The sequence below is a fragment of the Oncorhynchus keta genome, unplaced genomic scaffold (assembly GCF_023373465.1).
Source record: "Oncorhynchus keta strain PuntledgeMale-10-30-2019 unplaced genomic scaffold, Oket_V2 Un_contig_10690_pilon_pilon, whole genome shotgun sequence".
In the NCBI taxonomy this organism is placed as follows: Eukaryota; Metazoa; Chordata; class Actinopteri; order Salmoniformes; family Salmonidae; genus Oncorhynchus; species Oncorhynchus keta.
In genome coordinates this window covers 24,254-96,342 of record NW_026277175.1, presented here as the reverse complement: position 1 = coordinate 96,342, position 72,089 = coordinate 24,254, and the positions used below count along the sequence as shown (strand labels likewise).

Sequence of the window (72,089 nt, the reverse complement as noted above, 5' to 3'; positions counted from 1 at the left end):
CTCCATGGAGAAACCTCCCTGGAGAAACCTCCCTGGAGAAACCTCCCTGGAGAAATCTCCCTGGAGAAACCTCCCTGGAGAAACCTCCCTGGAGAAACCTCCATGGAGAAACCTCCCTGGAGAAACCTCCCTGGAGAAACCTCCCTGGAGAAACCTCCCTGGAGAAACCTCCCTGGAGAAATCTCCCTGGAGAAACCTCCCTGGAGAAACCTCCATGGAGAAACCTCCCTGGAGAAACCTCCATGGAGAAATCTCCCTGGAGAAACCTCCCTGGAGAAACCTCCCCTGGAGAAAAAAAACCTCCCTGGAGAAACCTCCTCCATGGAGAAACCTCCCCTGGAGAAACCTCCCTGGAGAAACCTCCTGGAGAAACCTCCTGGAGAAACCTCCCTGGAGAAAACCTCCTGGAGAAACCTCCCCTGGAGAAATCTCCTGGAGAAACCTCCCTGGAGAAACCTCCTGGAGAAATCTCCCTGGAGAAACCTCCCCTGGAGAAACCTCCCTGGAGAAACCTCCTGGAGAAACCTCCATGGAGAAACCTCCCTGGAGAAACCTCCTGGAGAAACCTCCTGGAGAAACCTCCTGGAGAAACCTCCCTGGAGAAACCTCCCTGGAGAAACCTCCCTGGAGAAACCTCCCTGGAGAAACCTCCCTGGAGAAACCTCCATGGAGAAACCTCCTGGAGAAACCTCCCTGGAGAAACCTCCCCTGGAGAAACCTCCATGGAGAAACCTCCCTGGAGAAACCTCCATGGAGAAACCTCCCTGGAGAAACCTCCCTGGAGAAACTTCCATGGAGAAACCTCCTGGAGAAACCTCCCTGGAGAAACCTCCATGGAGAAACCTCCTGGAGAAACCTCTATGGAGAAACCTCCTGGAGAAACCTCCCTGGAGAAACCTCCATGGAGAAACCTCCAATGAAAGTGTTTTAGAAAACCTCCAGGCCTTGGTTTACATAATATGGAAAACCGTCCCTAAAGACACACATACATTGAATTGTCACTCTGGGAATTTGAATCGGCACATTGAATTGGCACATTGAATTGGCACATTGAATCGGCAGAAACCTTGAATCGGCACATTGAATTGGCACAAGCAGAGACAATAAGAAGCATTAAATGAAGGTGACTTACGTTAGTCTGTATGTTGTATATCGTTTCTATATCTTTTGTTTCGCTCCACCAGAGGCATCATAGCTAGATGTTCCTCTCTGGTTAACTCCTCCATCTTGAAATGAATCAAGTTAACATTCAGTGTTATAGTCACAGCTGAAACCTATAATCAGCTTGGAAATTTGAAATGGACAGATACTGACATTGAATTATCAAGAATCAGATGCATTGCACCATCATACAATAACTTCTCAAATATCTTTTCACCAGAACAGCAAACAAACATTGTCTCAAGGTTGAATTAGAAAATGAAGATATAAACAGGTAACTGCCAAAACGAATGGAAACCCTGAGTAAATGAGGGACACGGAGTATATTAAAAGCAGGTGCTTCCACACAGGTGTGGTTCCTGCATTAATTAAGCAATTCATATCCCATCATGCTTTGGGTCATGTACAGTATGAAAATGATTTTGGCTACCATGGCTACTTCCCCATGGCTCGGGCTCCCGAGTGGTGCAGCGGTCTAAGGGGGATCACTACAGACCCGGGTTCGATCCCAGGCTGTATCATAACCGGCCGTGATTATCGTCTCAGTCCCATTGGCCCAGCGTTGTCTGGGTTCAGGGGGCAACCAGCGGGGCTTTCACAGGGCCGTCATTGTAAATAAAATGTGTTCTTAACTGACTTGCCTAGTTAAATAAAAGTAAAAAGGTTCAATAAAGGTTAAAAATGGTTCAATAAAGGTTAAAAAAGGTTAAAAAAATATTAAATAAAGGTTAAAAAAGGTTAAATAAAGGTTAAAAATAATAAAAAAGGATCATATGCTGCCATCCAAAGGGTATGAGTGCTCACTGAATGGTTTGATGAGCATGAAAACGATCGATGTAAAACCATATGCCATTGCTGTCTCAGTCACCAGATCTCAACCCAATTGAAAACTTATGTGAGATTCAGAAGCAGCTCCTGAGACAGCGTTTTCCATCAACAAAACACCAAATGATGGAATTTATTGTGAAAGAATGGTCTCGCATCACTCCAATAGACTTCTAGACACTTGTAGAATCTATGACAAGGTGCATTAAAGCTGTTCTGGCTCGTGGTGCCCCAACACCCTATTAAACCACTTTATGTTGGTGTTTTCCATTATTTTGGCAGTTACCTGTGTGTATATATATATATATATATATATAGACTACTGTACCTCGTGTTTGGAATGATATGCTTTCACGCACTCCACAAACAGGTATAGGCTGGCCAGTGACATACCTACAGAAAACTACACACACATATTGGATGTTGTCAAGCAAAATCAATACTAAAGGTTCATTCAAACCTTATCCCGCTTTAAGGGAAACATGTCATGGGGAAAGTGTTGACTGGTTCCAGTTGAGTTGTATGGCATGCCATTACCTATCAGAAAGGAACAGTTTGCAGCAGTGAAGTCAAGTCGGTAGCCAGATCCCAGATCTGTTTGTGCTTTCTAACCAACTCCTATGATAATTATCCAAGACAAACCAACAGATCTGGGATCAGGCTAACACTTTGAGACAGGTCTCGGCAGGCTTACCAGAACCACAACCCATTTCTTCTCCTTCCGAGCGCCATAGACCCCAAATATTGACAGGACCAGGGTTGCTGCTTCTAGGACATACAGAACTACTATCCCAGGCAGAATCTCCTCTATCTGTGCATAGGAAGACAAGCCAGACTAATGATATGGCAACTGTGGGTTTATAATCATAATATTACAATGATACTGCTGGATTCTAGCCTGGTCTCAGATCTGTTTATGCTGTATAGCCAACTCCTATGGTTGTTGTCATGCTAAACACTGTAGGAGTTGGAAAGACAGCACAAACAGATCTGGGACCAGGCTAGATGGACACAGCATTATTATAATAATGAAAAAGGTCAATATGATATAATTAGTAAATGTAATAGGAGCTATAAAAAACAATGTACATATTATAGTTCTTCTGATTGGTGGAAGTACCCATGTCCAAATAAGGGTATTATACTGAGAATTCCTGATAATGCACAGTAAAGGTTGTAGTGATGGCCAGTAAAGGTTGATACAATCATTACAATGTACAGGGTATTATACTGAGAATTCTACTGATAATGCACAGTAAATTGATACAATCATTACAATGTACAGAGAATACTACTGATAATGCACAGTAAAGGTTGATACAATCATTACAATGTACAGGGTATTATACTGAGAATTCTACTGATAATGCACAGTAAAGGTTGATACAATCATTACAATGTACAGGGTATTATACTGAGAATTCTACTGATAATGCACAGTAAAGGTTGATACAATCATTACAATGTACAGGGTATTATACTGAGAATTCTACTGATAATGCACAGTAATGCACAGTAAAGGTTTGATACAATCATTACAATGTACAGGAGTATTATACTGAAAATTCTACTGATAATGCAAAAGGTTGATACAATCATTACAATGTACAGGGTATTATACTGAGAATTCTACTGCATAATGCACAGTAAAGGTTGATACAATCATTACAATGTACAGGGTATTATACTGAGAATTCTACTGATAATGCACAGTAAAGGTTGATACAATCATTACAATGTACAGGGTATTATACTGAGAATTCTACTGATAATGCACAGTAAAGGTTGATACAATCATTACAATGTACAGGGTATTATACTGAGAATTCTACTGATAATGCACAGTAAAATGGTTGATACAATCATTACAATGTATATTATACTGTTCTACTGATAATGCACAGTAAAGGTTGATACAGTCATTACAATGTACAGATTATACTGAGAATTCTACTGATAATGCACAGTAAGAGTTGATACAATAAAGGTTGATACTGATAATGCAATTGATACAGGTCATTACAATGTAATGATAATGCACAGTAAAGGTTGATACAATCATTACAATGTACAGGGTATTATACTGAGAATTCTACTGATAATGCACAGTAAAGGTTGATACAATCATTACAATGTACAGGGTTTATACTGAGAATTCTACTGATAATGCACAGTCATGATAATGCAGGGTAAAAGGTTGATACAATCATTACAATGTACAGATTATACTGAGAATTCTACTGATAATGCACAGTAAAGGTTGATACAATCATTACAATGTACAGGGTATTATACTGAGAATTCTACAGATAATGCACAGTAAAGGTTGATACAATCATTACAATGTACAGGGTATTATTCTGAGAATTCTACTGATAATGCACAGTAAAGGTTGATACAATCATTTGTTTCAGAGGAGTTGAGGGATCCATTTCTTCATAACTTCAATAAATGCATTTGACCAACGCCATCTACAAATGGTTTGTAAGCAGACAGTAAATTGTATTTACATATATTATACATCATTTATAAATAGACTAAGAAATTATACATGATTAAGAAATGAATAGCTGAAATATGTACTTAGACGGCTGGTTATAAAAATCGAATATCAGTTATTGACTATCCTAATATTCTGACAAATACGTGATAACTAAGGTCAGTAGGTCTATTTGAAGATGAGAATAAACATAACTAAAAAATGATATTTAGCAGATAATAAACAAATAGGGGCCAAATTAAAAGGCTGAAAAATAAATAAGTAAGCTGAACACACCCACAAACCAAAGCTAAAAACGTGTTCCAGTGAAAGATTAAAGCCCAGCAGCCCAACTGCAACATTAAATACAACATTTTTATTTAATTTTAGCGCTTGTCTTGATACTGCACTATAAAACAATCGGCGCATTATTGTTGATGAAAGCGTCCCGTGTAAACTGCAACTCTCACTGCGGTGAAGTTACAAAAATAACCAGCAATAATGTAAACAAATAATGTCGTATTAAAAAACGTGTATCGACAGCCATAATTGGCAACATGGTCCTATAAAAACGGGTTTATCTACTCGAATACGATCACTTACACAGATCAAGACACAGACGAAAATGAACGTCCGTTTTTACGCAGATAAGTATTCTTCCCATTTCTATATTTGGTTATAATAAAAACAACAGTTTGGATAAGCAGTTCACTTCAGAGTTGGTCTTGCTGAAGCCCAAGATCTTTAAGTCCAGAAAATAGATTGTCTGATTCCTTTAACGGTTTCTTCTTCTTCTCAACATGAGAGTGTGTTGACATGCTGCTGAATGGTGTTTTGTGTTATGGGAGGACTAGCCTGCATGAACTTAACGCCCCATGAACTTGACTTATCTTTTCTTTAAATGGGCTCATCCAGAAGTTAGAGAGAGATGTGCAACCACAGCAGTAAGATTTGTGGCCAGTTGCCCTGAGAAAACGGTAACAAGTGGAGTACAAACAACATTGTAAATATTGATCTGTTTATTGTCTGCCCTCCTATCGGTTGTCTTGGCAGAACAAAGCATCTCCTGTGTGAATCCAGAGGTCCAGTCCAGAGCAAGGAGGCCTGAGTGAACATGAAATCACATAATCAGCCATTTCTGGACAACTATGGAATCACCACTTGCGTCCAAAATGGCACCCTATTCCCTAGTGCTCTATAGGCCCTGGTCAAAAAGTAGTGCACTATATAGGGAATAGAGTGCTATTTGAGAAGCAACCCCATTGGGTCTCTAGGAATCCAGAGAAGGGCCAGGTGTTACGCAATGTCAATGTCAATGCAACCCCACAAAACATCTGGAGCACATTTTGTACAGAGGAAGATAGTAATGGAACAGACTCAAGCATATGATAGTAATGGAACAGACTCAAGCATATGATAGTAATGGAACAGACTCAAGCATATGATAGTAATGGAACAGACTCAAGCATATGATAGTAATGGAACAGACTCAAGCATATGATAGCAATGGAACAGACTCAAGCATATGATAGCAATGGAACAGACTCAAGCATATGATAGTAACAGAACAGACTCAAGCATATATATGACAGTAATGGAACAGACTCAAGCATATGATAGTAACAGAACAGACTCAAGCATATGACAGTAATGGAACAGACTCAAGCATATGACAGTAATGGAACAGACTCAAGCATATGATAGTAACAGAACAGACTCAAGCATATGATAGTAATGGAACAGACTCAAGCATATGATAGCAATGGAACAGACTCAAGCATATGATAGCAATGGAACAGACTCAAGCATATGATAGTAATGGAACAGACTCAAGCATATGATAGTAATGGAACAGACTCAAGCATATGATAGTAATGGAACAGACTCAAGCATATGACAGTAATGGAACAGACTCAAGCATATGATAGTAATGGAACCGACTCAAGAATATTCCCCATTCACAGGAAAAGGATGTACAAATGAAGGATTTAATTTTTTATTTATTTTATTTCACTTTTATTTAACCAGGTAGGTTAGTTGAGAACAAGTTCTCATTTGCAACTGCGACCTGGCCAAGATAAAGAATAGAAATTCGACACATACAACAACACAGAGTTACACATGGAATAAACAAAACATAGTCAATAATACAGTAGAACAAAAGAAAACAAAATGTCTATATACACTGAGTGCAAATGAGGTGAGGTAAGATAAGGGAGTTAAGGCAATAAATAGACCATGGTGGCAAAATAATTACAATAGAGCAATTAAACACTGGACTGGTAGATGTGCAGAGGATGAATGTGCAAGTAGAGATACTGGGGTGCAAAGGAGCAAGATAAATAAATAAATACAGTATGGGGATGAGGTAGGTAGATAGATGGGCTGTTTACAGCTGGGCTATGTACAGGTGCAGTGATCTGTAAGCTGCTCTGACAGCTGGTGCTTAAAGCAGGTGAGGGAGATATGAGTCTCCAGCTTCAGTGATTTTTGCAGTTCGTTCCAGTCATTGGCAGCAGAGAACTGGAAGGAAAGATGACCAAAGGAAGAATTGGCTTTGGGGGTGACCAGTGAGACATACCTGCTAGAGCACGTGCTACGAGTCGGTGCTGCTATGGTGACTAGTGAGCTGGGATAAGGCGTGGCTTTACCTAACAGTGACTTGTAGATAACCTGTAGCCAGTGGGTTTGGCGACGAGTATGAAGTGAGGGCCAACCAACGAGGACAGTTGGGGATACTTATTTTACAGTAGGTTTGAAATGCTGGAGAGTAACTGTTCCTTTCTAGGTAACAGATTAGTTCAACAACTACATAACTGAGCACATACAGTATGTCCAGTTGTTTCCTGTGAGGTCTTGATTGTCAACATGACACTCAAACACTGAAGAGGGTCTTGTTTTGAAAACATCCTTCCTAATTCCCTTTAGTAATCACTGAAATAACACATCAAAGGTAAATTGTCTGAAGCTATCACCACTCCACTTATGATATCACTAGTTACTCGAAGCCAATGAATGGAGGATGGAAGGAAGCGTGGATTGTGTTATAGTTGGAAATGTCCCAAGTGTTTACCCGTGAAAGGCCCCGTAGTACGAACTGTCACCACTGGAGGGGTGTATAGACGGTGACGGCTGTGTTCGTGCTGTGTTTACATCTGCGTGCTGTTGACGTGGAAGAGACACAGAAGAAAGATGGCGGCGCCCTCTGCAGAGCAGCAAAACGGCCAAAGTGATGAATCTGATCTACAAAGCCCTATATCGACAAATGATGAAGACTCCGAAACAGGATTGGGTGAGGGAGATCTCCCCGACTACCTTGTCGACTTGATAGAGAAAGAAATCGGAGTGGATCTGAAGTCGCTGAAGAAAGCGCTCCTGGATAAACTGACCGTGGGAAAAATAGTTGCTGGAAGAGCAGGTAGTTAAGTACCAAGCTAGCTAGTTAACTTTGCACACTCAAATAATATAAGCTTTAAGTGCTGTATCAGTTATTGAATTAAAATAATATAATAGTTAATTATGAGAATATTATTCTGCCCTTGACAGCATATAATTTAATGTAAGTAATTAAAAAATGATCCATCCAGCTAGTTAACCTTTGCTAGTTTAAGGGCGTGCATTTCCTTTTCTAACAGGTCTCCCAGGTAGCATGGTGGATCTGGGCAGATTCCTGCTGAGCGTTACACTCGGCCGACGTTATGTGGTCCGAGTCTGGGCCGCCTTAGGCAGTATAACTTATGTCTAGGATGCGGGGATTGAACTCGGGCCGATTCCGATGAGAGTTATCTGTCCCAAATGTACTACTTGGGTCTCGTGTCGATTGGGGCTACTCTGGCAGATGATTACACGGCTGCTTTATATAATTAGCATTTCATTATTTATTTATTTTTCCATATTTTTAATTCTTTATGTGAGCAAAAATACAATTAACATTTAAATAAAACATTTAAAGTCCTGCTTAAGTAGTATTTTGATACTTTGTGCAAGGCAATTGACAAGCATTAAAAAGTTGCTGGATGGGTCCTCCCGAGTGACTCAGTGGTCTAAGACACTGCATCGATGTGCAAACTGCGTTGCTACAGATGCTAGTTCGATAACCGTACCGGCCGCGACCGGGAGACCCGCACATTTGGCCCAGCGTCGTCCGAGTTAAGGGAGGGTTTGGCCGGACGCGATGTCCTTGTCCCGTCCCCATGTAGCGACTCCTGTGGTGGGCCAGGCGCATGCACGCTGACACGGTCATCAGGTGTACAGTGTTTTCTCCTACATCATTTTTTTGGGGGTGGATGGGTATAATTTGTATGCATAAAATGTAAAATAGTAATGTTTAAAATGACTAAATTCGGTAATTTTGTATACATTTATTTAAATTAGCATCAGGCTCCTTCTGGGGGATTCTGGTAAGATGCCGCAAAAAGTCGACTGAACTCACGTAGATGGAAACGGGACGATTCTGGGCAGTCATTCATTTTGATTCCAGGCCGAGTCCGACATCCGATTCGGGTCGATTCTATCAGTTCCGGCCCCGGAAGAGGGCCGTTTCTGGGCTGATTCCTCATTGCTAGCAACGGCTTTTATGTTGTTGAGAAAGATGAACTCTTTTAATGTCAGCAAGACCGTGATGACACTGTTTAGGTTGGACAGTGTGGTTAAGGTGGCCAGCCAGGTCATCAGGGTTCAACAGGCACAGCTCTCAGTGACATCCAGAAAGCATGTGGTGAGGAGAGCTAACAGTATCCTAGACTGTCCTCTGATCACCCCTCCTTGACAATTTTGCACTTCTCCCCTTAGGTCATCGTTTTAGACTTCCCAAACTCAATAGCAGCAGATACAATAACTATTTTATCCCACAGCCCATGAACTTTCTGAATCTGCACATTAAATTAAATGTTGATTTATTGCTGCACTTCTGCTCAATGATTGCTCCTTTTTATCAATGTCATTGTTTCATGTTGTGTGTATTGGTTGTATGGTTGTCACTGTTTTTAATGTTGCCGTTTTGTATTGTTGAACCCTGACTGCACAACATATCTCCCAATGGGGACAATAAAGATAAGTTGAACTTGAGGGTTTAAGAAAGGATTTTTAACAGTGTGTGGTCTCAATAATGACTGTCAACATGAAAACATCCTTCAAATCAAATTGTATTTGTCACATGCTTCATCAACAACAGGTATGGACTGTTAGTGAAATGCTTACTTACGAGCCCTTCCCACAATGCAGAGAGAAAGAAAAATAGAGAAATAATAGACAAGTCAAACACGTAGTAATGGATACACAATGAGGTATAGAGGTCCTGGATGGCAGGGAGCTCTGCCCCAGTGATGTACTGGGCCGTATGCACTACGGTCAACGTGGGGATGTGTTGTTGCCTACCTTCAGCACCTGGGGACGTCCCGTTGGGAAGACCAAGATCCAGTTGCAGAGGGAGATGTTCACCAGGATCCAGTTGCAGAGGGAGTGTTTTCAGTCCCTGGATCCTTAGCTTAGTGATGAGCTTGGAGGGCACTATGGTGTTGAACGCTGAACTGTAGTCAATGAACAGCATTCTCACGTAGGTGTTCCTTTTGTCCAAGTGGGAAAGGGCAGTATGGAGTGCAATAGAGATTATGTCATCTGTGGATCTATTGGGGTGGTATGCAAATTGGAGTGGGTCCAGGGTGTCTGGGATGATGGTGTTGATGTGATTCATGATAAGCCTTTCAAAGCTTTTCATGGCTACAGATGTGACTGTTATGGGGCGATCGTCATTTAGGCAGGTTACCTTGGCGTCCTTGGGCACAGGGACTATGGTGGTCTGCTTGTAACATGTAGGTATTACAGACTGGGTAAGAGATTAAACATGTAAATGAAGACACTTGCCAACTGGTCAGTGCATGCTCCGAGTATGCATCCTGGTCCTGGGGCCTTGTTGATGTTAACCTGTTTAAAGGTCTTACCCACATCGGCTACGGAGAGCGTGATCACGCAGACGCCCTGAACAGCTGGTACTCTCACTTATGGTTCAGGGTTGCTTGCTCATTCCATTTTATTAATCACTGAAATAACACATCTGCTGTAAATCTTATGATATCAGTGGTTACTCCAAGCCAAGTTACGGAGGAGGGAAGGAAGCATGGATTGTGTAATATTTGGAAATACCATATGGTACCATATTTATTTATTATGCGTTATCATAGTAAAATGGCAGTATAATGCATTAAATAAATAAACCCCCCCAAGGCCAAAAGAGTTTGGTTGGCGTTATATTGATGAATTTATATACCAGTATGGAAACGTTCTGATAAAGTCAGAGGCAGGCTACTTGTTGGTCTTAGTTTTCTGTCAAGAAAAAGGGAAAGAGGTGCTGTGAAAAAGGGGTAATACTTTCTGTTTTAATAGTACCGTTTTTAGCTCATGTTTGGGTTCCTTGTGTTGCCAACCTGAAATGTGGGAGATAGTGAGGTATATGGTAGCCATATTTTAGGCATTTTGCAACCATTTACACTATTTATAGTCAATGGATGTTCCGCTTGTTTCGGCACACTGAGGAAGCCGCTTGCTCTAGTAGCGGTTGCTTCATGCAGTCTCTCTACAGTGGCTCTCGCGCTAGCTGCCTAGTCAGTGAGTAATTTGAATGAGTGAGACAACTGAAAACTGAAGAGAGAAGTAAATATTTTAAACATAATCACAGTGAGCGAATTATAAAGCATAGGATATGAAACACCAAGTTAAGCGGAATGTAATGATATAATTGTGTTTTTTTTTACAAGGTTTTGATAGTTTAATTGATTTATAAAAGTCTGTTAGCATAGAGCTAACGTCGGCTAAAGTTAGCTCCAGTCAAGCTAGCCTGTCGTAGTCATGGAGACAGGACCAACGAACATTCACACAGAGTGGAAACATTCTAACTGGCTGTATTTAGAGATATTTTGAGAATGACATTTTAATAATGTATCTATGAGATAAAATGGTAATTTATACCTTTTTACAAATAGTGTTTTAGCACGTTGGATATTTGGAATTGTATAAGACTAGCCAAGACAGTTGAATGAGAGAGAGCCAACTGAAAACTGTATTGAAGAGAGAAGCACCCAATAAACTATTTTAAATCTTCAAGGTTTCAGACTCCCGTCATTCTTCCGGGAGGTAATTCTGACCTCTCGAAAGAACTGTTACGTTTATCTAAGCGCCAGACGAGAACGCATCTACATATAGTCACTCTTAGTGATTATGTGCGTCAATGCATTATTCCACGGGGACTCAGGTGGCAAAAATAACCATCTCGCTTACAGATGACTTCTGTGAGCGCTGGTGTGCCATCCTGAACAAATGCTCTATTGGTTTAATGACGTTAATTGTTGACCAGTTGAAGAATGATTTATTTATTGTAATGGATAACACGATTAAAGACAAACGCACAGCTTTAAAAATAGCTGTTAATGATGATGGCATATATCAAATGAACGGATGAAAACTAACCAAGCGCTCCAGGACAAGTTGTCTTAAGAAATAAAGGAACTTAAAATCAAGAAATTCAACCAAGACAAAAAAGACAAGGCCGAGAATAAAGTCTACTTCTGGAGAAACCCTGACGAGGTCCTGCTCCTCCTCTCCATGGCAGAGGCAGGAGGGATGCCGCTTACTTCTATCCACCCCGTCTGATCAACGCTCTACAACCAGCGCTTCCCGTGGTAGTTTTTTATTCAACGAGAGACTGGACGGACGGAAGGGCGGAGGAGGCCGCAGGCACGCGCATCGACGAGATGCCGCACTCGACAGGGTAAGAAGAAACGACTATCAGAGGCAGAGGAGACCGTTCACACGGTCCCAGAACCCACGGGACTGAGTGTCTTTAATTTATCAAGCAAGATATTGAGCCCTGCCCACGTCTCTTTGCTTAATAAAGGGTTATATTTTGTGCCTTACAACCCAGTGCAACGATGTTGATGTTAAAACCTGTTGCGACTCTAGGGGCAGTATTTTCATTTTTGAAAAAAAAAACGTTCCCTTTTTAAACGGGATATTTTGTCAGGACAAGATGCTAGAATATGCATATAATTGACAGCTTTGGATAGAAAACACTAACGTTTTCAAAACTGTAAAGATATTGTCTGTGAGTACTGAGAACTGATGTTGCAGGCGAAAGCCTGAGAAAAATCCAATCCGGAAGTGCCCCATATTTTGAAAGCGCTGTGTTCCAATGAGTCCCTATTGAGCTGTGAATGTGCTATCAACCAGCTTACGCTTTCTACGTATTCCCCAAGGTGTCTACAGCATTGTGACGTAGTTTTACGCATTTATGTTGAAGAATAGCCGTAGGCGGCTACATTGCGTAAGTGGTCACCTGATGGCTCCCAGGGTGACTCTCGTGTAAAATACAGAGGTAGCCATTACTGCAATCGGTCCTACTTAAAAACTAATTGTCCTGACAGATATATTATCGAATAGATATTTGAAAAACACCTTGAGGATCGATTATAAACAACGTTTGCCATGTTTCTGTTGATATTATGGAGCTAATTTGGAATATTTTTGCAGTTTTCATGACTGCAATTTCCGTGCGATTTCTCAGCCAAACGTGAAGAACAAACGGAGCTATTTCTCCTACAAAAAAAAATGAAATAATCTTTGGGGGAAAAAATGAAATTTGGCTATCTACCTGGGAGTCTCGTGAGTGAAAACATCCGAAGTTCATCAAAGGTAAACGATTTAATTTGATTGCTTTTCTGATTTTCGTGACAAGGTTGCCTGCTGCACTTCTAGCAAGGCACAATGCTATGCTAGTCTATCGATAAACTTACACAAATGCTTGTCTAGCTTTGGCTGTAAAGCATATTTTGAAAATCTGAGATGACAGGGTGATTAACAAAAGGCTAAGCTGTGTTCCAATATATTTCACTTGTGATTTTCATGAATCGGAAGATTTTCTAGGAAGATTTATGTCCGTTGCGTTGCATTATGCTAATTAGTGTCAGTCGATGATTACGCTCCCGGACCCGGGATGGGGAGTCACAAGAAGATTAATAAAGGTAGACATGTTTAAGTTTTTTAGAAACATCCGTTTATGGGAATACTTTAGCTCCCCTAATTCTGACACTTCTATTGAACCAGTAGATTGCTCTCCTGTACATACTTTGACTCCTTTTAGAAGCAAGAGTTATTTTATACCTCCAGCCAATCGCAATCACTCTGAGACATATTGCAGACTTATGGAAAAAGATGTTGGACAGCTACTTAAGAATAAACAGGGGTGCAAATCTTTCCCATAATTTACCTAAGGATGAAAAACAAGCTTTGCCAATCCGATTTAGTCCTTATTCGTAAGATAAGGGTGGGTCGGTTGTACTCATGGATAGGACAGTCCTTATTCGTCCTGCTGATAAGGGTGGGTCGGTTGTACTCATGGATAGGACAGTCCTTATTCGTCCTGCTGATAAGGGTGGGTCGGTTGTACTCATGGATAGGACAGTCCTTATTCGTCCTGCTGATAAGGGTGGGTCGGTTGTACTCATGGATAGGACAGTCCTTATTCGTCCTGCTGATAAGGGTGGGTCGTTGTTCATGGATAGGACAGTCCTTATTCGTCCTGTTGATAAGGGTGGGTCGGTTGTACTCATGGATAGGACAGTCCTTATTCGTCCTGTTGATAAGGGTCGGTTGTACTCATGGATAGGACAGTCCTTATTCGTCCTGCTGATAAGGGTCGGTTGTACTCATGGATAGGACAGTCCTTATTCGTCCTGCTGATAAGGGTCGGTTGTACTCATGGATAGGACAGTCCTTATTCGTCCTGCTGATAAGGGTGGGTCGGTTGTACTCATGGATAGGACAGTCCTTATTCGTCCTGCCTCATGGATAGGACAGTCCTTATTCGTCCTGCTGATAAGGGTGGGTCGGTTGTACTCATGTATAGGACAGTTTATGTAAATGAGTGTCATAGACAGCTGCTTGATAACACCTTTTCAAGAAACTCAGAAATGACAACTCCCAATTTCAGATAAGATCTTTACTGTCCTAGATGGGTATTTAAGTTCTGATAAGATAACCAAAAAAGAACATAACTTTTTGGCTATTCAACACCCTAAAATTGCCACTTTCTACACTTTTCTGAAATTACACAAGAATGTTACAAAACCTCCAGGGCGCCCTATTGTAGCGGGCATTGATGTACAGTAACAGCCCCTCTATCTACTTTTGTTGACTTTTTTATTAGACCACTCCTGCAGAACAGCTCCCCTCCTTTGTAAAGGACACCAGCAGTATGATCGCTATCATTGAATCTCTTGATCCTCTCCCTGAGAATACCTTGTGTTACTTTTGATGTTGAGTCGTTATACACAATATGAGGGCGGTATTGAATCTATGGAACATTTTCTTCTGCAACGTGATCCTAATGAACTACATTCCAGTGACTGCATTATAACATTGTCTGAAATAGTACTCACACATAACTATTTCATGTTTCTAAATGATTTCTTTATTCAGACGAAGGGTACTGCTATGGGATCCCCCATGGCTCCTAACTATGCTAATTTGTATGTGGGTTACATGGAGAAACAGTCTATTTTCAATCCCCTCAACAAAAAAAATCTTGCCTAACATCATTTGGAAACGGTATATTGATGATATTTTTGTTCTGTGGAGGGGTGATGCAAAACAGCTCCAGGCGTTCCATGCTTTTCTTAACTCCTGTTCTGATCATTTGAGATTTACTATGCAATCTGATACACTTCAAATCAGTTTTCTTGATCTTCTGATCTTGTGTGAAGATAATGTTCCACATCAACAACAAACTAGAACGGTCCAAACACACCAAGACAGTTGTGAAGAGGACACGACAAAGCCTATTCCCCCTCAGGAAACTAAAAAGATTTGTCAGGGGTCCTGAGATCCTCAAAAGGTTCTACAGCTGCAACATCGAGAGCATTCTGACTGGTTGCATCACTGCCTGGTATGGCAATTGCTCGGCCTCTGACCGCAAGGCACTACAGAGGGTAGTGCGTATGGCCCAGTACATCACTGGGGCTAAGATGTCTGCCATCCAGGACCTCTACACCAGGCGGTGTCAGAGGAAGGCCCTACAAATTGTCAAAGACCCTAGCCACCCCAGTCATATACTGTTATCTCTACTACCGCATGGCAAGCGGTACCGGAGTGCCAAGTCTAGGACAAAAAGGCTTCTCAACAGTTTTTACCCCCAAGCCATAAGACTCTGAACAGGTAATCAAATGGCTACCCAGACTATTGTGTATAGCCTGTCTTTTTACTGTTGTTTTTTTCTTTACTTACCTATTACGTTCCTTTTTTTGCACTATTGGTTAGAGCCGGTAAGTAAGCATTTCACTGTAAGGCATTTCACCTGTTGTGAAACGTTGATTTGATTTGATCCTTGACAAGTCTCGGATGGTTGATTCCTGCGCTACCGAAATTAAGCCTTGGCCTCGAACGCTTGCAGTGAACATTTTGCAGAAACTGAACGTTTCTTCATGGAAAATAACGATATAGTTTATAGCACTTGTAATTTGTATTTGCTAATATATATTTCGTTTTTATAATATTGACACCATATTCCATTGGTTAACTGACCACAAACCATTGAATCAATATGAAGAAGTGTTGATTATTTGACGTCAGGAGAGTACAGCACATGAAAGAAAGCGGTGAGATATGCAGCACAGCGTTATGTTTCTGCAATGTTCACTGCTGTCGTGTGAGGCCAAGAGTGCGGGGCGCTTCATTTCTGTCGCGCTGGGATCAAAACGTTAACAGTTCTGCGCTGCTCCGCAAAGCGTAAGAAGTAGAGGCCCTATCACCATAAATGCTGCAAGGCCAACGCAGACAGCAGATTGACCATGTAGTTCCTTTTAGCCTGCCTGATCTCTAGCCATCGTGCACTGGCCAACATAACATGGGAGGTTGCGTTCATGTGGGCTAGTCCCCCATGTAACCAAACACCATTCAGCAGTATGTCAACAAAGACCTTTGCTCTGTCAAAACGATACGCCACGCCCATGGACCTTAGTTTATTCTCCAAAGTATGTAGCTAACATAGAGCAGCGGAATAATTCAGTTTGAGTCGTTAGACAAGAAAAACCGGTTAAAGAAATCGAGCGATCCATTTTCTGCATTTAAGTTAGCCCCTCTCTGAAGTGAACAATTTATCTAAGCTGTTGTTTGTATCATAACCAAATATTAAAATGGGAAGAATTCATATCTGGGTAAAACGGGCGTTCATTTGTGTGTGTGTCTTGATAGGGGTAAGTGATCTTCCAGTCTATTGGCCTTATTTCATTCGAGTTGATGAATTCGTTTTTTCTATCGGTCACTTATGACCGTGTAGACACGTTTAGTTATATGACTTCCATCCCCACATTTATTGCAGCGCTTGTTGTTGTTGAAGAACTAAGAAGTAAAAGAAAATAGATGTTGTAGCCTACGTAGTTACCATTTTATATCAGCTGTCATGTTTAAACTTTCACTGGAATCCGTTTTTTTAGGTGTGGCTTGTGGAGATGTGTTCAACATATGTATTTATTGTCTCCGCATATTCTACTTAAGCTGCAGCATGTTATAAAGTTATGTCATGTTTATTAACTCAGACACATGGCATACCACAAAGGGTTTGTAAGTATATTTGATTAGTAAACAGCCAACTAAATGAACATTTCAGCTATTCATGTAATCATTGATAGGCTATTTATAAATGATACATATGAAATATTGTAAACTCATTAACCCTCTGCTCAAAAACCCTGTAAATAATTCCATCCCTCATGACTCATGATGAAGCATGAGTAGAATTCCCAGAATAATACCCTGTACATTGTAATGATTGTATCAACCTTTACTGTGCATTATCAGTAGAATTCTCAGAATAATACCCTGTACATTGTAATGATTGTATCAACCTTTACTGTGCATTATCAGTAGAATTCTCACTATAATACCCTGTACATTGTAATGATTGTATCAACCTTTACTGTGCATTATCAGTACATTCTCAGAATAATACCCTGTACATTGTAATGATTGTATCAACCTTTACTGTGCATTATCAGTAGAATTCTCAGAATAATACCCTGTACATTGTAATGATTGTATCAACCTTTACTGTGCATTATCAGTAGAATTCTCACTATAATACCCTGTACATTGTAATGATTGTATCAACCTTTACTGTGCATTATCAGTAGAATTCTCACTATAATACCCTGTACATTGTAATGATTGTATCAACCTTTACTGTTTATTATCAGTAGAATTCTCACTATAATACCCTGTACATTGTAATGATTGTATCAACCTTTACTGTGCATTATCAGTAGAATTCTCACTATAATACCCTGTACATTGTAATGATTGTATCAACCTTTACTGTGCATTATCAGTAGAATTCTCACTATAATACCTGTACATTGATTGTATCAACCTTTACTGTGCATTATCAGTAGAATTCTCACTATAATACCCTGTACATTGTAATGATTGTATCAACCTTTACTGTGCATTATCAGTAGAATTCTCAGAATAATACCCTGTACATTGTAATGATTGTATCAACCTTTACTGTGCATTATCAGTAGAATTCACACTATAATACCCTGTACATTGTAATGATTGTATCAACCTTTACTGTGCATTATCAGTAGAATTCTCAATAATACCCTGTACATTGTAATGATTGTATCAACTTTACTGTGCATTATCAGTAGAATTCTCAGAATAATACCCTGTACATTGTAATGACTGTATCAACCTTTACTGTGCATTATCAGTAGAATTCTCAGTATAATACCCTGTACATTGTAATGATTGTATCAACCTTTACTGTGCATTATCAGTAGAATTCTCAGTATAATACCCTGTACATTGTAATGATTGTATCAACCTTTACTGTGCATTATCAGTAGAATTCTCAGTTAATACCCTGTACATTGTATAATCACCTTTACTGTATTATCAGTAGAATTCTCAGTTAATACCTGTAATTGATTTGTATCAACCTTTACTGTGCATTATCAGTAGAATTCTCACTATAATACCCTGTACATTGTAATGATTGTATCAACCTTTACTGTGCATTATCAGTAGAATTCTCACTATAATACCCTGTACATTGTAATGATTCAACCTTTACTGTGCATTATCAGTAGAATTCACTATAATACCCTGTACCTTTCAACTTTACTGTGCATTATCAGTAGAATTCTCAGTATAATACCCTGTACATTGTAATGACTGTATCAACCTTTACTGTGCATTATCAGTAGAATTCTCAGTATAATACCCTGTACATTGTAATGATTGTATCGTGTGTTGTATTCTCTTCAGATCATCAGCTCCCTCTTGTTGGCCATCACCTTATTTGGACATGGGTACTTCCACCAATCAGAAGAAGTAATTGTTATTTTTATAGCTCCTATTGCATTTCCTTATTATGTCATACACATTTTGTTATAATAATGCTGTGTCCATCTAGCCTGGTCCCAGATCTGTTTGTGCTGTCTTTCCAACTCCTACAGTGTTTGGCATGACAACAACCATAGGTGTTGGCTATACAGCATAAACAGATCTGAGACCAGGCTAGAATCCAGCAGTATCATTGTAATATTATGATTATAAACCCATAATTGCCATTTCATGAATTTGACTTGTCTTCCTACTCACAGATAGACAAGATGCTGCCAGGGATAGCAGTTCTGTATGTCCTAGAAGCAGCAACCCTGGTCCTGTCAATCTTTGGGGTCTATGGAGCTCGCAAGGAGAAGAAGTGGGCTGTGATTCTGGTAAGCTTGCCAAGACCTGTACCCTAAAGTAGTAGCTGCCCTGGTCCAAGATCTGTTGGTGTTGTCTTGGACAATGACCATAGGGGTTGGCTATACAACACAAACAGATCTGGGATCAGGTTAGTGTCTACCGACGTGCAAAACGGTTCCTTTCTGACAAGTCATGGCCTTAGAACTCAACTCAACCATTTTCCCATGACCTGTTTCAACATGTTTCCCAGAAAGTGTGATATGGTTTGAAGTGATTTTGATTTGAATGAACCTTTAAGTATTGATTTTGCTTGACAACCCCAATATGTGTGTAGTTTTCAGTAGGTATGTCACTGGCCAGCCTATACCTGTTTGTGGAGTGTGTGAAAGTATATCAAGCCAAACACAAGGTACAGTCTACAGCTTATATGTATCTTACCTTTTCAATTCAACCTTGAGCCAATGTTTGTTTGCTGTTCGGTGAAAATATATTAGAGTTAAATGTAACATAAATGTTATAGTATAAAGCATGATGGTGGAATATATCTGACTCTTGATAATTCAGTCTGTTCCTATCAAAGTCGTAGATGATTACTGTATAGGTTTTAGCTGTGAATATAACATTCAATGTAAACCTCATTCATTTCAAGATGGAGGAGTTAAGCAGAAAGGAAGACCTAGCCATGATGCCTCTCAGTGGAGCGAAACAAAACGATATAGAACAGATATACTACTTTCAAGCTAATGTAAGTCACCTTCATTGAGTACTTCTTAGGGTCTCGGCCAATCCAGGACAGGGTGTGTGCTTCCACCTTTGTAATTAGGTAGGTTTTTCCATGGGTGAGTCTTTGGGGCTGGTAGACACTGTACAAATGGGGTTGTTTTGGATAAAAAGTGTCTGCGATGTGTTTTCCGGACACAGATGATGTAAACCTAGTCCTGGAATAAAAGCTCTTTCATTGGAGATGTCTCCATGGAGTAGTCTTCAAGGCCTTATAGTTCTGGACTAAAAGCTCTTTCATTGGAGATGTCTCCATGGAGTAGGCTTCAAGGCCTTATAGTTCTGGACTAAAAGCTCTTTCATTGGAGATGTCTCCATGGAGTAGGCTTCAAGGCCTTATAGTTCTGGACTAAAAGCTCTTTCATTGGAGATGTCTCCATGGAGTAGGCTTCAAGGCCTTATAGTTCTGGACTAAAAGCTCTTTCATTGGAGATGTCTCCATGGAGTAGGCTTCAAGGCCTTATAGTTCTGGACTAAAAGCTCTTTCATTGGAGATGTCTCCATGGAGTAGTCTTCAAGGCCTTATAGTTCTGGACTAAAAGCTCTTTCATTGGAGATGTCTCCATGGAGTAGTCTTCAAGGCCTTATAGTTCTGGACTAAAAGCTCTTTCATTGGAGATGTCTCCATGGAGTAGGCTTCAAGGCCTTATAGTTCTGGACTAAAAGCTCTTTCATTGGAGATGTCTCCATGGAGTAGGCTTCAAGGCCTTATAGTTCTGGACTAAAAGCTCTTTCATTGGAGATGTCTCCATGGAGTAGTCTTCAAGGCCTTATAGTCTGGACTAAAAGCTCTTTCATTGGAGATGTCTCCATGGGAGTAGTCTTCAAGGCCTTATAGTCCTGACTCTTTTCATTGGAGATGTCCATGGAGTAGTCTTCAAGGCCTTATAGTTCTGGACTAAAAGCTTTTCATTGGAGATGTCTCCATGGAGTAGGCTTCAAGGCCTTATAGTTCTGGACTAAAAGCTCTTTCATTGGAGATGTCTCCATGGAGTAGGCTTCAAGGCCTTATAGTTCTGGACTAAAAGCTCTTTCATTGGAGATGTCTCCATGGAGTAGGCTTCAAGGCCTTATAGTTCTGGACTAAAAGCTCTTTCATTGGAGATGTCTCCATGGAGTAGGCTTCAAGGCCTTATAGTTCTGGACTAAAAGCTCTTTCATTGGAGATGTCTCCATGGAGTAGGCTTCAAGGCCTTATAGTTCTGGACTAAAAGCTCTTTCATTGGAGATGTCTCCATGGAGTAGGCTTCAAGGCCTTATAGTTCTGGAAATCATTACATGTTTTAAAGTGTCTGTTGTTCTGTTTCCTTCACTTTCAGTTCAAATGCTGTGGGCTCGTACAAGGCTACCAAGACTGGGGCACAGACATCCCCATCTCCTGTCTCTGTTCTGATGAGGACTCAACAGACTTTGAATGTGTGAGTCTGCAGTGTTAAATAAGTTAACTTGATGATGATGTTGTTGTTGTGTGTATGCTGAGGAGGATTCAGTGTGTCAGTCTGTGTTAAATAAATCTGTTATGTCTTTCGGGAAGATCAATTGGTATATTTTAATGAGCCCATGTCACATTCTATTTCAGGTTGCTCGTGGTAACAATACAATATTTGTTATTCACTATCCCAACAGTGATATGTCTGAGGATGATGACCACAAGGGATTAATGGATGAACACATGCTGGTATATAAAGAGGTAAAATCATGTCATTCCACTACACCATTACAATGCCATAATTCTAGTTTGATATACAAAGATGATTTACAGTACTGATACAGTCTCTGATACAATAAACTGATATTTGTTCTGATATAATACGACACACATACTCTTGTTTTTCTCACAAAATGATAAACTCTAAATTTGTCATTTTCAGCCATGTCTTCCCATCCTGCTCTCTTCCATGGGCTATGCAATCAGCCTGATGATAGGAACATTAGTAGCACTGACAGCATTATGGGTATGTATTTCAGATCTCTGTCTGTACTATTTATCCATTTCAGGGTTGGGGTCCATTCAGTTTTTTCAATCAAATCAATTGAAATTCAATTCCCCCAAAATAGTCCGTAGTTTTTTCAATTCAGGAAATTAAATTAAATTGACTACCCGAATTGAAAACTTTAGTAGTATTTGTTTATTATAATTATTACCGATGTGGCAGCTAAAATCTGAATTGCAGTACACAGTACATACAAGTAAACAAGAACAATTAAAACATCTGAAAGTCAGGAAGCTAACTGTCGTGGAAATTCAGTACTGAGAGAGACTTGGTCATTTCTTCAAACAATCATCTTTATTTAATATTGATTAATTATTGCAATACTGAGGATGGTTGACCCCCCCCCCCCTAACCTCTTAACCTTACACAAATACAGAGTACTGTATATAGCTGACCCCCCCCCCCATGCAGACCAAGGAGTATCATAAGCCACTGGCTGCATCCTGTCGTTATCTGCACTTGGGTTGTTGTCTTAACCCCACCCTGGCTTAGTTTCCAAGATGGAAGAATGATTTAGAGACAATGAGGAATTGTTCTAAACTCCTCTCTTGGTTACACCCATCACATCTTTACTATGTAATGCAGTCTTCAACTCATTTGTCAGCTCAAATCATCTCTGGTGACCATATGCCCAGATTAGCTGCAGGGAACTAGAGTGGAGACCATAATAAAATAGAAACTAACAGGACAGAAATATCCTTCTATCTATTAAACATTAATTGCAAACTATTAATAATTAACAAATCAGGTAAATATGTAATTTTTCTATCACACCCCAACGCTGTACCATAGTGATTTTTACCATAGGTGTTGAGTGTAGGCCTATTAGATTGAACCATCATCTATCACACTCAGCATCTGGTCACCTGCTCCGTCAATCCTGACTGAACCGTTACTGTGTGTCTGGTCCTCAGGATGTTGGAGTTGTCCTGGCCATCACAATACTCTGCCAGATGAGAAGAAAGGTTGATGTGCCACCTGTGATCTTCACCTCTCAACCACCTCAATACAGGGAGCTGTGTGACACAGCAGAGAGTGTCTGAAATGAAATGGTCCTCTTGTGAAGGAGACTCAATGCACTAGTCTGAGTGCCAGTCTGTTTGTGCCATCATGACAACTCCTGTCACTCATTTGTGTCAAGCCAAACATGACAATGGGTGACAAAGAGTTGACTTGGCAATGACAGACTGGCACGATGGCCTTTATTTATCTAGGCAAGTCAGTTACAAACAACTTCTTATTTACAATGACGGCCTACTGGGGAACAGTGGGTTAAACTGCCTTGTTCAGGGGCAGAACGACAGTTGGCAAGACCACAAACAGATCTGGGATCAGGTTAGCAATGCACTCCTATTATGTACATACTCATAACACACATGAAAGGACAACTCAGGACATTATTAGACATCTCTACTGTGTTGTCCAAAGTGTTACTGTTCAACCATTTAACCGTTGAAGTGCCTAAGTGTTGGTTACAGTGTCTTGAATAAAGAGACAATCATCTTTTAACATTATGGTCCTTCTTTATTCGACAACCATTTCTTCCAATGACCTTTGTCCTTTGTCCTCTCCCCATCCTTGTTTCATTTTCTGCCTTTGTCTTTTCCTCCTGCTCTCTCCTCTCTCTTCCTCCTCTCCTCCCTCTTTTCCACTTGCTCTCTCCTCTCATTCTCCTCTCTCTTCCTCTTTTCAGCCTACTTGGCCCTATCAGAGCCTACACCCATTAAAACCTCACCACTATTCCACTATTTGGCCCTATCAAATCCTACACCCATTAAAACCTCACCACTATTCCACTACTTGGCACTATCAGATCCTACACCCACTAAAACCTCCCCACTATTCCACTACTTGGCCCTATCAGATCCTACACCCACTAAAACCTCCCCACTATTCCACTACTTGGCCCTATCAGACCCTACACCCACTAAAACCTCCCCACTATTCCACTACTTGGCCCTATCAGACCCTACACCCACTAAAACCATTCCACTACTTGGCCCCTAAACCCTCCCCACTATTCCACTACTTGGCCCTATCAGATCCTGTACCAGGCCTCTTTTCCACGTTGATAGCATGCATACGTAAACACAGCACCAGACCAATGTTTATCTGTTATATTGACTAGATAGTGACCGCTCTAACAATGGAAATGCATCTCCTCAATGATCAAAGACAGGGGAGATCAGGTTGTAACATTCTAGCCAATGAGAAAGCAGATACACAACTAAGTTATTTTACTTAAAGTTGCCAGAATGTAACTTGCATCCACTTATATCAGTACATTTGTAACAGCCTAAACATCACAGAACTATTAGATCAAATAAGCCTCACATATTTGACCCTTCCCTAAGTTCCGCCTCACTTGGTTACTTCTGCAACATCGAACAACATTTTCCCTGGAAGCCCAATTCCCCATTCAACCACTGGTGAAATCCCCTCACAATGATCTCAAAGTGTGGAGGACCATCCGCCTCAGTGCATTTCTGAAAAATACAAATAGGGAAACATTTAAAAAGTTATATTTTTTAATAAAACTATACTATATATATTCAGGTCAGCAAATAAATGATTAAAACACACTGTTTGCACTAAAGGTCTACAGTAGCCTCAGCAGCAGTCTGTAGGGTAGCACCATGGTGTAGCTAGAGGACAGCGAGCTTCTATCCTCCTCTGGGTACATTGACTTTAATACAAAACCTAGAGAACTCATGGTTCTTAACCGCTTCCATAGACTTACACAGAAATTGTGACAACGTCAGAGCCCTTGCAAGATGAACTGACGTTGTCCACCCAATTAGAAGATCAGAGAATTAATATAGTACTGAAAGAATAAGCTACAGCTAGCTAGCACTGCAGTGGTGAGTAGATGACTCAATGAGAGAAAAAGACAATAGTTGAACAAATTAATTTCTTCCAAAATGAAGGAGAAGCAAGACAGAGAGAGGGAGAGAGATGGAGACAGGGAAAGAGAGAGAGAGACAGAGAAAGAGAGACAGAGAAAGAGAGAGAGACAGAGAAAGAGAGAGAGAGAGAGAGAGAGACAGAGACAGAGAGAGAGAGAGAGAGACAGAGAGAGAGAGAGAGAGAGAGAGAGAGAGACAGAGAAAGAGAGAAGAGAGAGAGCAGAGAGAGAAAGAGACAGAGAAAGAGAGAGAAAGAGAGAGAGAGAGAGAGAGAGAGAGAGAGAGAGAGAGAGAAGAGAGAGAGAGAGAGAGAGAGAGAGAGAGAGGGAGAGAGAGAGAGAGAGAGAGAGAGAGAGGGGAGAGAGAGAGACAGAGACAGAGACAGAGACAGAAAGAGGGGAGAGAGAGAGAGAGAGAAAGAGAGAGAGAGACAGAGAAAGAGAGACAGAGACAGAGAGAAAGAGAGAGACAGAGAAAGAGAGAGAGAGAGAGAGAAAGAGAGAGAGAGACAGAGAAAGAGAGAGAGAGACAGAGAAAGAGAGACAGAGAAAGAGAGAAAGAGAGAGACAGAGAAAGAGAGAGAGAGAGAGAGAGAGATAGCTATGTTTGGTTGTATTCTTTTCTTCACTTTCACTTAGCTAGGGAATGCAGCTAGCTAGTTTAGCCTATTCAAATACCTGGCTCAAACAGAGAAGATGCTATGTTACTTAGTTGGCTATGGCTATCCAACTCTGGAACTCATTCAAGTCAAGATAAGCTCTTGTTTTAATGAATGTTTGCCACTGTAGGCTGTGTGTAGCGGTTAGCGGTCATGATATGAAGGTTTGGCTTGTAAAGGTTTTTTCTCCTGGTTACAGACAGCTGATGTGTTGTGCACTAAAGTCCACAAGCGAATGGAAAAGGTGAGTGGATGAGAGCGAGTTGGTAATTGCAAGAAGGAATTCTATATACAACGAGCAAAGTGTTAATGCGGTTTTTATGTGGCTGCTTTGAAAGTGAATTGTGTTTGCGTGTGATCAGGTGTGTGTTCATTCCTCCGATTCTGTTAAAAGAAAAACCTTAAACAGAAGCAAACGGAACGAAACAGAAATAAACATACCTGAATTTGTCCAATAGAAACTCACATTTGCAACTTTTGGACTAATGATTACATCTTAGATCAGCTAGATGCAGGCTAGAGTGTGCAAACGGCTCTACATATCACCTATACAGCTCTTTCATATCCTCCTAGGGAGGAGGAGGTAGGGTTTCTATTGGACAGGGCCTAACTATACTGGCCCAATAAGCACGTGCCATAGTGATAGCTGTTATTGGACAGTGGTTAGGGTTTGGCATTGGTGCTGTTGTCCTGGGTTCAATACTCTCTAGGGGAGTCACCCTACTCTCACATTAGTACCAATATATGTTCATGTCATTATTTGGCAGCAGTTAAACACCTATCTGATCTAATTCAAAATAAGTTTGTCAATGACACGTTTGTTGTGCATTATATATGTGGTGTAGATTTCAAAATGACCATGGAGTTATTTTTGAGATGCTCAGCTATGTAGAATGAATAAATACTGACCATTTATGAGGTAGTAGAAATGTGGTCAATTACAATTCGTGCTCAAGGGGAAAACGCACATATTCCTAACGTTTGATGACAAACTAATTTTAAATTCGATCAGATAGGTCTGTTGTAACTGATGCCAAAATAATGACATTAACATGTTTTTGTTAAGTGGGTCTTGAACACAAGACCAAAGACCAATGACAAACACCTTCACCACTGTTCCAATAAGGGATATCGTTAGGACATGTGCTTATTGGGCCACTATAGTTAGGCCCTGTCCTGTCCAGAACAAACCCTACCCCCTACTCACCAGACACTTGTGCCGATTTGAAACAACTTGACACCTCTGTTAAAAATACTCTCACGAAAAAGGGATTCAAGAGTATCAATTAAAACAGGTTAAAATGCACCACCAACATTAGACAACTGTTCTGAAAGCCCTTAAATGGATGAAATAAGTCAATCAAATCAATGATGAGAATGGTCAGATTAATCAGTACATGATATGGACATGGTAGTGTAGCAGGAAGCTAGACATACCGTGAAACAAGAGGTTATGAGTTCAAATCACTGGTGAGAACTGCAGAATAATAATTATTGTATAAACTAACATGCACAATTGTAGTCAAATATCTCATTTGATGATGTTATGTTAAAAGCATTCTGTGTGAGTGTCACTTGCCAACAAAAAAAAGAGCTATGAATGGATCAGTGGTTCACCAATCAGGGCCTTGATTGGCATGACAACACTAACAAGTCTTGACTTGTAATGAAACCATTTCTATTTGTTTTGTTCCATCAGGCGATGTCCTGACAACTGATACACAGAAATGTTCTTGAAATATGTCTAGAACATGAATATCTTATGTCTGAGAACACGAAGATAGCTTGTCTGTCAAAATGTTGGACGTAAATATTTTGGCATTTGAGCTAATAGAGCGTGCGGCTCTCCTTTACTTAATCTTGTTTTCTGAGAACATAGCAGCCATGTTCTGTGTATGTTTGTTGGGACGTTGATGGAATATTCTCCTAACCCTTACAAAACTGGACACATGGATGTTCTTGCCACGTCCATTAAACATAAATATTGTCCACTGAAAAAACATATTTAAAAAATATAAATGCAACATGTAAAGTGTTGATCACATGTTTCATGAGCTGAAATAAAAGATCCCAGAAATGTTCAGTCTGCTCAAGTCATTATGCTTTATAGGTGGAGTGGAACGTTCCAGAAGGAGGATTGTTGCAAACTATTTGACTTGAGCCAGTTTTCGATGCATAATGAGTCTGTTTATAATCACAAAAAGTGCTTATTAGTAGTAATAATTTGTTATTGGTTAAGATGTTGGAGCTGGAGAGACAAAGGGAAGTCCAGAATGTCTCTGTACGGCCAGATATGTTATTTCTGCATATTAATATTTCTAAGGAAGTAGGTAAAGAACCACAGGCGAGTCTCAGTTCCTGGTAAGATCATGCGAGTTTCGGTGGAACTAGGCCTGGGAGAGACTTCCACATCGAAGTGAGGACAAAGTTGAAGAGAATAAACTTCTACGAGGGAGGCTATAGTGGCACATCCCATCAACCCTTCAACTATAGCCTTTTCTCTCTCACACACACCTCCCTGCCCACAAAGGTCCTGCACTCAGGCTGGGCCACGATTACACCAATAGGGGGACCTGACTCAGTTCCTGCCCAACAACAGAGACTGATTGTATTCCAGACATACAAGGAGGTGACTCCTAATTGAAAGGTGTATATATATGCTTGTGTGAATTCTATGTGTGCTTGCAGCAGCAGCATCCAGTTTTGGGTGGAATAAATCTAGTCTGAGCTTCCTTTGGTGTCTGACTGGATTTGCACCAGAACGTAGAACCTAACATACAGATAGAAGGTCCCCTAACCAACGGAAAACTGGACACTCAAACATTAGGGTAACATTACGGGTAACTTTACAAAAACCTTCTCCTAGCAGAGCGTCATGCACCCAAAACTCTGAAGGGGCACAAAGTAATACACTGGACTTTGTGGAAACTGGAAACTGCATATCCTGAGGCTGCATTTATTGTAGCTGGGGACTTTAATAACATACATCTGAGGAGTATGCTACCGAAGTTCTATCAACACATCTCCTGTGCTACTATCGGGCATCGAGAACTCTGGACCATTGTTTCTCCCCCTTCTGGGATGGCTACAAGGCCCTCCCCCACCCTCCTTTCAGAAAATCAGATCACACCTCCATTTTGCTCCTCCCATCCTATAGGCAGAAATTTAAACAGGAAGTACCCGTGGTAAGGACTGTTCAATGTTGGTCTGACCAATCAGAATCTATGCTTCAAGATTGTTTCAATATTTGGCGATCTGACTTGTTGGAAAGGTGGCATCCTATGATTGTGCCACGTTGAAAGTCTCTAAACTCTTCAGTAAGGCCATTCTACTGTCAATGTTTGTCTATGGAGATTGCATAGCTGTGTGCCTAATTTTAGACACCTGTTGGCAATGGGTGTGACTGAAATAGCCGAATACAAATACTTTTGTACATATAGTTCAGCTCTGAGAGCTGTCTGGTTTAAAGACTTGTTGGTTTTGGAGGGCTGACTGCCTTAGCAGGATCTAAGGGGATCCGTAATAAACCCCAGAAAGAGTAGCTGCTGCCTTGGGAGGAACCAATGGGATCCATAATAAACCCCAGGAAGAGGCTGATTCCTTGGCAGGAACCAATAAGGATCCATAATAAACCCCAGGAAGGGTAGTTGCTGCCTTAGCAGGAACTAATAGGGATCCATAATAAACCCCAGGAAGGGCTACTGCCTTGACAGGAACTAATGTGGATCCATAATAAACCCCAGGAAGAGAAGCTACTGGGATCCAGGGATCCATTATAAACCCCAGGAAGAGAAGCTACTGCCTTGACAGGAACTAATGGGGATCCATAATAAAACCCCAGGAAGAGAAGCTACTGCCTTGACAGGAACTAATGGGGATCGTTAATAAGTATAAATACAACTGAAAATACAGCACGTGGAATCATTCCCATTGTAGAGAAGCTACCCTCCAGTCTTCAAGAGAAATGGGTGTCACAGACTGAGTTGCAAACAGCGACACCGTGTGGCCTTTCTCCTCCTTTCACTTGTCCTTTTTCATCCTCAATGAGACAAACGTGAGGAACGACCCCAGCTTTACCCTTTCAACCTCAAGTACATCCATGACAAGACCAGAGAGACTCCAAGTAAGACATGAAGATTCAATCCCATCTCAGCACACTAAACAGAGGCTGGTAAACCTGCCTACCAGCAACATCCAGTTGAGGACGCAGACACAGGGTGCCCTATCCACAAGTACCACACCATCTCAAGAGCTGTAGAGGATTCAGACAAAAGCCTCTGGAAGAACGTAAACATTGTCTAAAGGACAACTACATTTGCTTTAGATTCTGCTCTTCAACAAGCCAGCATGCTGCACAGAGTGTAACAGTAACCGAAATGTTGCAGCTCTTAATGCTGTCCCAGTGCCCTTGGTTATAACAGAGGTTTCCTCACCTGCCATAGAGCATGGCGGGAATGGCGACGCTCACTCTCCCATAGGTGTCGGTCATGGGCATGTCCAAGAGCCCATGTTTGTCAACGCATACAAAAGCAACCCTTGTTGAAAAGTGACCGCAGAACAATCGAGCCTCCAGTCCAACCAAGCTCCACAGCCAACCAGCTTCCAGAGCCAGTCAGCGTTTAGAGTCAGCCTTTCAAAACCAACATGTCTTTACAACTAGATAGCTCTCAGAGCTAACCTATAAATACAAAATGATGTGGACCCCCCGTCAAATTAGTGGATTCAGCTATTTCAGCCACACCCTTTGCTGATAGGTGTATGAGCACACAGCCATGGAATCTCCATAGACAAACATTGGCAGTAGAATGTCCTTACTGAAGAGCTCAGTGACTTTCTACGTGGCACCGTTATGGGATTCCAACAAGTCAGTTCATCAAATGTATGCTCTGCTAGAGCTGCTCCGGTCAACTGTAAGTGCTGTTATGGTGAAGTGGAAACGTCTAGGAGCAACAACGGCTCAGCCGTGAAGTGGTGGGCCACACAAGCTCACAGCCATTCCATAAGTCTACGGAGAGGAGTGAGAACCATGAGCCTCCCAGGTTTTGTGTTGAAGTCAATGTACCCAGAGGAGGACAGAAGCTTTGACCAGGTTCCAGTGAAGCAATGATAATAACAGTCCACAACAACATACCCAATAGTTTCCTGGTGAGCAAAAGGGGAAGTCAGTGTTTCATTTCATTGTGTATTAGAAACACACTTTGAGATGGTTGTGAGGGGATTTCACCAGTGGTTGAATGGGGAATTGGGCTTCCAGGGAAAATGTTGTTCGATGTTGCAGGAGTAACCAAGTGAGGCGGAACTTAGGGAAGGGTCAAATATGTGAGGCTTATTTGATCTAATAGTTCTGTGATGTTTAGGCTGTTACAAATGTACTGATATAAGTGGATGCAAGTGACATTCTGGCAACTTTGAGTAAAATAACTTAATTGTTCCAGTTTTTCACATCTGCCCTCTCATTGGCTAGAATGTTATAACCTGATCTCCCCTGTCTTTGATCATTGAGGAGATGCATTTCCATTGTTAGAGCGGTCACTATCTAGTCAATATAACAGATAAACATTGGTCTGGTGCTGTGTTTACGTATGCATGCTATTAACGTGGAAAAGAGGCCTGGTACAGGATCTGATAGGGCCAAGTAGTGGAATAGTGGGGAGGTTTTAGTGGGTGTAGGATCTGATAGGGCCAAGTAGTGGAATAGTGGGGAGGTTTTAGTGGGTGTAGGGTCTGATAGGGCCAAGTAGTGGAATAGTGGGGAGGTTTTAATGGGTGTAGGATCTGATAGGGCCAAGTAGTGGAATAGTGGTGAGGTTTTAATGGGTGTAGGATCAGATAGGGCCAAGTAGTGGAATAGTGGTGAGGTTTTAATGGGTGTAGGATCAGATAGGGCCAAGTAGTGGAATAGTGGAGAGGTTTTAATGGGTGTAGGATCTGATAGGGGAAGGAGGAAGAGGTGGAATGAGAGGAGAGAGGGAGAGGAGGATTTTAGTGGGTGAGGATCTGATAGGGCCAAGTAGTGGAATAGTGAGGAGAGGTTTTAGGATGGGTGTAGGATCTGATAGGGCCAAGTAGTGGAATAGTAGAATGAGGGAGGTTTTAGGGGGAAGTGTTTCTGAGAGGGGAAGTGAGTGGAATAGTGGGGAGGTTTCCAGGAGGATGAGTGGGTGAAGGAGGTCTGATAGGGCCAAGTAGTGGAATAGTGGGGAGGTTTTAATGGGTGTAGGATCTGATAGGGAAGTGGAAGAGGAGAATGAGGAGGAAAGGAGGAAAAGAGGGGAAGAGGAGAGGAATAGTGGTGAGGTTTTAATGGGTGTAGGATCAGATAGGGCCAAGTAGTGGAATAGTGGTGAGGTTTTAATGGGTGTAGGATCAGATAGGGCCAAGTAGGCTGAAAAGAGGAAGAGGAGGATGATAGGAGAGAGCAGGAGGAAAAGAGGAAGAGAGGAGGAGTGGAGAAGAGGAAGAGAGAGGAGGAGGAGAGGAGAGAGGAAGAGAGGGGAGGATGAGAGGAGAGAGCAGGAGGAAAAGAGGAAGAGAGGAGGAGTGGAGAGAGGAAGAGAGGGGAGGATGAGAGGAGAGAGGAAGAGAGAGGAGGAGAGGAGAGAGGAAGAGAGAGGAGGATGAGAGGAGAGAGCGGGAGGAAAAGCGGGAGGAAAAGAGGAAGAGAGGATGAGAGGAGAGAGGAAGAGAGGAAGGCAGAAAATAAAATAAGGATGGGGACAAAGGACAAAGGACAAAGGTCATTGGAAGAAATGGTTGTCAAATAAAGAAGGACCATAATGTTAAAAGATGATTGTCCCTTTATTCAAGACACTGTAACCAACACTTAGGCACTTCAACGGTTAAATGGTTGAACAGTAACACTTTGGACAACACAGTAGAGATGTCTAATAATGTCCTGAGTTGTCCTTTCATGTGTGTTATGAGTATGTACATAATATGAGTGCATTGCTAACCTGATCCCAGATCTGTTTGTGGTGTTTGTGGTCTTGCCAATGCCAACTGTCGTTCTGCCCCTGAACAAGGCGGTTTAACCCACTGTTCCCCGGTAGGCCGTCATTGTAAATAAGAAGTTGTTTGTAACTGACTTGCCTAGCTAAATAAAGGCCATCGTGCCAGTCTGTCATTGCCAAGTCAACTCTTTGTCACCCATTGTCATGTTTGGCTTGACACAAATGAGTGACAGGAGTTGTCATGATGGCACAAACAGACTGGCACTCAGACTAGTGCATTGAGTCTCCTTCACAAGAGGACCATTTCATTTCAGACACTCTCTGCTGTGTCACACAGCTCCCTGTATTGAGGTGGTTGAGAGGTGAAGATCACAGGTGGCCTTCAGCCTTTCTTCTCATCTGGCAGGGTATTGTGATGGCCAGGACAACTCCAACATCCTGAGGACCAGACACACTGTAAGGTTCAGTCAGGATTGACGGAGCAGGTGACCAGATGCTGAGTGTGATAGATGATGGTTCAATCTAATAGGCCTACACTCAAATCCTGAGGACCAGACACAAGTCACTATTCAGTCAGGATTGACGGAGCAGGTGACCAGATGCTGAGTGTGATAGATGATGGTTCAATCTAATAGGCCTACACTCAAAGGTACGGTGAAAATCACTATGGTACAGTGTTGATTCATCCATCCTTCAGTTAGCATCCTGACTTTCAGATGTTTTAATTGTTCTTGTTTACTTGTATGTACTGTGTACTGCAATTCAGATTTTAGCTGCCACATCAGTAATAATTATAATAAACAAATACTACTAAAGTTTTCAATTCGGGTAATTGAAATTCACTTCCTGAATTGAAAAATTCACATGAAAAATGACGGACAATTTTCAATTAGAAAATTGACTTTCTATTTATTGAATTTAAAAAACTGAATGGACACCAACCCTGAAATGGTGAAATAGTACGGACATCGATCTGAAATACATACCCATAATGCTTTAAGTGCTACTAATGTTCCTATTATCAGGATGATGTCATAGCCCACGAAAGAGATTAAGATGGGAAGACATGGCTGAAAATGAAAAATAAAGAGTTTGTAAAAAACAAGAGTATCCACTCTGTATCATATCAGATCTTGAACATATAGCTGTTTATTGTATCAATGAGCACTGCAAGACATTTTGCGCAAAATTAAAAAATAAACTTTTTAGTTGCACCTTCTTGACAGCAGAGAGAACATGTTTTAAATTTTAGAGTTCATTTCGTGCAATTCTACACATTTTGACATGGGGTGTAGAGAAAATCTTGCCGTTTTAAAGCAAGTTTGCTGCAATTCTACACATTTTGCCATAGGGTGGTGAGAAATGTATACAGTTTTTAATATGACATGAGAGTGAGACTGACTAACAACATCAATGGGGACTCCATGGGCGGTAATTCGACCATGATAACAGGTTTAGATAGCTGACTGGTAAACAAATTTAGCAATCTAAAAGATATTAACTGACATGGGTTAGGGCTAGTTCGGGCTAACTAATTATTATTAACTGACATGGCCTAATTGATCGGAGGGCCTTCTAAATGGCCGCCAGTTGCCCATCCCTGGTGTAGTGGAATGACATGATTTTACCTCTTTATATACCAGAATGTGTTCATCCATTAATCCCTTGTGGTCATCATCCTCAGACATATCACTGTTGGGATAGTGAATAACAAATCTTGTATTGTTACCAGGAGCAACCTGAAATAGAATGTGACATGGTTTAAAACAGTGCTCTACTTTAGCTGCATGATTTATTACTAGGCTGCAGCATGGCATCCATTATGTGTCTGGTCCAAATGTGTTCTATGGTATTTGTTGGTCTTTTAGAGTATTGTCATGTACATCTTCCTCAGTTTATTTATGGTTGTCTTGTCACTGTCCTCATCATCTGTTTTGTATTTTTTTTTAAATAAAAAAAATGTATTGCTCTTACCGAAAGACAAGAGATTTCCATTTTCATATTTGAGTGATAATTTATTTAACAGACGGACACATTGAAACCCATCCTCCTCATCACACACACAACAACAGCAACAGGTTAACTTATTTAACACAGACTGACACACTGAAACCCATCCTCCTCATCACACACATAACAACAGCAACAGGTTAACTTATTTAACACAGACTGACACACTGAAACCCATCCTCCTCATCACACACATAACAACAGCAACAGGTTAACTTATTTAACAGACGGACACATTGAAACCCATCCTCCTCATCACACACATAACAAAAGCAACAAGTTAACTTATTTAACACAGCAGACTCACACATTTAAAGTCTGTTGAGTCCTCATCAGAACAGAGACAGGAGAGGGGGATGTCTGTGCCCCAGTCTTGGTAGCCTTGTACGAGCCCACAGCATTTGAACTGAAAGTGAAGGAAACAGAACAACAGCACAACAGACATTTTAAAAACATGATTTACCAGGTATAGTTAAGGCCTCGTCCTGGAAGAACCCTCCATGGAGAAATCTCCAATGAAAGTGCTTTTAGTCCAGGCCTTGGTTTACATAATAAGGAAAACCATCCCTAAAGACACACACACATTGAATCGGCACCCTGGGACATTGAATCGGCACCCTGGGACATTGAATTGGCACCCTGGGACATTGAATTGACATCCTGGGACATTGAATTGGCACCCTGGGACATTGAATCGGCACCCTGGGACATTGAATCGGCACCCTGGGACATTGAATCGGCACCCTGAGACATTGAATTGGCATCCTGGGACATTGAATTGGCACCCTGGGACATTGAATTGGCACCCTGGGACATTGAATCGGCACCCTGGGACATTGAATCGGCACCCTGGGACATTGAATTGGCATCCTGGGACATTGAATTGGCACCCTGGGACATTGAATCGGCACCCTGGGACATTGAATCGGCACCCTGGGACATTGAATTGGCACCCTGGGACATTGAATTGGCACCCTGGGACATTGAATTGGCACCCTGGGACATTGAATTGGCACCCTGGGACATTGAATTGGCACCCTGGGACATTGAATTGGCACCTGGGACATTGAATTGGCACCCTGGGACATTGAATTGGCACCCTGGGACATTGAATTGGCACCCTGGGACATTGAATTGGCACCCTGGGACATTGAATTGGCACCCTGGGACATTGAATTGGCACCCTGGGACATTGCAATCATACCCTGGGACATTGAATATCACCCTGGGACATTGACTCGGCACCCTGGGACATTGACTCGGCACCCTGGGACATTGAATTGGCACCCTGGGACTTTGAATTGGCACTCTGGGACTGTGAATTGGCACCCTGGGACATTGAATTGGCACCCTGGGACATTGAATTGGCATCCTGGGACATTGAATTGGCACCCTGGGACATTGAATTGGCACCCTGGGACATTGAATTGGCATCCTGGGACATTGAATTGGCACCCTGGGACATTGAATTGGCACTCTGGGACATTGAATTGGCATCCTGGGACAATACTGAATGAACACCTGGGACATTGAACTTAATATAATACATTGAATTGACATCCTTTAGTCATTGAATTGAAACATCTTCAATGGGACATTGAATAATGGCAAAAACATTGAATTGGCACCCTGGGACAAGTGAATTGCAATATGTGCCATGTAAAAAATTAACATTTTAGTTCATTGAATTGAACACCCTGAGAACATTGAATTGGCACCTTTTAACATGAGTCTTCAATATTCCCAGGGACATTGAATTTTACCCTGTAGACATTTATTATAGGAATTATGGGACATATTTCTCTCCTGGGACCATTTGTATTTCACATATACCCTTGACTATTGGATTTCTTACCTAGGACATTGTATTGCACCCTGGGACATCTCGGGAGTTGGTAGGCTTGACAGTTATAAACAGCACTCTGGGACATTGAAGCACTCTGGGAGCTGCTGGCAAATGCACCCTGGAAAGTGCTATGAATGAATGAATGCACTACAAGGACTGCTGCTGGCACCCTGGGACTTGAATCAACTGGGACTTTCAAATATCAAAACATAGACTTAATTATAATATAAGAAACACAAAGAAATACGAGCCTTAGGTCATTAATGGTCAAATCCGGAAACTATCATTTCGAAAACAAAACGTTTATTCTTTCGGTGAAATACGGAATTGTTCCATATTTTATCCAACAGGTGGCATCCATAAGTCTAAATATTGCTGTTACATTGCACAACCTTCAATGTCATGTCATAATTATGTACAATTCTGGCAAATTAATTACGGTCTTTCCATAGTAAGAAATGAATCTCGACACAGTTCATAGTCCAGGCGGCCCAAACTGCTGCATAATCAGACTCTGCTTTGAAAGAACGACAGATACTGACATTTCACACCCTATTAAGAATCAGTTTATGTAAGTGTTTCCATTATTTTGACAGTTACCTGTATATGTTTTACCAGAACAGAAACTAACTGTACCTCAAGGTTGAATGATATCCATTCACGCACTCCCAAACAGATACCTGGCCAGTGACATACCTAAGAAAAACTACAGGTTGACTGGGGTTTTCAACGCAAAATCAATACTAAAGGTTCATTCAAACCTTATCCCGCTTTAAGGGAAACATGTCATGGGAAAGTAATGACTGGTTCAACAATACTGAATGTTTTAGTCTCAAATAAATAATGAAAACATGTGGCATGCTATTACCTATCAATAGGAACAGTTTGCAGCAGTGAAAGTCGGTAGTCCCAGATCAGTTTGTGCTTTCTAACCAACTCCTATGATAATTATCCAAGACAAACCAACAGATCTGGGATCATGTAAAAAAGCTAACATTTTAGTTCCTTGCTCAGAACATGAGAACAGAAACAACCCATTTCTTCTCCTTTTAACCATGAGTCTTCAAAGATTCCCAGGAAGACCAGGTTGCTGTTATCTAGGACATACATAACTACTTCCCATACAGAATCTCCTTTCTATCTGTGACATTGGAAGACTTAAGCCAGACTAATGATATGGCAGCTAATGGGTTTAGGCTTGAATATTACAATGATACTGCTGGATTCTAGCCTGGTCTCAGATCTGTTTATGCTGTACAAACTCCTATGAATGAATGTCATGCCTAAACACTGTGGAGCCTGGAAAGACAGCACAAACAGATCTGACTTAATTATAATATAAGAAACAACCAGGCTAGATGGACACAGAATTATTATAATGAAATCAATATGATATAATTAGTCAATGTAATAGGAGCTATAAAAAAAAACATAATTACTTCTTCTGATTGGTGGAAGTACCCATGTCCAAATAAGGTGATGGCCAACAAGGGTGCTGATGATCTGAAGAAATATTGCTGTTACATGATACAATCATTACAATGTCATGGTATTATATGTAGAATTCTACTGATAATGCACTTTGATAGTAAGAAATGATACAGTCATTACAATGTACAGGGTATTATTCTGAGAATTCTACTGATAATGCACAGTAAAGGTAGATACAATCATTTCACAATGTACAGGGTATTATACTAAGAATTCTACTGATTTTGACAGTTACCTGTGTAGATACAATCATTACAATGTACAGGGTATTATTCAGTGAGAAACAGGTATACTGGCCAATGACATACCTAGAAAATCACACAATGTACAGGGTTTATAGTGAAATCTACTGATAATGTTCATTCAAACCTTATCCCGGCTAGATGTCAATCATTACAATGTACAATTTGATATAATTATACTGAGAATTCTACTGATAATGCAAGTAAAGGTAACAATTTACAATGTAGGGTATTATAGTGAGAATTCTACTGATAATGCACCAGATAAAGGTAGATAACAATCTCCTATTATAATGTACAAGACAAACCATAGATCTGGGAATTCACTGATAATGAGACAGTAAAGGCAGATACAATCATTACAATGTACATTTCTTATACTTCCGAGAATTCTACTGATAGATGCACCAAAAGATTGATACAGTCATTACAATGTACAGAACTATTATACTGAGAATTCTACTGATAATGCACAGTAAAGGTTGATACAATCATTACAATGTACAGGGTATTAGAGAAATTCTACTGATAATGCACAGTAAAGGTTGATACAGTCATTACAATGTACAGGGTATTATTCTGAGAATTCTACTGATAATGCACAGTAAAGTTGATACAGCACATTACAATGTACAGGCTAGATTATTCTGAGAATTCTACTGATAATGCACAGTAAATATGATATAATCATTACAATGTAATAGGGTATTATAAAAAAACAGAGAATTCTACTGATAATGCACAGTAAAGGTTGATACAGTCATTACAATGTACAGATGGTATTATACTGAAAATTCTACTGATAATGCACAGTGATACAATCATTACAATGTACAGGGTATTATACTGAGAATTCTACTGATAATGCACAGTAAAGGTTGATACAATCATTACAATGTACAGGGTATTATACTGAGAATTCTACTGATAATGCACAGTAAAGGTTGATACAATCATTACAATGTACAGGGTATTATAGTGAGAATTCTACTGATAATGCACAGTAAAGGTTGATACAATCATTACAATGTACAGGGTATTATAGTGAGAATTCTACTGATAATGCACAGTAAAGGTTGATACAATCATTACAATGTACAGGGTATTATTCTGAGAATTCTACTGATAATGCACAGTAAAGGTTGATACAATCATTTGTTTCAGAGGAGTTGAGGGATCCATTTCTTCATAACTTCCATAATGCATTTGACCAACGCCATCTACAAATGGTTTGTAAGCAGACAGTAAATTGTATTTACATATATTATACCTCATTTATAAATATACTAAGAAATTATACATTACCAAGAAATGAATAGCTGAAATATTTACTTAGTCAGCTGTTTATAAAAATCTAATAACAGTTATTGACTATCCTAATATTCTGCCAAAAACGTGATAACTAAGGTCAGTAGGCCTATTTGAAGATGAGAATAAACATAACTCATGACTTTAAAACATTTAGCAGCGCGAGGATTATACTGAGCAAAACCCAGTAGCCTAATTGCAACATTATATACATGTATATTTAATTTGAGTGCTTCTTTAAATGCCGCGCTATAGAACAACTCGCTCATTAGTGTTGATGAAAGTGGCACTGCTCTTTATTCCGTCGCGTGTAAACTGCAACTCTCACTGCTTGAAGACCCCACCGCGCGCAGAAGTTACAAAAATAACCGACAATAATTACAAAACATTTGCCTGTATTAAAAAACGTTGCTCCTCTAAAAAAATGGTTTATCAACTCGTATATTAACAGGTCAAAATACTGGACGATAACTTACCCCGATCAAGACACAGACGAAAATGAACGTCCGTTTTACGCAGATAAGTATTCTTCCCATTTCTATATTTGGTTATAATAAAAACAACAGTTTGGATAAGCAGTTCACTTCAGAGTTGGTCTTGCTGAAGCCCAAGATCTTTAAGTCCAGAAAATAGATTTCTGATTCCTTTAACTGTTTCTTCTTCTTCTCAACATGAGAGTGTGTTGACATGCTGCTGAATGGTGTTTTGTGACATTGGAGGGACGAGCATGAACATTATGTCACTGATGGTTAGAGCTTAGGCAGCCATAAAGGGAGGGACTTGACTTATATTTTCTTTAAATGGGCTCTCCCGGAAGTTAGAGAGAGAGATGTGAAACCAGACAGTAAGATTTGTGGCCAGTTGCCCTGAGAAAACGGCACCAGTGGAGCACAAACAACATTGTGAATATTAATCTGTTAATTTATCTTCCCCCACTATTCGTACTACAACTATTTGCTCATTAAATCCCTGGACATATATGATAATATAACTCTTGAAATGTCTGTATCTTTATGAAACCTTTGTGTTGTTTACTGTTTATTTCTAATCGTTTGTTGTTGAAGTTGTTTTTTGTTTCTTCTCACTTTCTTTATTGTTTATTTCACTTGCTTTGACAATGAAAACATATGTTTCTCATGCCAACAACACCCCATTAAAGAGAGAGAGAGTTAAGAACTCATAAAGCACTTATTGTCTGCTCTTCTATCTGTTGTCTTGGCAGAACAAAGCATCTACTACAGGAACCCAGACTCCAGAGGTCAGTCCAGAGCAAGGAGGCCTGAGTGAACATGAAATCACATAATCAGCCATTTCTGGACAACTATGACCTCACCACTTGCGTCCAAAATGGCACCCTATTCCCTAATGCTCTATAGGCCCTGGTCAAAAAGTAGTGCACTATATAGGGAATAGAGTGCTATTTGAGAAGCAACCCCATTGGGTCTCTAGGGATCCAGAGAAGGGCCAAGTGTTAAGCAATGTCAATGTCAATGCAACCCCACAAAACATCTGGAGCACATTTTGTACAGAGGAAGATAGTAATTGAACAGACTCAAGCATATGATAGTAATGGAACAGACTCAATCATATGATAGTAACAGAACAGACTCAAGCATATGATAGTAATGGAAAAGACTCAAGCATATGATAGTAATTGAACAGACTCAATAATACTCAGACTCAAGCATATGATAGTAATGGAACAGACTCAAGCATATGATAGTAATGGAACAGACTCAAATGCATATATGATAGCAATGGAACAGACTCAAGCATATGATAGTAATGGAACAGACTCAAGCATATGATAGCAATGGAACAGACTCAAGCATATGAGAGCAATGGAACAGACTCAAGCATATGATAGCAATGGAACAGACTCAAGCATATGATAGTAATGGAACAGACTGAAGCATATGAGAGCAATGGAACAGACTAGTAATGGAACAGACTCAAGCATATGATAGCAATGGAACAGACTCAAGCAATGGAAACAGACTCAAGCATATGAGAGTAACAGTAATGGAACAGACTCAAGCATATGATAGTAATGGAAAAGACTCGGAACAGACTCAAGCATATGATAGTAATGGAACAGACTCAAGCATATGATAGCAATGGAACAGACTCAAGCATATGATAGTAATGGAACAGACTCAAGCATATGATAGCAATGGAACAGACTCAAGCATATGATAGTAATGGAACAGACTCAAGCATATGATAGTAACAGAACAGACTCAAGCATATGATAGTAACAGAACAGACTCAAGCATATGATAGTAACAGAACAGACTCAAGCATATGATAGTAACAGAACAGACTCAAGCATATTCCCCATTCACAGGAAACAGATGTACGAATGAAGGATAAGGGAGCGTACAAATGTTATAATATGTTTGAGATATAATCAAATCACATTTCATTTTTCACATACACGTGTATAGTAGATGTTATTGAGGGTGTAGCGAAATGCTTGTGTTTCTAGCTCCAACAGTGCAGTAATAACTAACTAGTAATATCTAACAATATACACAATCTAAAGTAAAGGGATGGAATTATGTAAATGAATTAAGAATATATAAATATGTGGACAAGCAATGTCAGAGCTGCATAGACTAAGATACAGTAGAATAGGACAGAATAAGAGAGTAACTGTTCCGTTCTGGGTAACAGATTAGTTCAACAACTACATAACTGAGCACATACAGTATGTCCAGTTGTTTCCTGTGAGGTCTTGATTGTCAACATGACACTCAAACACTGAAGAGGGTCTTGTTTTGGAAACATCCTTCCTAATTCCCTTTAGTAATCACTGAAATAACACATCAACTGTAAATTGTCTGAAGCTATCACCACTCCACTTATGATATCACTGGTTACATGAACCAATGAATGGAGGATGGAAGGAAGCGTGGATTGTGTTATAGTTGGAAATGTCCCAAGTGTTTACCCGTGACAGGTCCCGCAGTACTAACTGTCACCACTGGAGGGGGTGTATAGACGGTGACGGCTGTGTTCGGTGCTGTGTTTACATCTGCGTGCTGTTGACGTGGAAGAGACACAGCAGAAAGATGGCGGCGCCCTCTGCAGAGCAGCAAAACGGCCAAAGTGATGAATCTGATCTACAAAGCCCTATATCGACAAATTATGAAGACTCCGAAACAGAATCGGGGGAGGGAGCACTCCCCGACTACGTTGTCGAATTGATAGAGAAAGAAATCGGAGTGGATCTGAAGTCGCTGAAGAAAGTTAGCGCGCTCCTGGAGAAACTGACAGCGGAAAACAAGTTGCTGGAGGAGCAGGTAGTTAGCAAGCGCGTTGTTAACTTCATGTTGCACACTCACATCAGCTTTCAATGCTGTATCAATTATTGCATGAAAAATAATAGAATCGTTAATAATGCGAGTATTATTCTGCCCCTTGCTAGTTAATGTAAGTAATACAAACATGATATATAGCTAACCTTTGCTAGCTAGTTTAAGGGCGTGCATTTCCCTTGCTGACAGGTCTTCCTCCACCCACCTTCTCAGGTTCTGACGGTGTCCAGTTCGGTGCCGCTGCGGGTGTCAGCAGCGCTGTCTGCTGCCGAGGAGTCCCGTGTGTCTCTGGAAGGTTTGCTCCAGCGGGAGAGGGTCCTGTCCAACACCCTGATACAGCACCTGCAGGGCGCCCAGCCCTGGGCAGACAGCCTGGGACAGACCCTGGAACAGCTGGACAACACAGAGAAACACATGAAATACCTGCAGTGTCTGTCACGCATTGAAGAACTCAGGTGAGCAACAGTATTATTATTTTCTTCTTCTTCTTCTTGCAGTTGGACAATATATTTTCATCTTCTTGCAGTTGGACAATATATTTTCATCTTCTTGCAGTTGGACAATATATTTTCATCTTCTTGCAGTTGGACAATATATTTGACACTATTCAAAGATAGGATCCTGATTGGAATACACACACACACAAAATGGTATCCTACTGTATGTTAAGTTGTTCCGCTAACTGCCGTTCTCTCCTCCCACAGTGACAGCATCCAGCAGTGTCTGATCACCAACAGTATATGGGAGGCAGTGGTGGCGGTGGGCAGCATGGCCAGTCTAGATGTGGGCCTAAAGCAGTCTGGCTGCTCTCATCTCCAGGCCTTCCTCAGAGAGACACTATGCTTCTGGCACAAGATCATTAAGGACAGACTGGCTGGGTATGTGTGTCTGAGTGGGTCAGACAGGCCAGGCAGTGTGTTGTGTTAGCGGGCCGGGCCGGAGCAGAAGGACTGGCGATGGAGAACTCTGTGCTAGTTATTAGGATCTCTGTTTAGATCAGTGGTCAGAAACCCTGGTCCTGGAGAGCAACTGGCCATGCAGGCCTTTGTTCCAGCCTGGCACTAACCCATCTAATTCAGTCTAAATGATTAGTTGACCAGGTGTATTTGTGTTGGGCCAGAACAAGTAAGAGACACACGGTATCTCTCCAGGACCGGCCTTGGTGATTCACAGTTATTATGATGATCCAAAGTCAAGCTACCTCAGACCTGAATGTGATGTGTAACTCCTCCTCCTCCTCCTCTGTCTGGCAGTGATTTTGAGGAGTTGCTGATCCAGCTCCACTGGCCGTTCATCTCCTCCCACCCAGTCTCTCTCCCCCTGCCAACGCTCAGGAGCTCCACAGCCAGCTGGAGCTACTGGTGGCCCAGCTCCTGTCTCTACAGACCTCGTATCCTTCACCAATACAGTCCTTCACCTAATACTGTTGTAGACAGGACTGGGTTATAGACAGGACTGGGTTGTAGACACTACTGGGTTGTAGACACTACTGGTTATAGACAGGACTGGGTTATAGACAGGACTGGGTTAAATAGCCATTTAGCAGGATCTTTGTACAGTCATGTGTGCATACATTCTACGTATGGGTGGGTTATAGACCTGGGTTATAGACGGACTGGAGGCGTTACAGGTTATAGACGCCATGCTCTACCAACTGTGCTACAGAAGGACCAGGGTTGTAGACAGGACTGGGTTATAGACACTACTAGGTTATAGACACTACTGGGTTGTAGACAGGACTGGGTTATAGACACTACTAGGTTATAGACATGACTGGGTTATAGACACTACTAGGTTATAGACAGGACTAGGTTATAGACAGGACTGGGTTATAGACACTACTAGGTTATAGACACTACTGGGTTGTAGACAGGACTGGGTTATAGACACTACTAGGTTATAGACAGGACTGGGTTATAGACACTACTAGGTTATAGACAGGACTGGGTTATAGACAGGACTGGGTTATAGACAGGACTGGGTTATAGACAGGACTGGGTTATAGACAGGACTGGGTTATAGACAGGACTGGGTTATAGACAGGACTGGGTTATAGACAGGACTGGGTTATAGACACTACTGGGTTATAGACAGGACTGGGTTATAGACACTACTAGGTTATAGACAGGACTGGGTTATAGACAGGACTGGGTTATAGACACTACTAGGTTATAGACAGGACTGGGTTATAGACAGGACTAGGACTAGGTTATAGACAGGACTGGGTTATAGACAGGACTAGGTTATAGACAGGACTAGGTTATAGACAGGACTGGGTTATAGACACTACTGGGTTATAGACACTACTAGGTTATAGACAGGACTGGGTTATAGACACTACAGGACTGGGTTGTAGACACTACTAGGTTATAGACACTAGGTTATAGGGTTATAGGTTATAGACAGGACTGGGTTATAGACAGGACTACAGGACTGGGTTATAGACACTACTGGGTTATAGACACTACTAGGTTATAGACACTACTGGGTTATAGACACTACTGGGTTATAGACAGGACTGGGTACTGGGTTATAGACAGGACTGATAGACACTACTGGGTTATAGACAGGACTGGGTTATAGACAGGACTGGGTTATAGACAGGACTAGGTTATACACACTACTGGTTATAGACAGGACTAGGTTATAGACAGGACTGGTTATAGACACTACTGGGTTATAGACAGGACTGGGTTATAGACAGGACTGGGTTATAGACACTAGGTTATAGACAGGACTGGGTTATAGACACTACTAGGTTATAGACAGGACTGGGTTATAGACAGGTTATAGACACTACTGGGTTATAGACAGGACTGGGTTATAGACACTACTAGGTTATAGACAGGACTGGGTTATAGACACTACTGGGTTATAGACAGGACTGGGTTATAGACACTACTAGGTTATAGACAGGACTGGGTTATAGACACTACTGGGTTATAGACAGGACTAGGTTATAGACAGGACTGGGTTATAGACACTACTAGGTTATAGACACAGTGCATTATTTCCACTCTGCACACTTCTTCATACACTAGCTTCATACATCATACATTCCCAGTCACAGACATACTGTTCCTGGGTTATAGACACACACTTCCTAAGATATTGACTGATATTGATGTTGATATTGTACTGAGATGAATACCTGGCCAGTTTCTTTAACCTGTTTCTCAGTGATGATCTCATATCAGAGAAGCCAACCTCTGTGTCCCGTGTAGGGGTTGCCCCGGACTGGGTTACACCCCTGTCTCTTCCTGTCCAGATCATGTTGCTTCCTCTGAGCAAGAGGTTTCGATACCACTTCACTGGAAACCGTCAGACCAATTCACTCAACAAGGTTTGAGCAACACACACACACACACACACACACACACACACACACACACACACACACACACAGACAGACACACACACACACACACACACACACACACACACACACACACACAGAGAGAGACATGTCACACACACACACACACACACACAGATGAATACCTGGCCAGTTTCACACACACACACACACACACACACTTCACACACACACACACACACACACACACACACAGAGAGAGCACGTCTCACACACACACACACACACACACACACACACACACACACACACACACACACACACACACAACACACACTCACACACACATATAATAATAACCCCATCTCTGTCTCCATGCAGCCTGAGTGGTTCCTGACCCAGGTCCTGATGTGGATGGGTAACAGCTCCAACTTCATGGAGGAGAAGATCCAGCCCATTCTGGACAGAAATGGAGCTAACGTCAACGCCAAGGTTAGAGGATCAGCCGCTATATAATCATCTAGAATCCTGAGTTCATGTGCCATTGAAGTATTTGTTCACCCCCAAGATTCAAATCTGAAAGTCAAGCTGAGTCCATTGCAGTCATCTGTCAATCGTAGCAGCTCTTGATGTTCCACAGTCATATGAGAGGATATAAGCATATATATATAAATATAATAAAATATAATGGTTATAGCTATTGAAGTATCTCATGTCATCCCTCACGTCCCCACCAGGTGGAGCTGTGTCGCGGTCTACTCACCCTGGCCCAGGAGAAGCTAGCGTTGGATGCTCCACGGCTGCTCTACGACGACTCTCTCTTCTGCCACCTGGTGGATGAGATCCTGCAGTTTGAGAGGGAGCTGCGCACCACCCACTCCTACCCCAGCACCCTGCCCGGAGTGCTGCATGTACTGCTGGAGGAGGTCGTGCTGCAGAAGTGGCTCACTGTGGAGAGGAAGAGTGAGTGAGAGAGGCAGCAGTGGAGCATCTCTCATCGTTCCCTACTCTTTCCCCTTGGCCCTAACCCTCCAATTTCCGCAGATCTGAAGGGGCTGGATAGGTATAAGCAGTGTACTGGCAGAGCTTCCGCCATATCGCTTCTACCTTACAGATCTGCAAACATTGAAGGGTTTGGGTGAAGTGAAGGGGTAGGAAGCCATTTGGGACTGACTAAAGAGATTTAAGAGACTAAAGAGACTTCTCTGTTAGAATCCGTTTATGTCAGTGTATGTGATTTAGTGAATGTGTGATGTGTGCTCATCCCAACTGTGTGTCTCTCTGTAGTGGCGATAGAAGGTGGATGCCATGCTGTCTGCTGAGGGGGCTTGGAGCTCCCAGTACAAAGACATGTGACTGCTCAAGGCTCCAGGCGCTGGACCTTCATGACCTTACTGCTGGTCATCACTGGTAGCTTTATCACTCTCTCTCTCTGCTCTCTCTCCAGTACAAAGGACTCTCCCTCAGCCTCAAAAAGACATCAGTGACATGGACGAACTCAAGGCTCCAGACTGCTCTGAGACCTTCATGACCTTACTGCTGGTCATCACTGGTAGGATTATTAACTACTCGTTTATCACTCTGCTCTCTCTCTCTCTCTCTCTCTCTCTCTCTCTGCCTCTCTCTCTCTCTCTCTCTCTCTCTCTCTGCCTCTCTCTCTCTCTCTCTCTCCTCTCTGCCTCTGCCTCTCTCTCTGCCTCTCTCTCTGCCTCTCTGCCTCTCTCTGCCTCTCTCTCCTCTCTCTCTCTGCCTCTCTCTCTGCCTCTCTGCCTCTCTCTCTCTCTCTCCTCTCTCTCTCTGCTCTCTCTCTCTCTCTGCCTCTCTCTCTCTCTCTCTCTCTCTCTCTCTGCCTCTCTCTCTGCCTCTGCCTCTCCTCTCTCTCTCTGCCTCTCTCTCTCTCTCTCTGCCTCTCTCTCTATCTGTCTCACTCTGTCTGTCTTGTCCCTCTGTTTGTCGTGAGGGACAACCTGCTGTTGGGGCAGCCTCTGACTAACTGCACTCTATCTCTCTCTCTCCACCTCCTCTATCCTCTCTCTCCCCTCAATCTCTAATACTCCCCCTACCAGACCGCTACCGTGCCCTCCCTGCCCTCGTGCCCAGCTGCGTTTCCTGGCGCTACAGAGAGAGAGTTGGTGGACGACTTCCGTATCCGCCTCACCCAGGTGATGAAGGAAGAGTCCCGTAACCCGCTGGGCGCTAGATACTGTGCTATTCTGAACGCTGCCAACTACATCTCCACCGTGCTGGGGACTGGGGAGACAACGTGGTACGTGGCCCCTCGGAGTCATCACGCTGTTGCTATACAAAACATATTGATGCAGAAGTAGCTAAGATGGGGAGAAGTCTGTCTATAATAAAGCAATACTCTACCTTCTTAACAACACTATCAACAAGGCAGGTCCTACAGGCCCTAGTTTCTACCTTCTTAACAACACTATCAACAAGGCAGGTCCTACAGGCCCTAGTTTCTACCTTCTTAACAACACTATCAACAAGGCAGGTCCTACAGGCCCTAGTTTTGTCGTACCTTGACTACTGTTCAGTCGTGTGCTCAGGTGCCAAAAAGGACTTAAAAGGCATTTGTCTCAGAACAGGGCAGCACGGCTGGATTGTCACCTTCTCCAGAACAGGATCAACAAGGCTGGACCTTGGATGCTTTCTAATATTAACAATATGCAGGTCAATCTCTCCTGGCTGAAAGTGGAGAAGAGATTGACTTCATCAGTACTTTTATTTATGAGGAGGTATTGACATGTTGAATGCACCAGGCTGTCTGGTTAAACTACTGGCACACAGCTCGGACACCCATACATAATAAGACAAGCCATGAGGTCTCTTCACAGTCCCCAAGTCCAGAACAGACTATGGGAGGCACACAGTACTTTTACATGAGAGTCATGACTACATGGAACTCTATTCCACAGTACTACATAGAGTCATGACTACATGGAACTCTATTCCACAGTACTACATACAGTCATGACTACATGGAACTCTCTTCCACAGTACCCAAGTCATGACAGACATGGGAACTCATTCCACAGTACTACATAGAGTCATGACTACATGGAACTCTATTCCACAGTACTACATAGTCATGACTACATGGAACTCTATTCCACAGTACTACATAGAGTCATGACGACATGGAACTCTATTCCACAGTACTACATACAGTCATGACTACATGGAACTCTATTCCACAGTACTACATACAGTCATGACTACATGGAACTCTATTCCACAGTAATACATAGAGTCATGACTACATGAAACTCTATTCCACAGTACTACATAGAGCCATGACTACATGGAACTCTATTCCACAGTACCACATACAGCCATGACTACATGGAACTCTATTCCACAGTACTACATACAGCCATGACTACATGGAACTCTATTCCATAGTACTACATACAGCCATGACGACATGGAACTCTATTCCATAGTACTACATACAGCCATGACTACATGGAACTCTATTCCATAGTACTACATAGAGCCATGACTACATGGAACTCTATTCCACAGTACTACATAGAGCCATGACTACATGGAACTCTATTCCACAGTACCACATACAGCCATGACTACATGGAACTCTATTCCACAGTACCACATACAGCCATGACTACATGGAACTCTATTCCACAGTACTACATACAGCCATGACGACATGGAACTCTATTCCATAGTACCACATACAGCCATGACGACATGGAACTCTATTCCATAGTACCACATAGAGCCATGACTACATGGAACTCTATTCCACAGTACTACATAGAGCCATGACTACATGGAACTCTATTCCACAGTACTACATAGAGTCATGACTACATGGAACTCTATTCCATAGTACCACATACAGCCATGACTACATGGAACTCTATTCCATAGTACCACATACAGCCATGACTACATGGAACTCTATTCCATAGTACCACATACAGCCATGACGACATGGAACTCTATTCCATAGTACTACATAGAGCCATGACTACATGGAACTCTATTCCACAGTACCACATAGAGCCATGACTACATGGAACTCTATTCCACAGTACTACATAGAGTCATGACTACATGGAACTCTATTCCACATCAAGTATCTGACGCAAGCAGTAAAATTAGGTTTAAAAACAGATAAAAAAAAACACCTTATGGAACAGCAGGGACTGTGAAGCAACACAAACATTGGCACAGACACACACACACACACACACACACACACACACACACACACACACACACTATATATACATATGGGTTTAGTACTGTAGATATGTGGTAGTGGTGGAGTAGGGGGCCTGAGGGAACACAGTGTGTTGTGAAATCTGTGAATGTATTGTAAATGTATTACAGTTGTATAAACTGCCTTCATTTCACTGGACCCCAGGAAGAGTAGCTGCTGCTTTGGCACATGCTGCCCGTGTCTGTCAATCTGTCTGTCTGCCTGCCTGTCCTGTCAATCTGTCAGTCTGCCTGACTGTCTGCCAATCTGTCTGTCTGCCTGCCTGTCTGTCAATCTGTCTGTCTGCCTGACTGTCTGTCAATCTGTCAGTCTGCCTGACTGTCCCAATCTGTAGTCTGCCTGCCTGTCTGTCAATCTGTCTGCCTGACTGTCTGCCAATCTGTCTGTCTGCCTGCCTGTCTGTCAATCTGTCAGTCTGCCTGACTGTCTGTCTGCCTGTCTGCCTGTCTGTCAGTCTGCCTGCCTGTCTGTCAATCTGTCTGCAATCTGCCTGTCTGTCAATCTGTCAGTCTGCCTGACTGTCTGCCAATCTGTCTGTCTGCCTGCCTGTCTGTCAATCTGTCTGTCTGCCTGCCTGTCTGTCAATCTGTCTGTCTGCCTGCCTGTCTGTCAATCTGTCAGTCTGCCTGACTGCCTGACTGTCTGCCTGCCTGCCTGTCTGTCAGTCTGCCTGTCTGTCAATCTGTCTGTCTGCCTGCCTGCCTGTCTGTCAATCTGTCAGTCTGCCTGACTGTGTCTGCCTGCCTGTCTGTCAGTCTGCCTGTCTGTCTGTCAATCTGTCAGTCTGCCTGACTGTCTGCCTGCCTGTCTGTCAATCTGTCAGTCTGCCTGACTGTCTGTCTGCCTGCCTGCCTGTCTGTCAGTCTGCCTGTCTGTCTGTCAATCTGTCTGTCTGCCTGTCTGTCAGTCTGCCTGTCTGTCAGTCTGCCTGCCTGTCTGTCAGTCTGCCTGCCTGCCTGCCTGTCTGTCAATCTGTCAGTCTGTCTGAATGTACATGTGTTGTCCGTTCAGAAGTAGTTAAGGGGACAGAAAAAGCCACATATTAACACCTTCACTCTGCTGTATGTTCCTCCTTTACTGCACTGCTCCAGAGGTCTTCTTCAAGGCTGTTCAATGTTCTTTTCTCTGTCCTCTGTTCTTCCTCAGTTCTTCCTGCAGCTGCAGCAGTCTGCTGTGGCCCTGGGGGAGGAGGAGCTGTTGGGGCCACTGGGGGTCACTGAGTCCGGCCGTCTGGCCTCTCTGGAGGGGTCTCTGTTTGAGGGGCTCCTGGGGCTGCTGGAGAGGCTGAGAGGAGACATGCTGGGCAGGTTACTGGAGGCTGTCATGAGGGACGTACAGAAGAAGGCTCAGCCCTACTCCAGGGACAGGTCAATGGAGACACTCTTCTCTTAGAGGAAGGGTTCTTTCTGTTCAATCTAGTTCCTCTCAAGATGTAGTCCTATCTTTGGAGTTTTAAACACTAGACACCCACTGTCACCTTGCTTTGCTTGGTGTTTAGGCCCAGGCTGATTGTAAGCACTTTGTGACAAATATCTTTGTCCTGTAACACGCCTGGACAGTAGGAATGAAATGTGATTTCTTGAGCTCAGATCATCACCTACAGCCGCCATATAACCAATTGAACAACAAAATGTTGAAAACTAGAATGACACCAACGTGTATCCTTCTCCTCCCAGGTGGTTGTCTCTGCCGTCCCAGTGTGACCAGGCCACCATGTCCCTGTCCAGTCTAGCCTGTCCTCTGATGCTCTGTCTCAGGGACCACCTGCTCCAGCTGCAGCAGATGCTGTGTCTGCCTCTCTTCCAGATGGGCTGGCAGGACCTGGCTGAGAGGCTGGACCTCTTCCTCTACCAGAATGTGAGTCACACTGCTGACCTGCTACAATGGGAATGAATCAGATAGTTGACTTCATTAAATATTTGAACTTTTAGTGATTTCTCAGATACTACTGTCTGGAGAGACTTAAAAGAAGATAATCAGATTGTCACACATCATTAGACACATCTGTTCTCAAATACATTAAAACTACATTGGCTACTGACTAATTCTAATGATAAAATACAGACGTAAGAAAATAGGATGAAGCAATAGAGAATGTTTTTTTGGGGGGTAATCACATCTCTATTAACTTATGGATCTGCTACCTGTCTCCCTTAGGTGATTCTGTATAACCACTTCAACGAGGGGGGTGCAGCCCAGCTCCAATTCGACATGACAAGAAACCTCTTCCCTCTGTTTGGACACTACTGCAAGAGGCCTGAGAACTTCTTCAAACAGTGAGTGGGCCATTACATACAATGGCAATTCTGCTGACAATATCACCTGAAAACATTGTCCATTGGACCATAATCTTTAGAAGAGACCGACAGTTTGTAGTTCCTTAGGTTATTAAATGTCCTGCTTGAATTTCTTGTCAAATCATTTCTAGGTAAAAATGATTGGTCATGTCTCCCTCTCAGTGTGAAGGAGGCCTGCGTCATCCTGTGTCTGAATGTGGGCTCGGCTCTTCTTCTCTGAGACGTCCTGAGGCAGGCTGAGGAAGACGAGGAGCAACCAGGGACCCCGGACGGCAAGCCCAGCCCTACGTCAGCCCTCAACGAGCTGGGGTCTACCGCCTGGCCCCCTGCGACGTCCTCATCCTGCTCAATCTCAGGGCCTCCTGGCCGGGAAAGTGAGGGAGATGGGAGGAAGAACAGTAGCATGGTCCCAGATGTGTTTTTGACAACTCCTATGGTCTTTGTGATGCCGATTGGCCGTAGGAGTTGAGCAAGGCAGCACTAACAGATCTGTGACCAGGCTAGGGACGGGCTATAGCTGGCAAAGAGCAACCACTACCAATGAACTACACCGTATCCCAGAAACCTGGAATAGACCGCTGTCATTCCTGAATACTCCTGTCCCATCCCGTTTAATCCCAGTTTTGTTTACTTTGCCGATCCTCTGTCTACAAGCTCAGCACCTGTTCCATATCAACTCACCACTCCTGGTCTAAACGCAGGGAGAGACTCGACTGGAGCCTGAAGGATGTGTTTAAATGAACTGCTCATGTAGAGGACATTATTTGTCTATTGACTGACAGCACAGACTTCTGTCTTCTTGTGGAGGACATCTAGTAGTACCACATGGTGTGGATGGGTATATCAGGAGGCTCCCCTCTCACTTCCTGACAGGGACTGTTGTCTTTAACCACATGAGATATAGGAGACCTTAACACTGCTGTTTTAAGCAGTCCAGTGCATTTGATAACAACAACAGCCCTGTCTGTCACATTACCTTATTTAATGTCATATACATTTGTAATGAAGTGAGAAATAAAAACGTTTAAATCCCGAAAATGTTATTTATGTCAAGTAACTGCCGTTTTGACAACCAATCATGTACGTTCATGCTAATGTATTTCAGAGAGAAAGATTCTAATGAAGTCACTCCAGTGAGCCTCAGCAGCCTGCCTAGGTGCAGTATGGGTCTCAGCAGCCTGCCCAGGTGCAGTATGGGTCTCAGCAGCCTGCCCAGGTGCAGTATGGGTGCCCAGGTGCAGTATGGGTCTCAGCAGCCTGCCCAGGTGCAGTATGGGTCTCAGCAGCCTCTCAGCAGCCTGCCCAGGTGCAGTATGGGTCTCAGCAGCCTGCCCAGGTGCAGTATGGGTCTCAGCAGCCTGCCCAGGTGCAGTATGTGCAGTATGGGCTCTCAGCAGCCTGCCCAGGTGCAGTATGGGTCTCAGCAGCCTGCCCAGGTGCAGTATGGGTCTCAGCAGCCTGCCCAGGTGCAGTATGGGTCTCAGCAGCCTGCCCAGGTGCAGTATGGGTCTCAGCAGCCTGCCCAGGTGCAGTATGGGTCTCAGCAGCCTGCCCAGGTGCAGTATGGGTCTCAGCAGCCTGCCCAGGTGCAGTATGGGTCTCAGCAGCCTGCCCAGGTGCAGTATGGGTCTCAGCAGCCTGCCCAGGTGCAGTATGGGTCTCAGTATGGGTCTCAGCAGCCTGCCCAGGTGCAGTATGGGTCTCAGCAGCCTGCCCAGGTGCAGTATGGGTCTCAGCAGCCTGCCCAGGTGCAGTATGGGTCTCAGCAGCCTGCCCAGGTGCAGTATGGGTCTCAGCAGCCTGCCCAGGTGCAGTATGGGTCTCAGCAGCCTGCCCAGGTGCAGTATGGGTCTCAGCAGCCTGCCCAGGTGCAGTATGGGTCTCAGCAGCCTGCCCAGGTGCAGTATGGGTCTCAGCAGCTGACTGCCCAGGTGCCCAGGTGCATATGGGTCTCAGCAGCCTGCCCAGGTGCAGTAGGTGCAGTGCCCAGGTGGGGGTCTCAGCAGCCTGCCCAGGTGCAGTATGGGTCTCAGCAGCCTGCCCAGGTGCAGTATGGGTCTCAGCAGCCTGCCCAGGTGCAGTATGGGTCTCAGCAGCCTGCCCAGGTGCAGTATGGGTCTGCAGCCTGCCCAGGTGCAGTATGGGTCTCAGCAGCCTGCCCAGGTGCAGTATGGGTCTCAGCAGCCTGCCCAGGTGCAGTATGGGTCTCAGCAGCCTGCCCAGGTGCAGTATGGGTCTCAGCAGCCTGCCCAGGTGCAGTATGGGTCTCAGCAGCCTGCCCAGGTGCAGTATGGGTCTCAGCAGCCTGCCCAGGTGCAGTATGGGTCTCAGCAGCCTGCCCAGGTGCAGTATGGGTCTCAGCAGCCTGCCCAGGTGCAGTATGGGTCTCAGCAGCCTGCCCAGGTGCAGTATGCCATAGAAACAGAAGCGGTGTTGGAGACACTGAGGTATAATGAGCGCTAGAGACTGCATCCATATGACCAGGTTGTATGCGGTTTATACAGACCAACATCACATGTGCACTAGTACTCAATATGCAAAAGGAGTAGCGATTACATCATCCGAAAACAGCAGACATTGGATGAATATTAACATGTTAATGGACTTGTTTGATATTGCAGGTGACTGCTGCCTGACTGATCTACAAATCACCTTGCATCATAAATAACGACTCATTATTTGTAGATCAGTCAGTCACAATTGACCAATGATACATTACGTTAATGCTCTCCAACAGGACAACTGTCTTCAACTGTGAGCACTGGGGGAAAATCATTCAAATAATGAAATGGCTGTTTTGTGCACAAAGCCTATGACTAAAGTGTCTTATTAATACATTTTCTAATCTGACTTTTTTTTCTGTGCCGGGTGTCAGTTAAACTGCAGTACCGAAACAAAACTGTAGGAGCAGTTGAAACCATGCTTCAAGACCAGAAACCTGGTCCCTTTGGCTGGAGAACATCAAATCCATGATGCATTGTGGGTAAATGGTGACTGACTGATCTACAAATAATAATCAGTAATTAATTATGATCCAAGGTCGAACAAGCCTATTATCTCTAGAAAGGGCGGTCTGGTAAACTCATGGATCGGTAGGGCGAAACCACTGAGGTATAAAGAACGGCGCGACACTCATTTTCTGTGGATTCGGCGCCATCTTCTGGACACCAAAATCATTAGTGGGTCTGCAATCATCTAGTCTGGTCTGATGCTGTTTCCGGTTTGTGCCTGCACGCCGATTTTGTGATCTACGGTGGAGCTACGTTTGTGTTTTCCAAATAAACCCGGCGGATTTGAACGAGTTTTTTTGTTGTCACCATGTCGACTGCCCTCGAGAGCTACATCAACCGTATCCTTTGAACTAAAGTCATCCTGGTACAGTCACTGAATGGGACTTTTGCTGATGAATCGCGTGATTATTGATGCGTGGGTGCTTTGGCCTGCTAGATTGAGCTTTGCTAGCAATAGCATCGCATATGGCTTTTTAGTAGAATGACATGTAACTGTGCGCTAGTTAGATAAAATATAATACAAATTATTTTGGAAGCCAAACATGGGTACATGTTCATCCAAATGTGTTATTTAAGCAATAAGGCCCGAGGTGTGGTATATGGCCAATATACCACGGCTATGGTATATTTAGCACGACTCAAAGCTGAGTGCCTGAATACAGCCCTTAGTTGTGGTATATTGGCAATATACCACAAACCCCCGAGGTGCCTTATTGCTATTATAAACTGTTTACAAATGTAATTAGAACAGTAAAAATACATGTTTTGTCATACCAGTGGTATACTCTCTGATATACAACGGCTTTCAGCCAATCAGCATTCAGGGCTTGAACCACCAAGTTTATAATAGCAAGCTAACTACGGATTTGGCTCAACAGTATTGCTGCATGTGCAGCTTCTCATGAAATAGCAGCCTGGTCTCATATGCCTCGATTGGGGCGTCAGGTAGCCTAGTGGTTAGGGCGTCAGGTAGCCTAGTGGTTAGGGCGTCAGGTAGCCTAGTGGTTAGGGCGTCAGGTAGCCTAGTGGTTAGGGCGTCAGGTAGCCTAGTGGTTAGGGCGTCAGGTAGCCTAGTGGTTAGAGCGTCAGGTAGCGTAGCCTGGTGGTTGAGCAGGTAGCCTAGTGGTTAGTTAGAGTGTTGGACTAGAAAGGTTGCAAGATCGAATCCCGAGCTGACAAGGTTCAAATCTGTCGTTCTTCCCCTGAACAAGGCAGTTAACCCACTGTTCCTAGGCCGTCTTTGAAAATAAGAATTTGTGCCTAACTGACTTGCCTAGTTCAATAAAGATCAAATAAAATGCTCAATGGGTGACATGCATGAGAATGTAGGCCATTTTCAGCTTCCAGGAATTGTGTACAGGTGACATGGGGCCGTGCATTATCATGCTAAAACAAGATGAGTGGCACACCAATGGGCCTCAGGATTTTGTCACGGTATCTCTATGCATTCAAATTGCCATCGATAAAATGCAGTTGTGTTCGTTGGCCGTAGCTTATTCCTGCCCATACCATAACCCCACCGCCACCGTGGGGGGGGCCCTCTGTTCACAACGTTGACATCAGCAAACCACTCACCCACACGACGCCATACACATGGTCTGTGGTTAGAAGTACTGCCAAATTCTCTAAAACGACATTATGGTAGAGAAATGAACATTAAATTCTCTGGCAACAGCCCCGTTGGACATTCCTGCAGTCAGCATGCCAATTACACACTCCCTCTACTTGAGAAATCTGGCATTGTTCTGACAAAACTGCACATTTTTGTGACCTTTTAGGGTCACCCGTGTAATGATCGTGGTGTTTAATCAGCTTCTTGATATGCCTATCCTGTACAGTGGATGGATTGTCTTGACAAAAGAGACATTCTCACTAACAGGGATGTAAACAAATTTGTGCAAAACATTTGAGGGAAATAGGCTTTTTTGTGTGTATGGAACATTTCTGGGATCTTTTATTTCAGCTCGTAAAACATGGGACCAACACTTTACATGTTGCGTTTTTGTTCAGCGTATGAACCACTGCTACGGAATGTTGCAAGGCAAGCGCAGCGTTTCTTTGGAAATGAATGCACCAAAACGCATTGACGCTGTGGGTCTGAACGAGGTGATAGACTAGACGGAATATAGTAAACGTAAATCCTGGCCACTCAAATGTTACGTTTAGTATGGTTACATAAGAGAGAACGTTACTCAATAAGTAGAAAGTAAAGTAGGGTGGTTGGGCGTCTACCCCTGAGACCAGGTTGGAGATAGTGTCCCAAATGTCTTCCTTAGCTGCTGTGTTTCAGGTACAGTGGCCATCGTTACATCTGACGGACGGATGATAGTGGTATGTCTCTTTGCTACTTCACTGCCGTACTTGGCTCCAGATCTGTGTGTATTCTCTGAATGGTTTTGACTACTGGACCATAAACCTGATTTTGTGTGTGAACTGTTTGATTGGACCGTTGATCTGTGTGTACCTGTTTTGATTGGACCGTTGATCTGTGTGTACTGGATTGATTGGACTGTTGATCTGATGTGTACTGTTTTGATTGGACCGTTGATCTGTGTCCTGTTTTGATTGGCTGTTGATCTGTGTGTACTGTTTTGATTGGACTGTTGATCTGTGTGTACTGTTTTGATTGGACCGTTGATCTGTGTGTACTGTTTTGATTGGACCAGATCTGTGTGTACTGTTTTGATTGGACCGTTGATCTGTGTGTACTGTTTTGATTGGACCGTTGATCTGTGTGTACTGTTTTGATTGGACCGTTGATCTGTGTGTACTGTTTTGATTGGACCGTTGATCTGACTGCGAGTACTGTTTTGATTGGACCGTTGATCTGTGTGTACTGTTTTGATTGGACCGTTGATCTGTGTGTACTGTTTTGATTGGACCGTTGATCTGATCGTGTGTGTACTGTTTTGATTGGACCGTTGATCTTTGTGTACTGTTTTGATTGGACCGTTGATCTGACTGTGTACTGTTTTGATTGGACCGTTGATCTGTGTGTACTGTTTTGATTGGACTGTTGATCTGTGTGTACTGTTTTGATTGGACTGTTGATCTGTGTGTACTGTTTTGATTGGACCGTTGATCTGTGTGTACTGTTTTGATTGGACCGTTGATCTGATTGTGTGTACTGTTTTGATTGGACCGTTGATCTGATTGTGTGTGTACTGTTTTGATTGGACCGTTGATCTGATTGTGTGTGTACTGTTTTGATTGGACCGTTGAACTGACTGTGTGTGTTCAGGGCACCCTGAAGGGCTTTGACCAGACCATCAACCTGATTCTGGATGAGAGTCATGAGCGTGTGTTCAGTTCCTCTCAGGGCGTGGAGCAGGTGGTCCTGGGACTATACATCGTCAGAGGAGACAACGTGTAAGTATCATGTCGACCTCTGGCGGAACTCTCACCTTTCACCCAAACGACCCCTTATGACCTCTCACTGCGCCCGTTCACTCCCCACCATGCACTTGGATTGGTGAAGAGACTGAGTGTCGACAACATTTCTGAAACCGTGAGGGAATGAACACTTTAACTGGCCACTTTGGGGGGGTGTCAGACTTCAACACACACAGTAATACACCCTGGCCCAACTGCTCTCCTCTATTTTGCAGAGCTGTGATTGGGGAGATTGACGAGGACACAGATTCTTCGCTGGACCTGGGGAACATCCGCGCTGAACCCCTTAACTCTATAGTCCACTGACCTCTCACCCTGACCCCTCAACTCGGATGTGCTGACCCCTACACCTGAGTGATTGTGTGTGTGAGAGAGAGTGTGAAAGAGAAAGCTAGAAATAGAGTAGTGTTTCAATTTTCACCACCTACTCAGCAATAGCTGATGTCCCTGTCTGAAGAGCACAGTTTATCTCCCCCATGAAGGACCCAGGGGACTAATAATAGGATGTTGATGAATGTGGTGATATTTTTTAATAAAGTGTGTTTCGTTTAACATGAAGTGTGTGTTGTTACTCCACAACAACAGTGTGAGTAAAGGGCTATAATAAACTGGGTGGATCGAGCCCTGAATGCTGATTGGCTGACAGCCGTGGTATATCAGACCATATACCATGGGTATGACAAAACAATACTTTTTACTACTACGTTGGTAACCAGTTTATAATAGCAATTGCGTCTTGCGACGGAACAGCCCGTAGCCGTGGTATATTGGACATATACCACACCCCCTCGTGCACATATACCATACCCCCTCGTGGACATATACCACACCCCCTCATGCACATATACCACACCCCCTCGTGCACATATACCACACCCCCTCATGCACATATACCACACCCCCTCGTGCACATATACCATACCCCCTCGTGCACATATACCATACCCCCTCGTGGACATATACCACACCCCCCCGTGGACATATACCACGCCCCCTCGTGCACATATACCACACCCCCTCGTGCACATATACCACACCCCCTCGTGCACATATACCATACCCCCTCGTGCACATATACCACACCCCCTCGTGCACATATACCACACCCCCTCGTGGACATATACCACACCCCCTCGTGGACATATACCACACCCCCTCGTGCACATATACCACACCCCCTCGTGCACCCCCCCTTGTGCACATATACCACACCCCCTTATGGACATATACCACACCCCCTCGTGCACATATACCACACCCCCCCGTGCACATATACCACACCCCCCGTGCACATACCACACCCCCTTGTGCACATATACCACACCCCCCCGTGCACATATACCACACCCCCTTGTGCACATATACCACACCCCCTGATGCACATATACCACACCCCTTGTGCACATATACCACACCCCCTTGTGCACATATACCACCCCCACTTGTGCACATATACCACACCCCCTGGTGCACATATACCACACCCCCTGGTGCACATATACCACACCCAATGACCACTCTGGCAGAACTAAAGAGTTCCTTGGCTAAGCTGGGAGAACCTGCCAGAAGGACAAGTCTCTACAGGACTTCACCCATCTGGGCGTTGGAAAACCACTCCAGAGAAAAGGCACACCTTAAGTTTGGATAAAGGTCTGATGAGACAAAAATGTTGCTCTTTGACCTGAATGCACATTAAAAGCAAATCTGGGACAACTCAAATTAGTATAATATGTTATGTTTGGTATGGTTACAAAAGACAGGTTACTTAAGACAAAAACAAAAGTGGGGTGGATGGGTGGGTGTATAACACAAATGTCTTGAATCCTATCACGGACAATTTTAGCTAATTAGCAACTTTGTAACTACTTTTTAGCTACGTTGCAACTCGTTAGAAATTTAGCTAACCCTTCCCCTAACCTTAACCCCTAGAGCTAGTTAGCGTTAGCCACCTAGCTGTTAGCAACAACAAATTGTAATTCTATCATACGTTTAACAAATGGTAGTGTCATAACTATCAAACTAGTCATGAGTAGAACAAATCTATAGTAGTTTTATGCAATTGCTTTCAATTTGGGTCTGTCAAGGTTTTCAAAATGTCAGAGTTTCCAACCTGTACCAGAAAGCTGCCCTGAACACTGTCATGTCTTCCAACCTTGAGGATACACACTGGTCAAATACCCCTCTCTGTCTGTCTGTATGGAAGGACTAGTGACCAATGGGTGTGAGTGGTGGAGCGCGGGTCAGTTAGTCATTAACTACTACAGTAGTCACAACCCATCACGAGTCAGAAAGGGAAACAGTCATTTTGACCTAAATAAATATGACCCCTTGACCACATCCCCTCATCCCAATACCCTCACCCTTCTTCTTACCCCCACCCTTACCCTCATCCCTCCCCTACCTCACCCCCCACATCAAACCTATAATCCAGTGTATTAACTCTATCCATTATCATCAATCTGTACCTGTCTTCCTCTAATCTGTGGTCTGTACCTGTCTTCCTCTACCTGAACCCTCCCTGACCCATGGTCTGTACCTACCTGTCTTCTCTCATCTGACCCTGGTCTGTAACCCTCCCTGACCCTGGTCTGTACCTGTCTTCCTCTACCTGAACCCTCCTGATCTCTACATCTGACCCTGGTCTGTACCTGTCTTCCTCTACCTGAACCCATCTGGTCATTTTGACCTAAATCTTCCTCTACCTGAACCCTCTGACCCCTGGTCTGTACCTGTCTTCCTCTACCTGAACCCTCCTGATCTAACTCATCTGACCCTGGTCTGTACCTGTCTTCCTCTACCTGAACCCTCCCTGACCCTGGTCTGTACCTGTCTTCCTCTACCTGAACCCTCCCTGATCTCTACATCTGACCCTGGTCTGTACCTGTCTTCCTCTACCTGAACCCTGTCTGATCTCTACATCTGACCCTGGTCTGTACATGTCTTCCTCTACCTGAACCCTCCCTGGTCTGTACCTGTCTTCCTCTACCTGAACCCTGCCTGATCTCTACATCTGACCCTGGTCTGTACCTGTTTTCCTCTACCTGAACCCTCCCTGACCCTGGTCTGTACCTGTCTTCCTCTACCTGAACCCTCCCTGACCCTGGTCTGTACCTGTCTTCCTCTACCTGAACCCTCCCTGATCTCTACATCTGACCCTGGTCTGTACCTGTCTTCCTCTACCTGAACCCTCCCTGACCCTGGTCTGTACCTGTCTTCCTCTACCTGAACCCTGCCTGATCTGTACTGTCTTCCTCTACAACCCTCTGACCCTGGTCTGTACCTGTCTTCCTCTACCTGAACCCTCCCTGACCCTGGTCTGTACCTGTCTTCCCTCTGTACCAGAACCCTGAACTTCCTCTACCTGAACCCTCCCTGACCCTGGTCTGTACCTGTCTTCCTCTACCTGAACCCTCCCCCTGATGTCTTCCTACATCTGACCCTGGTCTGTACCTGTCTTCCTCTACCTGAACCCTCCCTGATCCCTGACCCTGGTCTGTACCTGTCTTCCTCTACCTGAACCCTGCCTGATCTCTACATCTGACCCTGGTCTGTACCTGTCTTCCTCTACCTGAACCCTCCCTGATCTGACCCTGGTCTGTACCTGTCTTCCTCTACCTGAACCCTCCCTGACCCTGGTCTGTACCTGTCTTCCTCTACCTGAACCCTGCCTGGTCTGTACATGTCTTCTCTGTACTACCTGAACCCTCTCTCTACATCCCTGACCCTGGTCTGTACCTGTCTTCCTCTACCTGAACCCTCCTTTCTGACCCTGGTCTGTACCTGTCTTCCCCTCCAGAACCTGCCTGATCTCTAAATCTGACCCTGGTCTGTACCTGTCTTCCCTCTACCTGAACCCTCCCTGACCCTGGTCTGTACCTGTCTTCCTCTACCTGAACCCTCCCTGACCCTGGTCTGTACCTGTCTTCCTCTACCAGAACCCCCCTGATCCTTTCATCTGACCCTGGTCTGTACCTGTCTTCTCCCCTCTACCTGAACCCTCCCTGACCCTGGTCTGTACCTGTCTTCCTCTCTACCTGGTCCTGATCCTTTCATCTGACCCTGGTCTGTACCTGTCTTCCTCCCTACCTGAACCCTCCCTGACCTGGTCTGTACCTGTCTTCCTGGTCTGTACCTGTCTTCCTCTACCTGAACCCTGTCTGATCTTCCTACCTGATCTGACCCTGGTCTGTACATGTCTTCCTGTACCCTCCTAGTCCATACCTAACATCTGACCTGTCTTCCTCTACCTGACCCTCCTGACCCTGTCTGTACCTGTCTTCCTCTACCTGAACATCCCTGACCTGTCCTGACCCTAGTCCTGTACCTGACCTCTTCCTGAACCCTCCCTAGTCCGTACCTAACATCTGACCTGTCTTCCTCTACCTGTACCCTCCCTAGTCCGTACCTAACATCTGACCTGTCTTCCTCTACCTGAACCCTCCCTAGTCCGTACCTAACATCTGACCTGTCTTCCTCTACCTGTACCCTCCCTTCCATGGTAACATCTGACCTGTCTTCCTGTACCCTCCCTGAAACCTAACATCTGACCTGTCTTCCTCTACCTGAACCCTCCCTGATCCTAACATCTGACCTGTCTGTACCTGTACCTCCCTCCTAGTCCAAACCTAACATCTGACCTGTCTTCCTGTACCCTCCCTAGTCCGTCCTAACATCTGACCTGTCTTCCTTCCTGAACCTCCCTAGTCCATACCTAACATCTGACCTGTCTTCCTCTACCTGTACCCTCCCTGGTCCAAACCTAACATCTGACCTGTCTTCCTCTACCTGAACCCTCCCTGATCCTGGTCTGTACCTGTCTTCCTCTGACCTGAACCCTCCCTGACCCTCCCTAGTCCGTACCTAACATCTGTACCTGTCTTCCTCTACCTGACCCCCTGACCTGTCATCTGACCCTGGTCTTCTGTCTTCCTGTACCCTCCCTAGTCCATACCTAACATCTGACCTGTCTTCCTGTACCCTCCCTAGTCCGTACCTAACATCTGACCTGTCTTCCTCTACCTGAACCCTCCCTAGTCCGTACATCTGACAACATCTGACCTGTCTTCCTCTACCTGAACCCTCCCTGACCCTGGTCTGTACCTGTCTTCCTCTACCTGAACCCTCCCTGACCTGTCTGTACCTGTCTTCTCTACCTGAACCCTGTCTGATCCTCCCTGGTCTGTAGTCTTCCTGTACCCTCCCTAGTCCATACCTAACATCTGACCTGTCTTCCTCCTACCTGTACCTGACCTCCCTAGTCCGTCCCTGATCCTAACATCTGACCTGTCTGTCCTCTACCTGTACCCTCCCTAGTCCAAACCTAACATCTGACCTGTCTTCCTCTACCTGTACCCTCCCTAGTCCAAACCTAACATCTGACCTGTCTTCCTGTACCCTCCCTGAGTCCAAACCTAACATCTGACCTGTCTTCCCTGAACCCTCCTATCTACCTGGTCTGACCTGTCTTCCTCTACCCTGTCCTAACATCCCTAGTCCATACCTAACATCTGACCTGTCTTCCCTGTCCCTTGTCCAAACCTAACATCTGACCTGTCTGACCCTGTCCGTCTAACATCTGACCTGTCTTCCTGAACCCTCCCTGATCCATCTGACCTAAGATGGTCTGACCTGTCTTCCCTACCTGTACCCTCCCTAGTCCAAACCTAACATCTGACCTGTCTTCCTGTACCCTCCCCTGTACCTAACATCTGACTCTTCCTGTACCCTCCCCTAGTCCAAACCTAACATCTGACCTGTCTTCCTACCTGAACCTGTGATCCCTCCTAGTCATCTGACCTAACATGGTCTGACCTGTCTTCCTCTACCTGTACCCTCCTAGTCCGTACCTAACATCTGACCTGTCTTCCTCTACCTGTACCCTCCCTAGTCCGTACCTAACATCTGACCTGTCTTCCTCTACCTGTACCCTCCCTAGTCCGTACCTAACATCTGACCTGTCTTCCTCTACCTGTACCCTCCCTAGTCCGTACCTAACATCTGACCTGTCTTCCTCTACCTGTACCCTCCCTAGTCCCAACCTAACATCTGACCTGTCTTCCTCTACCTGTACCCTCCCTAGTCCGTACCTAACATCTGACCTGTCTTCCTCTACCTGTACCCTCCCTAGTCCGTACCTAACATCTGACCTGTCCTCCTCTACCTGTACCCTCCCTAGTCCGAACCCAACATCTGACCTGTCTTCCCTAATGCCTTAATAGATGTGTTTTTCCATCAAATATGAAAGACACATAATGGATCTTAATCAAAGCATTTCATAGGCCTATACCCATAACATCACTTACGCCCTCATCTCACAAACAGAATGCTACTCTGTATATATAAAACTTACCTGTGTCACTCCAAGATAACCAGAGGAGGGTGCCATTGTGAAGAATCAAATCTAATTCAGAATGCCTAATTTACAGACAATCAATCACTTATCACCAATGTCAGGCATCACACAATGATAGCACTATCAAACTCAATTAAATATTTAAAGGCAGGGTATCTTAAGGATCGTACCCTTTTTTCAATTTTCACCTAAATTGACCATACCCAAATCTAACTGCCTGTAGTTCAGTCCGACCTGAAGCAAAGATCTGCATATTCATAATACCATTTGAAAGGAAACACTGGGAAATTTGTGGAAAAGTTAAATTAATGTAGAGAATATAACATTGGAAATGGTAAAAATAATACAACCCCCCTAAAAAAAGCCTAACAGTCTAGCTGTATTTTAGATTTTGGCCACCAGATGGCAGCAGTCTGTGTGCAAATCTTTCAGACTTATCCAGTGAAATATGACATTACTGCACAGTATTTTGTATCAATTCAGCAAGGTTTGTATGTGAGTAGGCCTGGTTTGGTTCAGGATAGCCATGGTTTTGATCAGGATAGTCAGGGTCATCAAGGTAGTCAGAGTTTGATTCGCAATGGTCCTCAGAGAGAATCAGTTGACTAACGTATCTCAGCTTGACTTTCTGACCAACAGTCTGGTAAAGATACACAGTCACTATAAACTGAAGGACCTGTTTAACATCAACAACAACAAATAAACCGTAACTGAAAAAACTGATGTCAATCCAAGACAAATGTGAACAGCTGAGTAGTGTGTGTATGTGTGTGTGTGTGTGTGTGTGTGTTTGTTTGTGTGTGTGCATGTGCGCAAGTGTGTGTGCATGTGTCGGTGAACCCTCCCCTGTGTTTGTGTGCGTGTCTGTGTGTGTTTCTGTGTCTGTGTGTTACCTGAATGTTAAGCAGGACATTCTAACCAAACCTAGAGACTTTGTAATTTCTTCAAATGATAATCTTTATTTAGTAAGAATTGCAATAATGAAGCTGGTCGACCCCACACTCTTTGAGTGTGGTCTGTAGAGCTCAAAGGTACAGAAAAACAGAGGTCCTTTTTTAGCAGACCTAGAAATGCTTCCTGTACATGGCTGGTTCCACCCCTCCCATGCAGATCGGGGCATCATAACATCTACCTGTCTTCCTTCATCTTGTGGTTATGTTCACCTGGTGTTGTTTCCCTGTACCCTGGCCGTTCGTTTCTCAGAAGCATAGATGATTAGAAACAAATAGGGTTTGTTCTATTTCTCATCTCGATCTCGGCTCACCCATGTCCTTGACTATACCCAACAGACCAGCTGCAGGGAGCTAGAGGGGAGCCATCCCTTTACAGAAGCACAGCATTTGTATATATTATTATTATTATTATTAGTTATGAAAATCTCTTACTATTGTTCAGCATATAATTCAACAATCAATATTCAACAAAGCAGGTAAATACGTAATATTTCTCTTACAGTTTTCACACATCAAAAAGTTCCTGTAGATTGTTAAAACAGGATCTCACATACTGCAGTTGCACCCAAGCGGCTCTTATCTGTACGCCCAGACCCATGACTAAGTCACACAAGACAAGCCTATACTAAAAATATAACCATGGATAATTCTCCAAGTAAAAACAGCATAGTATGTTTAATTAATTTACATAGGTAATTCAATCATCTTCCTCCATAATGGTTACATAAAACAGGTTTCTTAAGGCAAAAACAATAGTAGGGTGATTAGTCGGGGTGGATGTGGGTGTATAACACAAACTTCTAGCAACCTCAAGGTCTGAGTGTTTGAATCTCATCACGGAAAACTTTAGCATTTGAATTAGCTTTTTAATTAGCAACCCTCCCTTGAAACAAATGTTTAGCTACCCTTGAACTAACCCTTGATCTCCATCTGAAGTGGTCTGCTAACCTGTCTTCCCTAACCCTCCCTGACCCTGGTCTGTAACCCTTCCCCCTGAACCCTAGAGTTTAGCTAACCCTTCCCCCTCCCCTAACCTTAACCCTCCCTATAGCTAGTTAGCGTTAGACACCTAGCTGTTAGCAATAACAAATTGTAATTTCCAGACATGTCATACATTTAACAAATTCAAAACATATTGTAGGAATTGACCTATGTTGTAATTCATAACATATCACACAAAATGGATAATGGACATCCACAAAATAAGATACCATACGAAACGTAACATATCACAGTAAATGGAGTGTTTTGGATTATATACGCACAAAATAATACAAATGCTCTGAGACCATGTTGAGAAAATCAGGCACAGCTCACACTTCCTCCTGAACACCATCCCTACAGTGAAGCGTGGTGGCAGCATCATACTTGGCGACACTTTTCAGCATGGACTGGGAGACTGGCCTCCCTACAGAGGGAACAATGAATGGATCCAAATACAGGCAAATCCTAGTGATGATGACCTGCTTCAGAGCGCAAAACAACTTTAGACTGAGGCAAAGACTTACGTTCCAACAGAACAATGACCCCAAACAAACAGCCAAAGCAATACTGGAATGACTTCAGAACAAGAATGTGAAAGTCCTTGAGTGGCCCAGCCAAAGCCCAGACTTGAACCCATTGAAAATCTGTGGATTGAAGGACTTGAAGATTGCTGTTTTTCGCCGCTCCCATCTTATTTAACAGAGCTTGAGAACAGAACAGAGCGTGAGAAAATGAAGAATGGGAGAAAAACCTAATCCAGATGTACAAAGCCGATACAAACAAAACCAAGACAAAGCAAATCTGTCATCGCTGCCAAATGTTCAAATTTTGATTTCTGTATATAATTTTCAATACATTTGCAAACATTTTTCTATTGATTGATATGTAGTCTACATTGGGCCTTTATGATGTCCTTTACAAATCAAATCAACTACATTTTATTGGTCACGTATGCATATTTATCAGATGTATGTCAGTGAGTAGTGAAATGCTTGTGTTCCAGCTCCAACAGTGCAGTAACATCTCCTTTCTTTCTGTAATGTTCCCTTTCTTTCTGTGTCACCAAACGTTTGCATAATATTAAAGTTACCAGGTTGTTATGGCCATACTGGCCAAACATTTTGTTCTTATATTTATATTATAATAGAGATGTGTGGACGTGTGTTTTCATATTTAGAATATTTAGAAGCAACGTGGAAAGCAGTATCGTTGTTGTTTTGGAAGAATCTGTTGAGTTCATGCTGAGACAAACCAAAAAGGAAAATCCCTACATACACGAATGAAACTGTCAGTGAAACTGATATAACACAGTCAGCTGTCGATCGGCATTTGTCTCGGCTTACTGTGTGTGTTTCTGGATAACAGTCAGGAAGTCACGCCTGACATACTTCCGACCATAACTCTACAGTGCCTTGCGAAAGTATTCGTAAAGTAAAGGGAGCTGAATAATTTTGCACGCCCTAATTTTTCAGTTTTTGATTTGTTAAAAAGTTTGAAATATCAATAAATGTCGTTCCACTTCATGATTGTGTCCCACTTGTTGTTGATTCTTCACAAAAAAAACAGTTTATATCTTTATGTTTGAAGCTCTGAAATGTGGCAAAAGGCTGCAAAGTTCAATGGGGCCGAATACTTTACAGAAGCAAGCACTGTATCTTCCTGATTCCTGCTTCAGCATAGCAAAAATTAAAGCAGGAAGCACCAGTGACTCAGTCTATAAAAAAGTGGTCAGATGTTAATCAGATGCTAAACCACAAGACTGTTTTGCTATCTCGTTGAGGATGTCATCCCCACAGAAGCCTAGGATTATAGGTAACATTACTACACTAAGCTAAAGGGCAGAGCTGCCACTTTCAAGGTGCGGGACTCTAACCCGATAATGGTTATAAGAAATCCTGCCTAGGGTGGCTGCGATGAACCATCAAACAGGCAAAGTGTCACAGGGCTAAGATTGAATCATACTACACCGGCTCCGACGCTCGTCTTATGTGGCAGGGCTTGCAAACTATTACAGACTACAAAAGGGAGGAAGCACGGCCGTTAGCTGCCCTGTGACACGAGCCTACCAGACAAGCTAAATCACTTCTATGCTCGCTTCGAGGCAAGCAACACTGAGGCATGCATGAGAGCATCAGCTGTTCCCTCCCCTAGAGCTAGTGTGATCACGCTCTCCGTAGCCTACGTGAGTAAAGTCCTTTAAACACGTCAACATTCACAAGGCTGCGGGCCAGACGGATTACCAGGACGTATGCTCCGGGCATGTGCTGACCAACTGAACAGGTGTCTTCACTGACATTTGCATTGAGACTGTAATACAAAAACGTAACATGTTTCAAGGAGACCACCATATTTCCTGTGCCTAAGAAATACAAAGGCAACCATGTTGAGCCTCTCAATCATGCTATTACCATGGACTGGGAGACCTGTAGCACAGACGTCCAATGAATGGAGCCATGAAGTGCTTTGAAAAAGGCTGGGTAATGGCTCTGACATCAACACTATTACCCAACAGAACAATGACCCTAGACGCCCAAAGAATTTGCATACCACCCAAACAGATCCACAGATTATGCAATCTCTATTGCAGGACTCCATAGAGCCCTTTCCCACCTGAACAAAGGAACACCTATGTGAGAATGCTATTCATTGACTGCAGTTCAGCGTTCAACAAAACCATAGTACCCATCAAAGCTCATCACTAAGTTAAGGATTCAAATTTTGGTACTAAATTTTCACTACAATTTCTCAAAACTGGATATGTAGTCTACATTGGGCCTTTACAGGCCACCAAATCCCAGGTGATGAGGGTCAATAGCAACATCTGCCACACTGATCCTCAGCACTGGAGCCCCCCAGGGGTGCGTGCTCATCCCCTCCTGTACTCCTTTTCTGTTCACCCACGACTGCATGCCCAGGCACGACTCCAACACCATCATCTGGCCAAACATGGTGCCAGAATATTATAATAGATGTGTGACCTGTGTTTTCATATTTAGTAACCAAGACTAAGGGAGATGATTGTGGACTACAGGAAAAACCAGGACCGCGCATACCCCCATTTTCATCGGAGCCGGGCTGTAGTGGAGTGACGCCGAGAGCTTCAAACTATTACCTTGGTGTCCACATCAACAAGCTGCTCTAGAACGGTCCAAACACACCAAGACAGTCGTGAAGAGGGCACGACAAAGCCTATTCCCTCTCAGGAAACTAAAAACATTTGGCATGGGTCCTGAGATCCTCAAAACGTTCTACAGCTGCAACATTGAGAGCATCTGACCAGGCGGTGTCAGAGGATGGCCCTAAAAATGGTCAAAGACCCAGCCACACCAGTCATACGCTACTGCTACTCTCTGTTCATCATATATGCATCATCACTTTAACCATATCTAAATGTACAAACAACCTCAATCAGCCCGATTAACCGGATCTGTATATAGCCTCACTACTGTATAATGCTACTGTATATAGCTCTCACCATGTATATAGCCTCATCTACTGTATATAGCCTCTCTACTAATACAGCCTCTCTACTGCACCAATCCTGGATATATAGGCCTCTCCCAGGTGATGAGGGTAGATAGCCTCTCTACGCTGATCCTCAGCACTAAGCCTCACTACTGTATATAGCCTCTCTACTCCCTGTATATACCTCACTATGCCCAGGCACGACTCAACACCATATAGCCTCTCTACTGTATATAAAGCCTCTCTACTGTATGATTGCCTCACTACATGTATATAGCCTCTCTACTGTACGGTCCAAACTCTACAGTCGTAAGAGCCTCTCTATTCCTCTCAGGAAACTAAAACATTGTATATCCTGAGATCCTCAAACGCTCTACAGCTGCAACATTGAGAGCCTCCTGACTACTGTATATAGCCTCTCTAAAGACCCAGCTGTATATAGCCTCTCTACTGTATATAGCCTCACTACTGTATAAGCCTCTCTGTACAAACAACCTCAATCAGCTCCGTATATAGCCTCACTACTGTATATAGCCTCTCTACTGTATATAGCTCGCTACTTTATATAGCCTCTCTACTGTATATAGCCTCACTACTGTATATAGCCTCTACTGTATATAGCCTCTCTACTGTATATAGCCTCACTACTACTGTATATAGCCTCACTGTATATAGCCTCTCTACTGTATAGCCTCACTATGTATAGCCTCTCTACTGTATATAGCCTCTCTACTGTATATAGCCTCTCTACTGTATATAGCCTCACTACTGTATATAGCCTCTCTACTGTATATAGCCTGTACTGTATATAGCCTCTCTACTGTATATAGCCTCACTACTGTATATAGCCTCTCTATATAGCCTCTACTGTATATAGCCTCTCTACTGTATATAGCCTCTACTGTATATAGCCTCACTATATAGCTGTATATAGCCTCACTACTGTATATAGCCTCTACTGTATATAGCTCTACTCTATATAGCCTCTCTACTGTATATGCCCTCTACTGTATATAGCCTCTCTACTGTATATAGCCTCTACTGTATATAGCTCTCTACTGTATATAGCCTCTCTACTGTTATTTTTCAGTGTCTTTTTACTGTTGTTTTTAATTCTTTACTTACCTATTGTTCACCTAATACCTTTTTTGCACTATTGCTTAGAGCCTGTAAGTAAGTATTTCACTGTAATCAACTGTTGTATTCCACGCACGTGACAAATACACTTTGATTTGATTTGAGTAGCTTAACGGTTCCCCAAGTTGGGCATGCTAGTGCCTTTGACTGTCAGCCCAGATGATGTATGGTCGTACTGGTCACACACACACACACAAAACATGAATATTTTGCC

General features: G+C 43.1%; 2 protein-coding genes, 3 long non-coding RNA genes and 2 pseudogenes across 19 annotated transcripts in view; 4 read left to right on the top strand and 3 right to left on the bottom strand.

Moving 5' to 3' along the window:
* The window catches only part of LOC127917094 (tetraspanin-8-like), a 9,039-nt pseudogene extending 6,103 nt beyond the window's left edge, over nucleotides 1–2,936 (bottom strand). Inside the window, exons 1-4 of the transcript XR_008096942.1 lie at nucleotides 2,919–2,936; nucleotides 2,681–2,821; nucleotides 2,315–2,389; nucleotides 1,133–1,226 (exon numbers count right to left, since the gene is read on the bottom strand). The product of XR_008096942.1 is annotated as a tetraspanin-8-like (transcript). The remainder of the gene's footprint in view (nucleotides 1–1,132; nucleotides 1,227–2,314; nucleotides 2,390–2,680; nucleotides 2,822–2,918) is intronic.
* Nucleotides 2,937–16,462: 13,526 nt separating this feature from the next.
* Nucleotides 16,463–23,487, top strand: LOC118372480 (tetraspanin-8-like). Its single transcript, XM_052500468.1, has 9 exons — nucleotides 16,463–16,704; nucleotides 18,779–18,844; nucleotides 19,117–19,233; nucleotides 19,539–19,613; nucleotides 19,854–19,949; nucleotides 21,304–21,402; nucleotides 21,564–21,674; nucleotides 21,856–21,939; nucleotides 22,893–23,487. The coding sequence occupies exons 1-9, from the start codon at nucleotides 16,645–16,647 to the stop codon at nucleotides 23,019–23,021; spliced, it is 837 nt and encodes a 278-aa protein (XP_052356428.1). The 5' UTR covers nucleotides 16,463–16,644; the 3' UTR covers nucleotides 23,022–23,487.
* LOC127917101 (uncharacterized) lies at nucleotides 16,713–18,802 on the bottom strand. 11 transcript variants are annotated; one of them, XR_008096953.1, is made up of 6 exons: nucleotides 18,451–18,568; nucleotides 18,204–18,335; nucleotides 17,916–18,008; nucleotides 17,751–17,855; nucleotides 17,487–17,684; nucleotides 16,713–17,421 (listed from the first exon to the last, which is right to left on the bottom strand). It is a non-coding gene; the product is annotated as an uncharacterized LOC127917101 (long non-coding RNA). The 11 variants fall into 11 exon arrangements; XR_008096959.1 differs by having other exon boundaries at nucleotides 17,982–18,008; XR_008096957.1 differs by having other exon boundaries at nucleotides 17,916–17,942.
* Nucleotides 23,488–32,321: 8,834 nt separating the features above from the next.
* Nucleotides 32,322–35,684, bottom strand: LOC127917100 (uncharacterized). 4 transcript variants are annotated; one of them, XR_008096948.1, is made up of 5 exons: nucleotides 35,561–35,684; nucleotides 34,810–35,309; nucleotides 34,121–34,231; nucleotides 33,479–33,562; nucleotides 32,322–32,930 (listed from the first exon to the last, which is right to left on the bottom strand). It is a non-coding gene; the product is annotated as an uncharacterized LOC127917100 (long non-coding RNA). The 4 variants fall into 4 exon arrangements; XR_008096949.1 differs by having other exon boundaries at nucleotides 34,810–35,560; nucleotides 35,602–35,683; XR_008096950.1 differs by having other exon boundaries at nucleotides 34,810–35,560; nucleotides 35,623–35,683.
* A 5,813-nt stretch (nucleotides 35,685–41,497) lies between these two features.
* Nucleotides 41,498–52,958, top strand: LOC127917105 (RAD50-interacting protein 1-like; annotated as a pseudogene).
* On the top strand, nucleotides 44,141–45,786 carry LOC127917099 (uncharacterized). Its single transcript, XR_008096945.1, has 4 exons — nucleotides 44,141–44,168; nucleotides 44,521–44,809; nucleotides 44,952–45,002; nucleotides 45,496–45,786. It is a non-coding gene; the product is annotated as an uncharacterized LOC127917099 (long non-coding RNA).
* A 2,774-nt stretch (nucleotides 52,959–55,732) lies between the features above and the next one.
* LOC127917098 (U6 snRNA-associated Sm-like protein LSm8) lies at nucleotides 55,733–59,536 on the top strand. The gene is made up of 4 exons (XM_052500467.1): nucleotides 55,733–55,929; nucleotides 57,882–57,922; nucleotides 58,833–58,960; nucleotides 59,200–59,536. The coding sequence occupies exons 1-4, from the start codon at nucleotides 55,899–55,901 to the stop codon at nucleotides 59,288–59,290; spliced, it is 291 nt and encodes a 96-aa protein (XP_052356427.1). The 5' UTR covers nucleotides 55,733–55,898; the 3' UTR covers nucleotides 59,291–59,536.
* Nucleotides 59,537–72,089: the final 12,553 nt, after the last annotated feature.

Excerpts from the sequence above, each read along its gene's own strand:
- LOC118372480 (XM_052500468.1), top strand. The coding sequence starts at position 16,645 with ATGGGAAGAATTCATATCTGGGTAAAACGGGCGTTCATTTGTGTGTGT. Across the intron at positions 19,234-19,538 it reads AGAAGTGGGCTGTGATTCTG|TTTTCAGTAGGTATGTCACT; the intron begins GTAAGCTTGCCA and ends ATATGTGTGTAG. Across the intron at positions 21,675-21,855 it reads ACATGCTGGTATATAAAGAG|CCATGTCTTCCCATCCTGCT; the intron begins GTAAAATCATGT and ends TGTCATTTTCAG.
- LOC127917098 (XM_052500467.1), top strand. The coding sequence starts at position 55,899 with ATGTCGACTGCCCTCGAGAGCTACATCAACC. Across the intron at positions 55,930-57,881 it reads CCTCGAGAGCTACATCAACC|GTACAGTGGCCATCGTTACA; the intron begins GTATCCTTTGAA and ends GCTGTGTTTCAG. Across the intron at positions 58,961-59,199 it reads ATCGTCAGAGGAGACAACGT|AGCTGTGATTGGGGAGATTG; the intron begins GTAAGTATCATG and ends TCTATTTTGCAG.